General features: G+C 44.2%; 3 protein-coding genes across 4 annotated transcripts in view; all 3 read left to right on the top strand.

The window, feature by feature from the left end:
• The first annotated feature begins 16,651 nt into the window (after positions 1-16,651).
• On the top strand, positions 16,652-23,985 carry cav2 (caveolin 2). The gene is made up of 3 exons (XM_083916787.1): positions 16,652-16,951; positions 17,330-17,517; positions 20,742-23,985. Exons 1-3 carry the CDS (start codon positions 16,802-16,804, stop codon positions 20,890-20,892), a joined length of 489 nt encoding a protein of 162 aa, XP_083772913.1. The 5' UTR covers positions 16,652-16,801; the 3' UTR covers positions 20,893-23,985.
• A 4,463-nt stretch (positions 23,986-28,448) lies between these two features.
• On the top strand, positions 28,449-43,898 carry cav1 (caveolin 1). Its single transcript, XM_083916518.1, has 3 exons — positions 28,449-28,798; positions 29,756-29,923; positions 41,734-43,898. Exons 1-3 carry the CDS (start codon positions 28,763-28,765, stop codon positions 42,073-42,075), a joined length of 546 nt encoding a protein of 181 aa, XP_083772644.1. The 5' UTR covers positions 28,449-28,762; the 3' UTR covers positions 42,076-43,898.
• A 16,786-nt stretch (positions 43,899-60,684) lies between these two features.
• The window catches only part of met (MET proto-oncogene, receptor tyrosine kinase), an 83,028-nt gene continuing 71,623 nt past the window's right edge, over positions 60,685-72,089 (top strand). For both annotated transcript variants that reach the window (XM_083916531.1, XM_083916530.1), the window contains exons 1-2: positions 60,685-60,852; positions 62,370-63,570. In XM_083916531.1, the coding sequence (XP_083772657.1) occupies positions 62,371-63,570 (1,200 nt within the window). In that variant the 5' untranslated portion in view covers positions 60,685-60,852; position 62,370. The remainder of the gene's footprint in view (positions 60,853-62,369; positions 63,571-72,089) is intronic.

The raw sequence follows: 72,089 nt of genomic DNA, 5'->3' as shown, positions 1-72,089 counted from the left end.
TCTTGCAGAGGATGTGCTGATTCTCATGGAGGAGCTGGGTGTGTCAAACCCAGCCCATATTTGTGTCGGGGTTAAAAGCATGAGTAAGGCTTTATGGTCAGAAGTAGAGTGATAGAGCTCATGTAATCCTTATTTCTGGAAAAATCTACCCGTTATATATATATTGTATATTATACATGTTGTAGATTTGATGTTTTTTCCCCTTTAATTTAAACTGGATCTGTCTGTGATCAGGCTGTCCTGTCTCATCCACTGTCCAGTGCACTGTTATTCATATGTTATACACGTATTTATAACTATAGCAGTCACATTCGGAGCAAAGACGGAAATCAGGTGACACTGTGTTTGTGCTCCAGAAGTATTAAGCCAAACCACAACCAAGTTGCTTTGACGCCAAACCCTAACCGTCACCTCATAAGCAGCATTTTCCCTTTGTGTTTACTCATTTAAGCTGCTGCTAGTTTCAAGGGAACACAGCAGATCAAGTATCTACTTGGGTGATGATAAACTGATCACCATGCAAACGTACATCCTTTATTATAGTATCAATATTCTGGCTCCGCTGTAGGTGCAGTGGAAATATATTTACCTGACATGATTAAACACCTGAACAAACACTAATAAGCCACGTAATGAAAGATAGATGTCTAATGACTGTTGTTTCCAGCTGCTTATGTGATACTATTAAGTGTTTTACATTGTAGTTGTTCTTCGGTTCACCTATAACCTACATCATTCATTTCCAGTACTGCAGGTGTGCGGCGTCTTGAGTTAACATGCCCAGCCAATGGCCTAATTGTGTTATTATGTTCTCCCTTCTAAGAAGACATTGTGCGCCAAACAAGGACTCTGGGCAGTTGTGCTTGTGCAGTGTATCTTTTGGCAGCAGTGGAGTAAATACGTGATATGGAACAAAAGTGAAGAAACTTGGCACCATATTAAGTCCCTGGTCTTGGGAAAATCTACAGCTGCACTACTGAGTGATTTCAGCAACAGTTTCACCTTCGGCTCCATTTGCCATCCAGTCGTGACGGACTTTCTATTGGAAAACAATAACAAGTTAGATCAGAGTCTGAAGCGCGGTGAGAATATGTGATAAGACTCGATCTGATTCAAATGTGCAATGCAAAACATCTGGGCCTAAAGAATTGAGAAAGGGTTTGTGTTATTGCCTATAAACTCAACTTTTGATTCGTAAACAGGACAATTGTGTTCAAATCAAGTCAAATCAACCTTTATTTATTTATACGGCGCTTTTCATACAGAAAGTATCGCAAAGTGCCAAGTTACAGAGATGTACAGAAAAAGAGAAACATCAAATAAAATCAGGAGAAGAAACTCCCACCCCCACAGTCATGCACAGAGACACACACACATATGTATACACTCATACACACATTCACACATACACACACTGACACACACACACACACACACACTCACACCTACACAAACACTAGCTGTCATCACAGAGACATGGCCGGGCAGCGAGACCTGAGGTACAGAGGAGGCTAGAGGAAGCTACCATTGGGGGGCCAACCACACCGGGAGAGATCCCAGTCCAAGGTCGCAGGGAGCACCGTCACAGACACCACCCCAACCAAGGGCAGACAGGAGCCTCCGCACCAAAGTGCAGAGCCCTCTAGTCGCCCGGGCCGTAACTGTCCACGGGACAGCACCCCCCACGGCCAGACCAGAGACAACTCCCAATCCTTTAGGCCCCCTGAGGAAACACTGGAGATTAAAAAACGGTTCCCTAAAACAGTAAAGGGTTCAAATATGGAGGCTAAAAACATGAGGGACTAAAACATAAAAGCATAGAGGCTAAAAACATGAACTAGAACTAGTGATGTTCAATTCAAGTTTACAGTATATTTTGTCGGTCAATGCCTCTTTACTTTTACTCAAGTTCAGTGCAATTTTGATTGCAGGATCTATTTTTTAAGAGGTTACTTTTCAGAAAGTTTTTGACAGTTGTGGTTTGTAAACACAACATCCAAGGTTGGCCCCTCCTCCCCGGCTCAACAAGGGTTATGGTGCTCGCCAAAGGCTGAGAGCCAAGCCCAGATTCACACAAACAAGCTTTGTCCACTTCGCTATATTTGCATTTTTCTCTGTCCACCGTTTTTCATTGCTTCCCCTTGGGTTTATCAGGCATCTGGTCGCTACGTTTTTATAGAGGCTAACACTCTGAAATGTTCCGAACACATCAACATGATAAAATCCAGGCAGAGGGCAGGGTCTCTGCAGGTACAGACATCACCACACACTTGTCAACACACACCAATGGCTCATAAATGATGATTACCTCAGTATTAGTTGGACCTATTCACTGTTAACCTGATGCGCCTCATGGTTTGTCAAACAGAACCATCTGAGAAACCATCACTGGACACTGGAACTGAGACTGACAAGCTCTTGCAAAAAGGTACCTGCAGGTGCTTGGATGAAGTATCTGTCCCTCAAACTCTTGCAGAAATCAGTTGGTAGAAGTGAGAAAACCTCTTTTCCATTGGGAATAGCCTTCGGTGCCATTTGTTGCCCTTTATTCTATGAAGAAATACTCTCCGGTTCGGATATTGCTGATGCTACTGTTTCTACGCTAACCTCTTTAGGCGCCATCATTGTTGATTTGTACGGACAGTCACCACCCAACCTTGTCGTGCTGCCAGTAGCTCCAAACGGGGCGCTTATTTTTCCGAACCATAACGCATCACTCGAAGCCTGATAAGATGGATGTGATCTTATGATCCCACGATTCACACGTGATGAGGATCCAGCTGCCATGCAAGATAAACTCATTGCGCCTTCAAGTAGACATTATAATATTACTTCCGCCTTTGCTCTCTCAGGACTAATGAGAGTGTTTTCTTGCTTCGCTAATGATATCTCAGGTTTACTGGGATTAAATGGGACACTCTTATCTGAAGCTATAACATTTTTGTGCCTGTGCCTAAATGCTTCCCTCAAAAAAGGCAAAGGAGAGGTTGCCAGTTGTTTGGTGTGTCTGTCAGTTCTGGCTGACTCAACACTAGAAACATTGTACTAGTGTAATACAGTGCATGACCCAACAGCTGCTCTGCATACCTTCCAGTGCTGTCATCCTTCACGTTCACGTGATCCAAAATCACTTTCAGGGAGGGAGAAAAACATCACTGTCTTCCACCTGGTTGGAGCCAACACTCATCACTTAAGAGAGTAAGTCTTTGTCTGCCATCCATAAGAGGAAATTACATCCCTTTGGCACAAGGCATGAAATCTCTATCAGTCCTGGGATGACAGGGTGTTACCAACAGATTAGAGGGGATGCAGCGCAAATTATGTTGTTGCTATTATCTCTTTGAGATAGGTGCTGCATTAGTGACTTTGTAGTTTCGCTGAATATGAGCATAATAACTCGTACGTGTGATCATTTTCCCTCGGGGGGGTCTCTGTAGTTCTGGCTGTTTGTATTTCAATGAAGGATAAAAAGCAGTGACAGGTGCACATACTTTCTCCTGCTCAGCGTGAGGTTATATTTTCCACTTTTTATGTTATGAACCTGACACATGAGCACACAAGAGGCAGTTTTATGGGTTACGCACCCAACAAAAGTGTGGCAAACTGATCAAATAAGCTGTTCAAATGTTTTCCTATGATAACAATAGTTTCCTATGTGATCAAAGCTACAATGCTGACTTTTCTATAGTGCTGTTGGTGCATGGCTTCATTCACAGCTCCACACAATACAACAATGCGTATGCGGTCAGTGTATGCCTATAGAACAAAGTTAATCCTGAATTAATCCCAACTTCTAGAAAGTAAAACATTTCATGAGTTAAGCCTGTGCATGTTCTCATGTGTCCAGGTCGTCGTTATCCACAAAGCAATTTCAGTCAAAAGCAATTGGACTGGTTGTTTGTCTAGGAAGACGTTTCACCTCTCATCCAAGAGGCTTCATCAGTTTATGTACGCATCTGACCAGGCTGGTCCTGGTCCAGTCCCAGCCTGGTCAGATGAAATGGTGAAGCCTCTTGGATGAGAGGTGAAACGTCTTCCTAGACAAACAACCAGTCCAGTTGCTTTTGACTGAAATTGCTTGTAGGATTTCATGAGTTTCCTCTCTGATCCAACGTGGTCTCATGGGAGGGTGTATAAATAGCACGCCACTTTTCATGACTTGCATGACTTTTCGCGTGCATGTCTACGCATATTAAGCTTTTCGAGTGTCATTTAACGCCCATAGTTCCCCAGGGTTAGGGTTAGGGTCAGGGTTAGGGTTAGGGCTAGGGTTAGGCTTAGGGCATTTCACGCCCGTTATTTCAGCCATCCTTTACATTAAATATTGATTTAAAAACAACCATCTGACAGAAAGCTCCACCACTTCGTGTTTCTTCCGGAAAGTAGCGGAGAAATACGAACACGTGGGTTTTCCCTCAATGACATTTGTGCGTGAAATGACAACGCCATCTCTGCACTATACAAGTCAATTGAGACTACATGGCGTGAAATGACACGCAAAAAACATGACATGCGTTGAAATTATACGTGAGATGGCTTGAGAGAAATAGCGTGTCATTCACACGCCTTTTGGTGAGACCAGGCTGCTCTGATCCAATCCCATTCTTCTTCTTAATTTCTGTGTCTGGTCCTTGACAGTTTTTGCTAAATGTTTCAACCAAGACCGTGTTTGGTCAGGCGTAGAGTAAGTTCTTGATGGAGCGCAATGATTGTTTTCAGACATGAGAATCCTTCTGATGCAACATACATCTACAGAAACACATTGTTTACTGTGATCCTTATACCACAGAAAGGCATTGGCACCTGGGGTTTTTATATCATTATATGCTGTATTCATACACAAGGACAGATGAGAGTAATATCATTAGACCAGACCTTAATGGAAATACCCCAAACTGATGTTTTAGGTTGGATCAGAGGGTTTTCTGGGCTTCACCCAAGTTCGTCAACAGCTTCAACAAACATACCAAAGTCTCAGGGACACAGGCCTTGGGTTCTGAGAAAAACAACAACGCTACAATCAAAGTGTGAAAATGTCCTTAACCTCACAGTCCCTGGATCAGGAGAAAATGCCTTCGAACACACTCAGAGACACGTGATCGAGGCCTGAAGTTGATGACTTGTCACCGTGTGGAACAGATGGTTTTACATGATATAGCTCTGGTTTACTTTACTCTGGTTTTCCTGTGACAGCTTTATCAAAAATGTAATGCAAAAGAAAACTCTACATCAGCTTTCCATGATGTTTGTTTTGTCCTCGTCATGGCGACAGATGGTGCCTGCCCACTTCCCGCAAAAACAACAGGAAATGATGTCACAGGGAGAACGGATGAGCATCGAGGCAACCTTTGTGGAAGCAGCTGATAGGAGGGTGACGGGTACAGGGTTGATTCTGAGATACAGTCTAAAAAGGTCAAAATAAGTACATAGATAAAGTATTATATAGAACACGAATGGAATGAATTGAATGGAAGAATACTTTATTTTATAGAATCTATTCTTATCAGCTGGTTGAGTTGAAAATGTGTTGAATAAAAGCAACATTTTGTTCAACACATTTCCAGAAAATATGCAAAAGAAAATAGGAATGAATGCACATTTCCATCTGTCGATGTTAGGCAAACCGTTTTTCAAGTCTGACTGACACAACCCAAAGAATTACAACAGAAACGTGTCATGTTTTTTTGGTTTTAGGTCAGGATTTGTTCAAAGATACTAAAGGACTGACAAGGGAATGTTAAATCTGTACTAAGAGGTAACAGAAACCAACTAGAGACCGTCCTGTCACACATAGGGACATACAACACCTGCCAAAGAACCCAAACCGCCTCTGTGCTAGTAACATTTCTAATGTGAGGACGAGTATTCACGAGTTGCGAAATACAAAAAGAAAAAAAATTCAGCTGCATTATTCAGGCGGCTGTGGCTCAGAGGTAGAGCGAGTCGTCCTCCAATCGGAAGATCCGTGGCTCCTCTGGTCTGCATGTAGAAGTGTCCTTTGGCAAGACACTGATCCAAATTGCTCTGTGATCAGACCATCCTGATCTCGCGAGATCCATTGTATTGTACTTGCAGATCAGTCTGGTAACTTGCAGCTGAGAAAATTTGGAGAAGCGACCGAACAAATCACCGTTGGTTTTGAGGTGGCTCGAAGTGTGATGCAACGAGAAGCGACTGATCAGTGTAACCAACGGTAGCTTCCATTGATGAGATGAGCGCATCAAGCAAGCTGCACGCTAACACTTTTCTCTCTTGGATCCTTCTGTTGGAATATGGACCGGGCTCCTGATATGGTACCTTTTTATCCATCAATTCACGTTACACAACCGGCAAATATCCTTTACCGTCATGTTGTTTACTTTGCCTTGATGCTCCGTAAGTACGTCATATGCTTCGTTTGTCCTATTGCTTGATTTGGGCCGTAAGTTGGTGATAGAGAGATTATTTATCCAATCAGCAACCAGTATTTTCGCCTCTTTCCAAAAGATCTCCAACCGAGAGTTCCCAGATGGAAATGCAGAGCAAATGCGAATTATGCGAATCAATCCATTTAGCGGGGTCAGGTTAGCGTTATCAGTGTGCGAACAGGTGAATATGACAAATAGTGTAGAAGCACTGGTCAGAAGACTCGAATGGCGCTATAAGTACATTTACCATTTCCAGAGTAATGCGAGACAACAATTGTCTTCACGTTTGGTCTGAACACATCTTAACCCCTCTGGTAAAATGCATCCATGTTTGTAATTATTATGATATTTTTTTATTTAGTTTATTTAACAGGGACAATGCACAGCTCTCATCCGTACCAGAATTAGCTCCTCGCTAAATTTCATCTGTAGTCCCTGGGCAAGAAAAAATAACATAAATCTAACACAGACAAGCAAAACTCATCACACAACAAAACAATGTTAAGATACAGCATTGAAAAGATTACAAAATAGTGAGCTAATGTTTGAATTTATGGTTGGTGGGTGCATAATAGAGTAGATCTAAGCCATGAGAGGTGTCTCAATACGACGAGTCCAAGGTGAAGATAGACCTCAGGCTGTTTGAAGCAAACATTTCATCATGTTGTGGCGTTCTTTGCCTTCTTTCCCATTCATCTCAGACTGTGTTCAAGTCAAAATCCATTATATAAAGTTTGTTTGCATTGCAAATATGGGAAAACATTTGATTCGGGGTCAGATGGGTCAAAGCAGCTGGTCTTATCCTCGACGAGCGACAGGTGACGCGTACAGTTTACAGACGCCTTCCAATGCATCAGGCGAGAACAGATCAGGGCTATTTTGGAAAATGGTTTGAGGGGCTTTCAAGCTTGTTGTTGAATTTTTTCCATTGCCTAAGAACAAATGTGACAGTCAGTGCCTCAGTGTGTCGGGGCCTGTCAGGACATTCCTCCCTCCTTCTCCCCCTCTCATCTCGCCATCCATCCACCACATCTGAAGGCTGAACAGGAAGAACGCTCTTCTATTTTTGAGTCCCGGGTGCTCTGTATACTTTTACCACAGAAGAACTTTTTAATTACTTTTATTTAATTATGTTTTGACTGAGTTAAAACCCTTAAAACATCAATAACAGAGCAGAATTTTTGTGTGAAAGTGACGTTGACAAGAAGTTTGTTCATGATAGAGAGACTTTCTTTGCATTTCCAAGGCTGTGGTTCAGCTCATTTGTTATCTATCAAGTTATCTGACTTCTGCCAAGGCAAACACATTACAGAGTAATGTTAAAGTTGGAGTTTAGCTTTGGTTTTAGTGGCAACGACCACTGAACTTGGTCAAAATATTCTTGTTCTTGGTGCTTTGTATAGAAATCATCAGTGTGTGGAATTTGCATAGCAACTCAGTCACATTTCAACATGCATGCACAGCAGTGTTGTGTTATATCTTGTGAAATAGTAAGCAAATTTGATTTACAGTGAACCTAATTTGCTACATGAATTAGTGCCAAAAACAGCACTTTGGTTCCCATCAGCAGCTTCTATTCAGAATTTAGCCCATAAAGTGACAAATATAACAAACTAACAAAGTGAATAGTTTAAAATGGTATATTGGGATTCATCCAACCCCTTGTAAAACCCCTAAAGGTTGCTGCCATCATCTTCATCCCATTGAAGATGATGGCAGCTACTGGTAAAAGTGTATCCAAATGAAAGATAGCTTTTGCTGTATTGCCTCAAGCTCACCGTCTTTTCTTTTTCTTTTGTCCACCGCTCATATCAGGGCCTTCATCTGTGTCATAATATTGTCCAGGGCCACGTTCGGCCCACTTCTCAAAAATTTCCCCATCACTGTCACTTGCTTGTCTTGCTGTGATCCCAAAGTGCCACTGTCACTTGACTCACACCTGCAGCACTAAATCTAACTTTGTTTACTTAGCGTCTGAGCGAATCCATTTATATATGAATGAAGTTCGAAAATAGACCATTCATTGATAGCTGAGCTCTTTTTAATAACTTTAAACTTTATCTGTTTTATTTAACTTTTTTATTCTTCTTTTCTTCTGCTTTTAACTGTGTTTCTTTCTGTTTTTATGCTGTTTTTAAAAAAAGTTTTGTCTTTATATAAAGCACATTGAGTTGCCTTGGTTTGAAATGCGCTATATAAATGAAGGTGCCTTGCCTTGTAAACTCTCTCTCACATTCAGTGTTTATCTGCTTCAAGAGGGATGAGCGTCCTCTTTTCTCCGGTTACCTTGCCCGGGGTTATGAAGGGCGTGGCCTTGTTGGATTACTGACAGTGAACGGTGATGGTGAGGACAATACAACCTAGGAAGGCGGTACCGAGCGTATCTGTAACAACAGACCTCACAGTGAGTTATTTGCAGGCCTGAGCGTGTTGTTCCAGTATTGTCCTTTTATTCATCACAGCTGTAATGTTTCTTCTGTATATTTCAGAGCTATTTAAATTAGATTTTTAAGTCAGGGGTGCTTCATTCCATATTAGTACGACCAAAGCAATTTCAGTCAAAAACACCTGGACTGGTTGTTTGTCAAGGAAGACGTTTCACCTCTCATCCAAGAGGCTTCATCAGTTAATGTACGCATCTGACCAGGCTGGGACTGGACCAGGACCAGGCTGGGACTAGGACCAGGACCAGGACCAGGACCAGGACCAGGACCAGGACCAGGACCAGGACCAGGACCAGGCTGGGACTGGTCCAACAAACTGGTGTGAGATCCAGGTATTTAACCTCTCACAAGTCCGATGATGTCACTAAAACCCTTTGTGCTCCAAGTGCCAACGCCCGTCGTTAGAGTGACAGTCGTTGGTGGGAAGTTGGTTTCGACTTGGTTAGTGCTCTATTGAGTCTGACGACAGTCGTTGGGGTCACAGGAGGCCATGTGTGAACAGTTGTCCTTTGAGGTTAGATTGTTGAATCTCCTGGGAAGGGATGAAAGGGCAGCATTGTAAATTGGAGATAAGTGGTGTCTCAGACCTCCTCCTCTGTTTAGCGATGGTTTCTCCACTTTTCCATAAATTACTTCTTTTACTCCTCTTTCAAACCATCTGTTTGGAGTAAAAGAAGCGATGACCTGGACGAATGAGAACATTCACAGGCTTATATTAGTACGACCGATCTCTGTGGTAGACTGACGCCAACAAGACCTTGGTTTGATTTAGCTTTGGGTCATTTTCATTGTTTAACAGGCCCTATTCTTTACCAACTGCTCTATGCCAGAAAGCAATATTCATTATTACTGGAAAGAATTTGGATGAGTCACTCGCAGAGACGGCAATATCAAAGAGAGAACATGGACGCTGGGTTTGCCAGACACCAAGCTGGTTCTTTTCTCCCCCGAACCAGGAACATTTGAGATGTTGATCAGATGCATTTAACCCAAAGAGACCAAAATCACTTCAGATGGGTTCAAACATGTGACCCTCAGGGTGCAGGACCTCTTCAACCTCATGGTTCCCCCTAACAGACGCTTCTGTCCATGTATCAGCCCAGAGGGGAGGCGGCTGAACCCACAGAAATAAATACACACAGGACACACGCATACAGCTCTGAAGGTGTTCACAAACAGAATCGTGGCAGAGTTTACATTGAACAGACTACCTCATACAAACACTACACGGATAAAGATAAATATACCACAGGACACATATATACATACCTGTGTGTGAGGGTGTGTGTGTGTGTGTGTGTGTGTTTGCGCCCACACAAATATAGAATATGCACACACGTATCTATACATAGACCATCACGCAAACTCTGTTTTTACAGAGTTTGCGTTTTTACAGAGACATGTAAAAGTGGAGAAACCATCGCTAAACAGAGGAGGAGGGCTGAGACACCACTTATCTCCAATTTACAATGCTGCCCTTTCATCCCTTCCCAGGAAATTCACCGATCTAAACTCAAAGAACAACTGTTCACAAATGGCCTCCTGTGACCCCAACGACTGTCGTCCAGACTCAATGGAGCACTAACAAGGTCGAAACCAACTTCCCACCAACGACTGCCACTCTAACGACGGGCGTTGGCACTTGGAGCACAAAGGGTTTCAGTGACATCATCGGCCTTGTGAGAGGTTAAATACCTGGATCTCCACACCAGATAGTTGGGCCAGTCCGAGCCTGGTCCTGGTCCTGGTCCTGGTCCAGTCCCAGCCTGGTCCTGGTCCTGTTCCTGGTCCTGGTCCAGTCCCAGCCTGGTCAGATGTGTACATGAACTGATGAAGCCTCTTGGATGAGAGGTGAAACGTCTTCCTAGACAAATAACCAAGTCCAGTTGCTTTTGACTGAAATTGCTTTGAGGATAACGACGACCTGGATGAATGAGAACATTCACAGGGTCTGTTTTTACATTTTTATTTAAGACAAACCTGTTCCATCAAATAAAAGCTTCCCAAATACGTCTGAAGTGACTTCATTTGTCACAGCGGTGGAGATGTTTGGGATCAGTCTGGGATATACGTTTCACACATATTTATGTTTCGGCTCAAATCTGAGTTAAAGTTCATGATGTATTGCAGACAAAATGATCACGATAGGAATGTTTTCATGATTTGAGTTGATCATGAAACTTGGGGTGACTGTGGCTCAGTGGTAGAGTGGATCGTCCTCCATTTGAGAGATTGGCGTAGGAATCCCCACCTTCCCCGGTCCACATGTCGAAGTGTCCTTGGGCAAGACACTGAACCCCGAATTGCTCCTTGTGCTGTGCATGGGTGTGTAAATGTGGTGTGAATGGTCAGATTAGATGGTATGTAGATGTCCACTGCCATCAGTGTGAATGTCTGTGTGAACGGGTGAATGTGACAAACACTGTGAAAGTGCCTTGAGTAGTCAGAAGATTAGAAAGGTGCTATATAAGCACAAGTCCATTTACCAAACTATTGTGTGATGAAATGTGAGATTAAGTCAGAACGCTTTCAATACATTTGAACGTTGGAATACAAAAACACGTCCTGAGACTCCTTTTCACTCACATTCACTTCCCTCCATACATCTACACACACATGCATTAACGTACAGTACATCCATGCTTGAATGCAAACACACACATACTCATTGAAGTAAAGGCACAAAAGCTCTTAAGGTGATGTGGGTTTCAGACTCGAGATGAGGGTCCTTTGGGTGTAACGGGAAATCCCTGTGCGCGGCGGGTGCGGTGATCTCATTGTTCCCCCTGGAAACTCCTGGACAAATATGCATCTGTTCTGAGCCGCTCCGACGCAGGACGCAGCTCTCCTCAGGGGGAACGCTGGCCGGGATGTCCTGGAATGTGGCTGTTTGGTGAATTCATTAAATATTAACCTGCAGATTAAGAAGGTCAGCCGGTGGCGCCTGTAGTGGAGCTGCAACAGCACTAGACACCTGCCACCAAACACAAATACTGCTCTTAAAACTGAAATCAACTAAAGAAAGTGAAGTTAGTAGGCTATCTATTGTATGCAAAAATGTGTCTGTGCTTATTGAGATCCATAAATCCCCGATTTTACCAGGTTTTCTTTGTGAACAATAAATACAACTATGAAGGCCATTCACATTTACTTAAACGTAAAACAAAAGTGTTGACAAATGTTCAGGAATGCTCAGTACAGCCTTCTTAGGGCGCACTCACACTGTCCTTCTGTCCCGGGCCAAAACCGTTTTTTCAGCTAAAGCCTAGTACCTTTAAGCAGTGTGAGTGCACCCGCTCCGCGCATAACTGTGGACAGCGGGCCGACCACGGCCCGCTTGAAAGAGGTGGGCTTTAGCAGAGCCGTTTGCACATGTAAGAGCACGAGCGTGCGCACGTGTACGAGCACGAGCCCTACGGCAGTAGCGTTATGTGCGCCTGTTCGGACATGTAAATAGAAGGACAGACCATGCGCGGACATTTAACAACAACAACAATGGCGGTGAAAGGTTCACGTTGGTGTGATGCGGAGGTGGAGTGTTTACTGCATATTTGGTGGATGAAAATATTCAAAAACAGTCGACAAGACGCACAAAAACTCCGAGGTCTGCGGAAAGATTTGTAAACAAAGCCACACACACACGATCAATGCGTGTGACGTGTTACGGCGTGATGTCGTATGGACAGCAAGAAGCATTGGCCGAGGCCCAGGCAGTGTGAGTACAAACGGGGCTGGGGCTCGGGGGGGGGAGGGAGGGGGGGACAAGTACCCTAAAGCTCGGGGCACGGTACGGATGGACAGTGTGAGTGCGCCCTTACTTTCCCAATCTACACCTGAAATCCAAATGAACCTTCAGGAGAGGAGTCACAGGTACAATCCTCTAAACCTCAAACACAATTCATCAGTATCAGGCTTCTGGGGCAGCCGAGGTCATCCTGTGTACTCCCACACTTCGGACACTTTTGTAAAGTCAGGAAAACAACACTGCAGACAGAACAGAGATCAAGTTTCTGCGTATTTGCTCTTGCATTCAAGGGCACACACACTGATCCATGAGAGCGACGCTCGTTCAAGAACAACACACCGCATCAATACTACTGCAGGTGCTTGAGGAAAGTCTATTGCATGATCAAGTTGGGAAATATTTATGCTCCAGGGAGCTAATTATGTCAATCTGCAGGTTATATTGTAATATTTCTTTCTATAGACACCAAAACTTCCTCTGGGGACCATTAATATGGAAGAAAGAAGAAGCCATCATCTTCTTAGCCAGAGTGCAGTCTAAAGAAAAAGCACTGCATTTTTATGGCACCATTTTCAAACTCGGTTTCAGGACTTTATCTGTATCTGGCTGTATCTTGAATGGTTGTCATGGCAACGCAATCTGTCCACATACAAACAAACAAACAGGCAGATATACGAACAACCTGGGAAAATACTGAAAACTGCCTCTGTGTTAGTTCCTGCAACAGGAGGTGTTTCCAGGACCACATTTTGCCACGATGACACACGCACATGCACACACACACACACACACACACACACACACACACACACACACACACACACACACACACACACACACACACACACACACACACACACACACACGTCACTGTTGCGACTGGTAACCGCCAGTCTTCTTAGGGACGTCTAAAGGGCTGCTGCAAAGTTCGGTACAGCCAATAAAATGAAAGTGTTGCATGGAACAAGCAGAACACTGATCGTTCTTTACACCTTACCTACCCTTAAATATAAAGAATAAGCCTGAGGTCAATAACTAAAGCTCAACAAATCTGACCTTTTGGTGGGAAGGTGGTGTTTGAGGTTTGAACGACCAAGTTGGGAAATATTTATGCTCCAGGGAGCTAATTATGTCAATCTGCAGGTTATATTGTAATATTTCTTTCTATAGATGGAAATGTTGATCTGATGACTGGAAAATTATAACCACCAAAACTTCCTCTGGGGACCATAAATATGGAAGAAAGAAGGAGCCATCATCTCCTTAGCCAAAGTGCAGTCAAGAGAGAAGTGGCGAACTGCATTTGTATGGCACTTCCGTATTGGATGGACCAGGAAGTGGCTGTGGTTGGGGCTTGGTGGGTGCTCTGCTTATCCGTTCCAGATTTCATGTCACACTTTAGCCGGTACTTGATGAAACATGCCCAAACTTTTGGGCAGACTGAGTGACCAAGGTGTGTATCCTTATTAGGCCCTGATGCTTGCTGAGCAAACATCTCGTTCTCCAAACTGTAACACAAACCAAAGGCAATAACCTCCTCTGCTCTCTCCCTCTCTCTCTCTCTCTCTCTCTCTCTCTCTCTCCATCACACACACACACACACTCACATACTCTCACGTCAACACTGTCCCCTCTCCACACCTCACCCTCAGGCCGACCAGCCGGCCAGGTCTGCCCTCGCTGAATGCTTGTCTGTCAGAATCCTTCTGTGTGAGTTAATCCAGGAGTTTTGTGGTGTTGTATTGTCACCCGTGCTCGGAGCCAGGGATCGCCCCGACCGCTCTGAAAGCCCGGCGTGCTTCTGTTCCGCCTGCTGTGTTTCTGCTTTGCTGTCACTCACCGCCCTGGCCTACTTTTTTTTGTCTCTGTGCGTTATGTCCAGGCCCTGGTTTCTAAACAAAGGAGGGTGTTGTTTACACGTTTGCTCATCAATAGGCAGGACGCCACATCAACAAATGAGATGCAAAGTGCAGAGGACTGCGTGCAGCTCGGCCGTTTAGTCAGACAAACATTTTGCGGATACAGAGCCGTACTGGAAAAACCTGAGTGGATGTGAATGAATAAAACTGTAATCACAATGTTCTTTATTTGTACATCGTGACGAGAAATCCGTCTTTGTCAATGCAGCTTATCAATTGAATAACCTGCCCGCGGAAAGCATCTCATGTGTGTTTGCATCTTTGAGGCAACAGATGCATCTTCTGCACAGACGTTCATCATTCACGGAAACTTCCTGACCCCCCCCCCCCCCCCCCCACTTCATCAAATGTATACAGAACCTTTTCACTGCTTCATCAGTGTTTCTGCCAAATCTCTATATCTCCTTGTTTAAAATGGTCTCAAGATGCAGTTCCTTTCCAAACCGCAACCAGCGCCAAACCTCTTTTTAGCCTAAATGCGATACGTCCTCTCGACCAATCAGAATCCAGTGAGCGTTCTATGCGATCCAACATGGCGGCGCTCTGAAGCGGGAGAGTTTTTTGTTTCGTCCGTCCGTTCAACATGTTCAGACTGAGCCATAAAAACCATTCTGACAAGATACATTGAATATTAACCAAATGTGTGGGTCTGGGTAAACTATTCAAATGGATTTATAGCGTTTTGGAAAAGAGCTCCTCGTTTAGTCCTTGTTACATCAAGAGACACATGCGGCGCTTTGTCAGTAACAGGCTACACTCTCACTGCCCCATCATGCTCAAGAGGTGTTTTACTCCCATCCATAAGGGAGTAATAGGTGCGGTCTGCTCTTATACTAACATACGCAAAGCTTAGTATAAGTATCTTTATAAAAAGCTAAATACACCCACAGCAGCTGAGTGAGAGGAGACGGGCAAACAAGAAAATCAGTATAGGCCGAGCATTCACTCCATGAACTGAGATAAAGGAGTTCAACGCCATTCAAACGCACGCCAAAATGGCTACTTTTCTCCTTGATGGCTAAGCTAACTTTCATGTTTACTTAGCTGTAACGGATACAGTAACTTTAGCCAACATTAGTCGTTGCCCTGTATGATTCACCACTTGCCATGACGCAGGCTGATAGCTTGACACACTCAGCGACGAACCTGGCAACCCGACTGCTGGAGTTATTTTTTGTTGTTGCGACTACGATCTCGAGACACTAGATGGCGGCGTTCTGCTCATTCTCCATATTCAACCTTTAGATACACAAATCTTCTCGCCTGCAGGTATTTTGAAAGGCTTTTTAAAGAACTGCATCACTTATTTATTCATTTTTCCAACCCAAGATAAACAAAACAATGTGGTTTTAGAGTAAAAACTTCAAAATAAGAACTTTTCAGGAACTTTCAGGACATTTTATCTTGTTTTCTGACATACATTTTTTAATAAGAGGAGTAGCACCATGAAGCAAAACCATGAAATCATACACTTAGCATATGCACTTGATAAACACCATGAACATAACTGGTTCAGGGGGGGTTCAGGTCAGATCTTTGTCCTCAGACAGTTCCTCTCCATCTGAGGGAGATCTCTTCCTGTTGTGGTTCCTGTTCAGGCATCTGAGACACTGCAGTTATTCTAACAATGTTGGCCGGTGTGTGCAGAGCATAGAACAGCCTCTGACTAATAAATCCACGCTGAGCAAAGAGAAAATGTGTGTTAAATCTACTCTAACAGGTAGAACGGTGTGTTCTTATAGTTATTTACTTATATAGGTACTTATATAGTTACAAGGTGTTGTGAAAATAACCACAGTAGATGTTTCTTTTCAAAATAAAAGCCCTGGGGGAACTGAACTGATGTTTTCTGCACCATAATTAAAAAGTGCATGTTGTACATTTTACAAAACATTACCATTTGTGAAAGAAAAAGCAATGTCTCCACTTAACAAACCACTTTTTCACTTCAAAAAGATTAGTCCTGCAGTTGTGAACACAAAAGTAAAGCAGGCTCTTTAATGACTTGATCACATGGAGATAGTTGCTATTTACAGCTGCCACTGAACCCTGAGGTCTCCGCGGCTCATGATGAGAGTCCAGCGCGCTGCACAGTGGAGCCAGTCATCACTGAGCTCTTGAAATGGCCTGGGGATGTGACTTTGAGAGCTTGCTGTGTGTCTCCCCGGCCCCACGCTGCGCTGCTTTCCATACGGGGCGGGGTGGCGCTCAGTCCCCGGCGCGCAGCTCAGAGCGCACCGTCACCAGCTGCTCTGCCTGCACCGTGAGTCCGTCTGACTCGAAAACATGGGTCTGGAAAAGGAAAAATCGGACACCAGTATCATTATGGACGAAGACGAGTTCAACAGGTCGATAGAGCCCATTCTATCGAAGAAGGGGAAGGTGTATACACCGGAGCCGGACCGAGATCCAAACGATGTCAACGCGCACTTGAAGGTAAAGTTTTGTCGCCTACATGGTGCGGGAGAGTCCTTTGAAAGTGAAACCATACAAAGAGGTTGTCGATCTTCCACAGTTACCAGTGTGACCTTATTGTTTTCATGTCGCCGTGAGTTCATCTGCAGCGTGAATACCTGGAAGTCGCTGCTGCTGCCTGCGCGTCAATCCATCATCTCCAAAATCCTTCCTGCCAGTGTGTTTAAGCTCATTGTGTGTGTGTGTGTGTGTGTGTGTGTGTGTGTGTGTGTGTGTGTGTGTGTGTGTGTGTGTGTGTGTGTGTGTGTGTGTGTGTGTGTGTGTGTGTGTGTGTGTGCGTGTGTGTGTGCGTGTGTGTGTGTGTGTGTGTGTGTGTGATGACTTGGGGATATCTGTCAGGTTGGTTTTGAAGATGTCATCGCGGAGCCCATCTCCACGCACAGCTTCGACAAAGTGTGGATAGGAAGTCACGCCGCGTTCGAGCTGGTCAAATTCATCTTCTACCGTCTGCTGAGCACGCTGCTGGCCGTGCCCATGGCTTTCATCCTCGGACTGGTCTTCGCGGTGCTCAGCTGCATCCACATCTGGTAGGGAGAAGTTCCTCTCAGCCTGCAGGTTTCGAGTTGGTGTTGTCTTTACCCTGGCTCACCTGACACACACCACCAAAGTTGTCCTTAGAATAAATAATTGGGTTGGTTTTGTAGGAAATAGGGCAAAGACATCATGTTAGAGTGATGCCATGACATAAAATATATCTAATATCCAGGGATTTTAAATAATAAACACATATGTTATGATACAGAATTGGATAAGAAGAGCTGTAAACACATTAAAACTTCCAATATAAAGAGTGCATAAGTGTTATAGTGACACAACAATAGTATCAGAGTAAGACAATATCAATTGAGACCCTGTTGGAACATCAAAAACACAGTACAAGTGTGTGTGGGAACATTATGTGATGATTCCTCAGGGGCCACTGCTCCTTGCAGCGTTCAGGCTCGTTACACAAACACTGAGGGAAGCTATTTGCACAGTTAAAGTCACGTACAGAATGGTGTTGAAACTGTTTGTCAGCGTTTTGTTTTTATACCTCTATTTAGAGAATGATGTCATGCTTGTGTCGGCCGCATCAAGTTTAAACCAGGTGCCTCCATGTTCTTGATGCGACGCCTGCATACGTCCCCGACCGCAGCCCAAAGAGGCCATTTATTAACACTTGATGAAACAACATTTTGAGCCCAGAAATAAGCGCTCTATGGAAAGTTTTGGAGGAATGTGGAGTTCCACTGGTAGTGAAGGGGGAAAAGAAACGCCCTGTGCCCTTTGCTGGATAGCTGGCATTCTAGCAGCAACACACAGGCCTGTCTGCAGAGCACAGTGGGACATTCTTCAGACGCAGATAGAGCCTGCGGAGTCACTTTTGCACGACCTTTCACCTAGGTGAGGTCACAAGCTCCGGATGATTCCCTCAGGTATTCGTCAATAGAGGACAGAGTGAGCTGCTCAATACATGTGGAATGTCAAGAAGGGACTTCGCACAGAACTGCTCTGAGGAGGACCCGACGTTAACAACACACCTTCTTATTTCATGTGCTACGTCGCAGTGAAGGGATGTTACAGTGTGACACAGTTCTTTATACTCAATACACATTCATTTAAAGATGCACATGCACCCAAAACGTTAATATTCAGATCTAGGTTATGCCTTTTTTTAATAACAATATTATATTCCCCTTATATTTAGATTAGAGGAAGGACAAAGTGTTTAAGGCGTTTTGCAGAAACATGCTGTATAGTAGTAGTAGTATCAACGCAGACGCCAAACGAGTCAAGCGAGAGAGTGAAATCGCAGCATCTTGAAAATTGATATGACAAATATTCATTTTTATGTCACTAGAACGTTTATGAATGAGAGAAAAGAGCTACTCTACAGATCGTACATGCATTCACACTGTTTGGAGAGTAGGACAGAGGTTTGACCTGTAGATTGGAATTGAACTGTTGGAGTTTTTAAAGCTGAAATTTATTTTTCTTTGAATCAATAAATCTGAGGAATTTATGCAAATTAAGTCACAGGAACAGCAACTTGAGCTCAAGAATTGGTAGGGTAGAAGTTATGTGTAACTTTTTTTATCCTCATTTCTATTTCTTCTGCAGGTAAGCTCAATTGATCGGGTAAAAAATTTCTTTTGAACATTGATGGTGCTTAATAAAAAAACCTGCCAGGGCTCGTCTTGTCCACTAGGACTCCTAAATTGCACCTAGAGTTCCCTGCTAAGACTGTCCTAAAGTGAAATCCAGGGTAAACTCACCATAGATTCTTTTTCGGCAAATACACTCATCAAATAAGCGATCGGGCATTTTTTTTGCGTGTAACAACTATTAACGGAGATACCCCAGAAAGTCGTTAACGTGGCTAACAGTGATTAGCTCGGAGCAGCACCGTGAAGGCATTAAAACGTCTTTTTTAACCACTAATGCTGCTCAAAATAACAGCAAACCTCTGCAGCAGCATGAGAAGAGTCCCTACACACAAAACAAAGCACCAATGGGCTCCTTCCTTTGGGATTGACTTTGGTAATCCACTTGAATGGACTTTACTATGAGAGCAGCTGGTACAGGGGCCAGAAGGTAAATCTTTCTAAACACTCTGGGTTCACTAACTACGTTGTTGGTTCTTCGGTTAATGTGTAAGGACTCTTCTCATGCTGCTGCAGAGGTTTGCTGTTATTTTCAGCAGAATTAGTGGTTAAAAAAGCCGTTTTCATGCGTTCACCGTGCTGCCCCAAGCTAATCAGTGTTAGCAGCATTGGACTATTAGCAGCTGGCCGGGATTTCTCCGTTAATAGTTGTTACACTAAATACATTTCTCAATGGCTTATTTGATGAATGAATTTGCCGAAAAAGACCCAGGGATGATTTTATGCCGGACTTTCACTTAAGTACCTCTTTACAGAGCTGCTGAGACCAACTTTTACGAAACAATTGGGAGAAGTCTCACACTAAGAGAAAGGGCGGGATTGACAACGCTAACTGAGATGGCTGTCAAGGGTTTTGAGCTGTTCTGTGTCTCCGTCGGTGAATTCACGATATAGATAAAGGGGGAGGTATGTTGCTGTATCCAAATAAAGATCTTAAAATAAAATGTAGGCTAAGTGTCACTGATGTAACACGAAACAAAGAGTAATAGAGGCTACTGACTAGTCAAGTATATGTGCAGGTAATTGTCACCCTTTTACAGCTCGTAACAATTAGCAGGCGTCCATGTAAGAAGCCATGTTATTATCAGATTACGATTACAATGGCTGACAGTGAGTGAAAAGCAAACCAACGTGTACGTAGACAAAGCCGATGCCCAACTTGTGCATGAAAGGTAGGACATTATTAAAGGAAGATTTAGATTCAGGGAAGCAAAAAAAAGCAAAAAACAAAGTGTAGGAAAATATATGTTTGGAAACAAATGTGTATTTCTCACTGTTATAGAAGGTTTCTAAAGTGTGATACGATTATGAGGCGCTCTGCCGACTGCAGACATTTTAGGTTTGATTCGGATTTGCACTTTGTGACTTGGGAGTTTTCTTAACTACTTCTAAGTTTTCACAGATTTAGGAGCTGCTTTTAGCGCCGCAGCGCTTTGTGAAATACTCTTAAATTAGGACTGACAGGCCCGTTCTTTTAAAGAGAGTTACTTATCATGTTTTGTGAAAACAACTCCAGCCTCAGTCGTCCCGAAACGTAAAACAATCTCCTCGTTTACCGCTCACTGACTGCACCGTTCTGAAGTGACCTCCTGATCTCCTCCTTCCAGGTTGGTGATGCCGGTGATCCAGAGCTTCGTGATGCTCTTGCCGTCGATCCAGGTGGTGTGGAGGAGTCTGACGGACATGTTCGTAACACCGCTCTTCCACAGTGTGGGAAAGATCCTGTCCTCCGTTCAAGTGAAAACCACAGAGTACTGATGCGGACGCCTCTCTGAGCCCCGCAGGGGAAGACACGTAGGACTGATTGCTCTCAAAGAAAAACAGAGTGCTTGTAGTGGAGTACATGAGCTCTTAATAAAGTCAAATATCACGCAAAACGTATTTAGAGCTGTACATTAATACATCAATAAATCAAAGGAATAAGGCTTAGTAAGTAATCAGCCTGCATTTGATCAGTTGCAGGGAAAAGTAGGGCTAAATTTGGGGGAAAAGAGACATCCATGTAACATATGATTGTATATATTTCAAGGTTTACTTAAGATATAAAGTCTTTAAACTCTGTTAAAACAACAGTTGTACCTTACCTACAAATCTAGGCCTTTTTAACCAACTATACCCTGATTTTAGCTGATGTGTCTTCATGTCATTTAACCTGCAAATCAAAAAATGAACACGCATGTGAGACAGATCAGGGTCAATAGCCTATTCCAAAGTCGAAGTTTGTGACGCTATTGGGGACTTTATGAAAAGCTCATGTGCACCACCGCCCAAAATGGTGTTGTTTTGCTAATTGTGACCAAAAAAAGATTCTTGTCATTCCATTTCCTTTGTGGCCGAGAGAGAGACGTGGAATCCGCTGGAGGAGTCGTAACGTCGTTGTTGAAGCAAACACACACTGCTGACTTGCTGAGAGATGTAATATTTCTGCTTTATCATATATTGTATATATTGCATAAGTCATTCAGCTTGAAGTTGAATGTAAGGAACAAAATCTGAGAGTTTGAGAGTATGACTATTAAATGCTTAGATGCAGCTTGTTGCACATTTATAGACTTATTTTTACTGCATCTGTCGTGTTGATTTCACAGTGCATTGGCAATATAGTAATATTGGGGCATTTGCTTTCATATGGACATAAGCTATACGTAGTAGATTGGATACCATGGCTTTCTAATTTATTATTTATGCAACGAAACGATTGTCAACACGTGGCGGTATCTGACGTGAGAGGACTCCACTTGAGTAACGACAGTGTGATGAAGGCAATCCACAAACTTCGGCCTGTGTTTGGTTGAAGCCTTGATTGAGCTTAGACTCCGGTACCTTCATATTTAAAGTCGAGGTTTGCTTGCTAGGAGGCTAGGGTTTGGAATATTTCTGCAGTCAGAACGCACCAAACAACAACGTGATTTGTCCCTTTTTTGCAGTGGATTTGATAAAAAAGTTGATACAAGAGACTCGGTGTAACAGTTGTGGAGCTGAGTGACAGGTACATATGTATAAGTGCAAACCATCATGCTGTTCAGCTTCTAACTTAGCTATAGCCGCCACCTTTGTCTGCATTTGGGTTGTGTGCAGTGGGTTTATCAGAGCTTGTGTTCTGGGTTGATGAGGTTGCAGAGAACGAACCGTACAGAAAAAGTGCCGTTAAACCAAACCAATGAACTGAGAGCATCTAAAAAGCTCAGTAGAGTTGCAGACTTTGGCCAATAAGTCTCTGTGGGTTCATCACTGCAACATGACACATGTTTCATGACAGTAGGTGTATTCTTTTGGTCCGTTGTTGACATAGTCTCACATTGCCAGACCCATCTCCACTGGTCTGGCCTGGCTGCGTGAGTTAGCATTTCTGCTACAGGGAGAAAAGGTGCTCTGGCTTGTTTGTGTTTCTTTAAACCAATCACAATCATCCTGGGCGGCACTTGCAAAATAGATAGCAGAAAGAGTGGAAGGGGTGGAGAATGACACGCTGTATGGCAGCCTTTTTACCCACACTGTACATCCAGTGTTTATTGCTGATATACAGAATATTGAAAAGTAAGGTATGACTCGGCTAAATGTACTGCATTGATTATACCCCAGACAGTAGATTAACTGAAACTAAAGTATTATTTTAGCATAACATTTCTAGCCTCGGGGGACCATCCTGATCTCCAAGCTTTGAGTATTTTACTCGCAGATCAGTCTGGTAACATGTGGAGGTGACAATTTGGAGAAATTTGCCAAGCGACCGCACCAATCAGCGTTGGTTATTGGGTGGATTTAAGTGTGACGAAACAGGAAGCGACTCTTCAGTGTAAACAACATGGTGGCTTCCGCGGATGAGATGAGCGCAGCTATCGAGCAAGCTGCTAGCTAAAGCTTTTTTCTATTGGATCCTTCTGTTGGAACATGGACTGTATATATATATATATATATATATATATATATATACAAATATATATATATATATATAAATTGTGAGTTTTATCAGTAAATTTATGTTACACAAACGGCAAATATCCTTTACCCACATGTTGTCTATCCTAAGCTTTGCCCGGCGCTGTTTGCAGGTCATACGCATCGTTGATCTGATTGGTTAATTTGGCCCGTATGTTGGTGATAGACAAATGGTTTATCCAATCAGCAACCAGTATTTTCGCCCCTTCCCAAAAGACGAAAAACGAGCGTTCCCAGATGAATTTGCTGAGTCAATGCGAATCAATCCATCTGGAGGAGTCAGTAAAGGTGAACTAAAGTACAAACTGTCACACAGGGGGCGCATGAACCAATCAGCCTGTCACAGTAACATTACGCAGTTAATAGTGGGTGATCTCAAGATTTTCAAAGAAAAAGGGACACGTCAAAAGGGAATACAGCTGTAAATAACACATTTAGATTTGTTACTCAGCATTGCGCCGCGAGCTAACCTGCTGAACTTCTAAACCGAGCGAATCAGACAGCAGACAGACACCGATATGACGTGATGTTTTGTTTCCAGCTGACGAATGAGGGCAACACTTCTGACAGTTTTTTTAATCCTTACGCTGATGTTAGAGCGCTGACAAGCTGGAAGGCTGCTGCGCTTGTGTTTCGACTCTTGCAGGGAGATTTGAGGTAGGGTTGTGCAACAGTGGAAGAGGCAGGTGTGTGGCTAAAGCTTTTTCTCTCCCGGGTAAATCCGCGCACTGTAGCGCGAGTCCGCCCCAGCTGTTTTTCAAAAGTTAGACAAATCCTAATGTGACATGCATCTGTCAGTAAAAAAATACTACTTTTATATGTTCATAATTTTTTAATGTTGCTTTGTGGATGTACACGTTTTGCTTTTACAGGCTTGAGTGACAAAAATAAAGTTTTTTTTCCTCATGGTCATTTTTTGTGTGTGGTTTCTTCTCCTGTCAGACGAGACGAGTGTGGCTGGGACTTGCAGCCGAGTGCCAGAAAGGTCTCATAAATCACTTGGCTGAGATTGCATAAGACATTTTCCTATACATAGATGAGCTGTGGGTCGATGGAACATGACCTGAGGCTTCACTGTCAGACCTGCAGGCCTGCACAACATCTCTGTCTTATACACTCACAAGTCTGCACAGAATATTCATTCCTCGAAGGCAGGGTTTTATATATTTGAGTGAAACTGTGATATTCCAATGTCTTTAGGACTAAATTCCTACCTGTCTGAGGGCGCAGAGGTCCTGTTTTCTGACATGAGTATCTCAGGCACACACCCTTTTCGAGTGTCTTGGTGTTTTTTAAAGGCCCACTTCACCCCGGAGGTATACGTCAGCCAGATGGACGTAACCCCCCCCAGGAAATGAGGCTGAGTCAAAGCCTGACAAGATGGCCAGTACGATCGGATCAAGTTGAGAGAACGGACCCCCCCAGACAGCCTTGCGCTGAGTGGACAGGATGATACGGGCTCTATAGGTGCACGTAGAGACACATTTTTTTCTGAAACCGGATGATTGATGCTGTTCTATCAGAGCTTAGTGTCGGCTTCAGTGAATATAATCAAACACATGTTGCAGCCTGGGACTTTAAATAAAGTTTAAGGTCTGCAACCAGATGTTGTCGTTGTGGTAGTATGGCATCCATGCGAGATACAGTCATGAGACAGGTGTGTGATTGAGATCAAAATGAAGCTCAAGTTCAAAGATGAGCGTGGTCCGAACAAGGTCATCGGCAGTAGGGGGATAGGAAGCAGGGAAGAGAGACCGGAGCGAAGATGTTAAATGTCTTTGACTCTCATTTCTTTCTGGTACGAAACTTGCGGATTTACATAAAGCCACTTAAGTTACAGGTTCTGCACTGCAGGGGTTCACTCAGGCCCACAAAAAACTGTGCATAACTTTTCATCAGATATCATTCAAAACATTGTATGAGCTTCTTCGTATTATTTCCAATCCCTTTTACTCCAAAATGACTCCTGCCACTGCACTGCGCTGCTGCACTTTACTCACTGCTGCCTTTGTTGCTACATTACTGCTGTTAATACAGACTCCCCCTCAATAGAGACAGTCAGGGATGCCTCAGTCTCATGTCCACTGAGCTTAAACATCCATCATTTCCTTTGTGTTGGTAAACATGCATCTGACAGGAAATCACAAGCCTTCTACTGTGTGCATATGATCAGCTCTGACTCTGTTCCTGTTGTGTTTAAAGCTGTAATGAACCCAGTCTAAGCCTTCATCTCGCTGTATAGACTCACTGGTTATCCTTTTAAAGGGTAGTTTGTGTCAGTATTGAGCTGCTTTTTGTTTTTAAAAGTGCCTGCATCACTTTTTCATGGTCAGAAAGTTTGTTCTGGTGTTGAACTTTCATTGTGATCACACGGATTTTCCAGCGCCGTCGTCTAGACTGAGAATCAGCTGTTCACAAACCAGTTCTGTCACTTCCCCCGACAGCCTCATTTATATGTTTTTGATAGTCTAATCATAAACCTGAACCGCCTCGGTGTGAAGTTCCCACGGACTCTGTTGAATCCGTGATTCACTCTCATCAGAAAGGGAAGTTGTGTCGGAGGCATCGAGAGAAGTAACATCTTGACAAGTTGAATCCTCAAAGCTGATCATATTGTATTAAAAAGCAATGTTTTGTATGATTGTTTATAAACACATCATATGCTAACATTTCCCCCGGGTCAGATACTGCTGATGCGGCGTCCTCTGTGAGGGGACAGCAGCAGAACATCTGTGTTTGAAACAGGTTTTCATTTAGTTATTTTTAATACTGTGTTCAGTGTCTAACAAAAAAAAAAAAAAAACTCAAAACCTCAAATAAAGCCAGAAATCTTGGGGCTATTATGGATTCTGATTTACATTTCGACAGTCACATCAAATCTGTAACATCGGCCTACCCAAGACTTAGAGGGCTCATGTCAGCTCAAGACTTAGAAAAACTTGTCCATGCCTTCATCACCAGTAGGCCGGACTACTGTCATGGTCTCCTTGCAGGTCTTCCCAAAAAAAAACTGTCAGGCAGCTACAGCTTGTTCAGGGCGCTGCTGTCTAACAAAGACCAAAACATGTGAGCACATTACACCAATTCTTAAATCATTACACTGGCTTCCTGTACGTCAGAGGATCGATTTCAAAATCCTCCTGCTCACATCTAAATCACTACATGGTCTAGGGCCGAGGCATATCACTGATATGCTCCCACTACATAAGCCTTCTACATCACTGAGATCCTCTGAGGCCAATCTGTTAAACGCAAATCAAGGGAAAGCATCTTTCAGTCATTATGCAACAAACAGCTGGAATAAACTTCCTTTCACCCACTCTGACCACCTTTAAAACTACACTGAACACTTTTATGTTCACCTCAGCTTTCTGCTAAATCTTTGCACTTCTAACGTCCGCACTGTTTTTATTATTGTCTATGTTTTTATTCTCTTTGTCTTTCTGTAATGCATTTGAATTCATGACCTGTTGTGCTGTGAAGCACTTTGAGTCTGCCTTGTGTATGAAAAGTGCGTTACAAATAAAGTTGCCTTGCCTAATAAAGTAGAGAAGAGTATCACTGTATGCTTATGTACAGTATATCGCACCTTTCCGACACAGATATCACAATAAAAGGCAACAAAACAAAGATTCACTGAACTCAAATGAGTCAGGACGGAGACAAACCGGTTCACAAAGACAAATAAGTTCAATGCAAATAATAGGAGTCTTCAAACCCTTAAGAATTCTCAGCTTCTGTGTACTGACTTACAGAAAGGAGACTAACCATGCTGTCTTCCTCACTGTTGAGCGACTGATTTCAGTTCGATCTCTTTTAAACAGGAAAGGTTAAAGAAACCTGACAGTTTAAAACAAAGGCTGTCGTAAAGGTGGGAAAGGTAAAGCAGATTTCCAAAGAAGAGGAGCAGTAACGCACAGTCTCAAAGATATCGAAGGGCGGTGTCGTCACATGGCAGCAATACGTAGAAATGTTTGTAACCCTTTCCATTAAAGCCAACAGTTAAGAGTTCAATTACAGAGGGTGTGTATTAGTGTTGCAAGGATGACATGTTTCAGGCTTTTCTCGTGCATCTTTTGAACATATAACAACGAGAACGAGAACGAGAACGAGAGCAAGAGCGCAATCATTCGTGCATTTGCCATGTTTTTATTGCATGTGTATTCAATGTACTGAAAGCAGGAAGCGTAGTATAAGACGGCAATCACCGCTCAAGGAGGAAGGCTGGTGGATGATCCCAAAACACAGGACTTTCACCCAGGCGAGCAGGGCTGGTTTTCAGTTGTCATTCATGTCCTGGATGTACTAAACCCAACCACAACCTTTTTTCTAATCCTCACCAAGTCGTTTCGACGCCTAACCCTAACGGCCACCTTTTACAGGCTAAAACTGTTTCCATAACGTCAGTTTTGGTGCCTGAACCTTACTGATACTTAGAGAACGGGCCGCAAAACCTCTGCACCCCACCTCTATTGGGAGGCACCTAGTCTTCCATCCTGCCTGCTGTCAGTCACTGACCAGTCCTGCATACTCTGATAGCTTTCTCTCAAAAGCGTCTTCCAGGTTGTCTTCCCACGGGACTGTCAGCTCCAAAAGCACGACCTGCTTTGTGGACATCAGAACCAAGTCTGGCCGTAGGGTGGTGGCAGTGATGTGGCTGGGAAACTTCAGCTGTTGCTCAAGATCCACGAGCAAAAAAAAAAAAACATTACTTACATCTTATAAACTCATTATAACGACAGTCTTATTAGAAAGTGGTTCTTGAGTCTTTCAGCTACCACAGAACAAAGCAAAGTTGGTAACAAATAAAATGCTCGGCACAAAACAGAGCAACCTCTGTGCATGTTGCTCTAACACAAAAAACCGTATCAGAACTCAGAAAAATGTGGAAATAACCTATAATTTCAATGTCACCCCAGTCAGACACACTCACATCCAGTGGCTGAAAACAGCTGAGCGTGCCAGCTGGTGTCACTCCAAGGTGAGTTGATTACAAGAATGTAAACAAACCAGAGTGACCTGCATGGATTCCAAAGCTTGTGACAAAAACAACAACGGCTTTAGTGTCAATTCAATTCATCGAGGCTGCAAATATGAGTATGAATTTATATTCTGAGGGGAAAAGGAAGCAAGTGGTGACAGGAGAGTTTTTATATTTACTCAAAGAGCTAAATGAATCCTGAAAAGCTCTTATTTCCCCATGCATGCATTTATTTTCCTTGCTCTTTGAGTGTATAATCGTCTCCCTGAGGCTAAGGCATGGCAAATATCCACACCTTGTCATTCCCAATTAACGCCCACATTTCACTGAACAGATAGGTTACTGTGTTCTTCCCCGATCCCCAAATAAAGTAATTCCACGGCAGTTACAACACTCCTTTACTTTGAGAGCACGTCAGTCTCTCCTCCACCCGGACAGGTTACAGGGTGGCTCCCTTGCCTCTGCTCACAGGTGACTCCCGGGGCTGCGAGGACGCTCCTGCGGAATCCGAAGAAAACACCGGAGGTTTCCCCCCTCGTAGCTCCGCTGACATTCAATTCTAGTCACGTTCAACAAAAAGGGCAGGGATTAGAGGACCATACAGGTCCCTGAGAAGAGCCCCAGTACTCTCACTTTGCATCCACGCCTCCCGCTCGGCTTCCCATATTGTCTTCTTGTCCGTTTCATCGCGCGAAACTTGAGAACAGCATGACAGGAGGACTGAAGGACGGCGAAACAGAAGAGGTACAGTATGGCTCTCATGTAGAACAGCCCGCACTGTTTCCAGCTGGTGCGCACTTTTTTTTCTGCATCAAGGAACTCATCATTCTCGCTCATAATTTGCGTCCTTGAGTTGAAGTTTGGAGGTTTTTTTCCAACTCCAGGGCGCTTTCTTTCAATCGTTATCTTATTTTCTGGCACCTAGTCATGAACGCTTCTCCCACACGCGCTGGGGGAATGTGAAGGACCATTGAGTATACATTAGCATGTAGGTGTGAGATTTTTACCTGCGAAAACCTTTATTAACAGCGCAACCTATTATGGTGTTTTACGCATCAACCATGGAACTTATATGTTGATGCGTAAAAGCTCCAAGAAGTCTTTATTCTAACAGGATTTCAGCCATAAATCCTGCACGTGCTTTAACACTAACTAATGGAGCACTACGGCTGTGAGTAAGTGAGGATGTGTGCAAAAGATTCAGAACAAAGTAGCACTGTGGGGGGACCAATTTGTCTTTACGCACTCGGTTTTAAGGCGATGGACACGGACACCCAACGTGTTTTTACACACGCAACTTAAATGTGTCCGTGTATTCACAAGTCAGATTACAAATACACTTCATAACAACCATTTTGCTCAAAAATATATTTAGATCAAGTCTATTAAAGAGGTAACTGTTTTATATTTGGAATGTGCGCTTTTACGCATTTCTCAAAGCGGTTGCCATGCTAACAGGTACATGTTGAATCGACTGTGTGTGTCAGGTCAGGATATTAGATTTCTCTCCGGGTGGTGAGGACCCCTTGCGGCTGGATCGAGGGGTGTGGTGCTGCACTTTCTGTTCATTTAAACCCATCCCTGTTTGTGGGGCAGGCTGGTAACTCGCGGCTCCAGTCTCTCTCCCTCTCAGCGCACTGCACACTATCCCTCCTCCTCTTCACTCTCTTTCTTTTTTCTGCCTCCTCCGGATCCCGACAGGAGTTTCTGCATTCGCCGTTCATCCGAAAACAAGGGAACATATACAAACCTAACAACAAAGACATGGACAACGACAGTCTGAACGAGAAGACGATGGAGGATGTCCACACCAAAGAGATCGACCTGGTCAACCGGGACCCAAAGCGCATAAACGACGACGTTGTCAAGGTGAGTGAAACCTGTTGACTTCTGAGCTTTATATTTGGGGGTTAAACGCGCTGCTGGTGTGAGCCTTTCGTGCCAACTGAAACCATAACGTCACCAAAATACCTGCTGCAGTGTTTGCACTTAACCACCGCTCAGTGGAGCCGCCCGAGAATCACTGTAAACTGAAATAAACTCTGGGGAAACTGTGCCGAAGTGTAGGAGAGCTGTCAAAGTGGTGCTATGTGCGGGTGTGCGTCAAAGGCGCACGGCGGATCTGTTGCGCGCTGCATTGGCGCTGTGATTCCAGCAGTGTTCCCCTTCAGACACTTTCCCCTATTAGGAAAAGGCAGATGTTTCAAAGCCGACTGAGGCGAAACAACGGCAAGCTTTTCCACATGTGCAAATATCTGCGCGTCCGTACAAGCAGCGGACTTGAAAACTTGGAACATCCTCGCTCCAACAGAGGAAACATTACGAATTTCCTGTTGTTGGAACAGGCATTTCCCACAGACATTGTTGCACACCTCTTGCTCTTGGGAAAGTCAAATTCTTTCCATAAGAGAGCGGTCTGGGCACATAAATACCGAGTGTTTATTTTGTTTAAAGTGTGAAAGGAGTGAGCAGAGGGAGAGAGGTTGTAGCAGCAGAGGAGCGGTGCGTTGGGAGCCACCTGACGCGTCTGCATGGAAGCGGGGAGCAGCGGAGTAGCAGCCGCCCTCCTCTCCAGCTGGAGCGGTATTTTCTGTAGAGTGGGGGTCACAGGGCTCACGGCGTGGAGCAGGTGGGGTCAGCTCTTTGAAATGCCTGATCTCTGCCTTGTAAAACAGGGAAACACCCAAGTAGCCAAGTAGTAGTCTGAGGGGATATCCCTCACCACTCCCCACCTCTCCTCCCTTCTTTCCTCCCATTCCATTCCCCTCCTCTCCTCTCCTCCCTCTCTCTCTCTTCTTCTTCCCTGCATGCCTGTAGTTGCGTCAGAGGAGCAAATGTGTGGCTTTTAATTGGCTGCTGCCATGTTCCAAATTATTTCTGACATTACTGACTTACCCTTAGATAACCCTGGACTACTAGCCACTGACCACACAGGGAAGAGGAGCATGTGGATTCATCATTAAGTGTCCCATGTGACCTGTTGCTGCACATGTGACAAATATGGGAAATCACATGGGATTCATTCATATTTGACTTTTTTTGTAAGGCACATTTAGTGTATCGGAGTCTGAGAAAGTGCTCCATAGTCTTTCCTGTGACCACTATATATTTAAATCCTTCCAGCTCTGCCACATGAACAGTTTCCCCCCAGAACGACTTTGCCTGTGTTCTGCTCTGCTTCCACTTCTTCTACCTCTCTCTCTGCTTTCTCTCCCTCCCTCCAACGCTCCTCCATTGTGACAGTGAGTCAGACTCTCCTTCCAGTCTCAGAATAGAGTGCAGCTTTATGATCGTCCCGCCCCTCTCTAATCAACTCAACAGACTACTGGTGAAATTATGCGGAATCACATGTATGTACACTGTAAAAACAATACAACTACAGAGAGTCTGAGGCATTTAACTGTGCTTAAGTACAGGTCTTCGGGTCATGGCAGTGTTGGGATTGTGTTCAGATGAATGGTGCTTGGCCTTGTCTCATTGGCGGGAGAACGGAGATCACGCTCTGCTGAAAACCTTTTGTTTTGGCAGTCCTCTGATGCTCTGTTGTACGGGGACTTCTGCCATGGAGACAGACCAAACACGGTTCATCTATGGCATCACTGCCACGACACAGACCTGGATCAAAATCAGCATTACCTCTCTTTTAAAGGTTGAATATGGAGAATGAGCAGAACACCGGCATGTAGTGTCTCAAGAGCGTAGTCGCAACAACAAAACATAATTCCAGCAGTCGGGTTGCCAGGTTGGTCAGACCCGGTAGACCCAGTAGCCTACAGGAGACCGAAGTCTGTTTGAGCCTGTTGAACCCGTCCCCTCCGGCAAATCACACCATAAAAACAAGCATTAGAGGAGTTTGACTCACAGTTAGTGTTAGCTGTTAGCGTTAGCTGTTACAGCTAAGTAAACATGAAAGTTAGCTTACCGATCAAGGAGAAACGTAGCCATTTTGGCGTGCGTTTTAATGCCGTTGAACTCCTTTCTCTCAGTCCATGGAGTGAATGCTCGGCCTATAGTGACTCTCATTTTTGCCTGTCTCCGCTCACTCAGCTGCTGGGAACAATAACCATTTCACCCAGTGTCAGCCTTCAGTAGCTGCACCAAACAACAGACAACCCTGGCAACCCGCAATGCCCAATGCTATTGGCTGATACAATGTAAACAGAATGTGATGGAAAAGTTATTGTAGAACCCGTAAAAAACATGTTTAATATTAATTCAGACTAAATTAAGGAAAAGCAGTACTTTCATTCTTGAACGCCCCGTTAAATGAAGTTTCTACATATTTAACCTTTAAGTATTCTGATACTCTAATCTGAGAAGTTCCAGCTGCAGTAAAAGTTACAGATTAAGATTTTCAAAAAGTAAATTAAACTACACCTCAGCCAATTACAACATTAATATGCTACTTATATCATAATGCCTCATAACTCATCATCTTATGTAATCCTTAATAACATAAAATTGTAAGGCGCACTTTTATTTTTAATACTTTTAAGTGCATTTCTGAAAATACTTTTGCATAAAATTTGAATTCAGGACTTAGAGTATTTCTACATTGTGCCATTGTTACTTTTACTTAGTTACGTTTATTGTTTTTTGTTGCTTTTACTCAATTAAAGTCTCTGAACGCTTCATACACCAGTGCTTTTAACTGCTTAGAAAAACAGGCAGAATCCCTTCACGAATGCCGAACCGAGTCCAACAGAATTTGGAGGAACCTCTGACACGTGTAGAGAAATACTTTCCACCATGAGGAACCCAAAGGTGCTCGCTGCCTCCCTTTGGATTTCACGATCAACTGTGATGAGCCGGTCGTTTTTGCAGTTTGCTGCTTCTCCGGGGTTCTTTGAGGTCAATGAAAATGTTCTGCCAACTGGAAGCGTGTGTTTGGTGTGCCTCAGTGAAAAGCACAAGCGGGGAATCCCTTCCAGCAACCCTCATTATGAGATCCACTGTGACCGCATCCCACCCCAGCCCCCCCTCATGCAGCACTCGCACGTAAATGTGTGTACTGTGTATGCAGACACACTGTATGTAGATGCACACACACAGAGACACACTGCATTCTCGTAAGAAAAGAAAAGACAAGCTGTTCTCCTGTAGCTGCTGCAGCTGGCCTCAATCACCTGGCCACATCAAACAAGCTCCATTACTGACATGCATGTGGAGTCTTTACCCTGCAAAGAGACTTTTTTTTCCTCTGCATGTCTTTATTTAGCAGAGAGGAGGGGTCAGTGGAGCGGGAAAAAATAGGAAGTTGTGAGAAGTTTGTCTCAAAGTCCTGAAGGTCAAATAGAGAAGAATGAGATACTCCCCCCTGCGACTACAAAACCTATGATTGTCAGGCCCAGGCAGGAATGAGGACTCAGATGCGGAGGTGCGCGGATCAACATTGAATTTATTAGCTTGACGACGAGAACGTGGCACAGAGTAAAAAGCCACAAACAAAAAAATCACTCCGCACAGGAGGAACAAAACGAAAGTCGCTAGTAATAAAGTAAAGTACAAGATAAAGTCGCTCCGTCCAGGAGGAATAAACAAAAACAAAGTCACAAGAGAATTAAAAAATGGAAAAATTACTTTGATAAAAACAAGGAATACAAACACCTAAACGTGGAAACAATGAACTCAAAAGCATGAACAAGGCTGCGGGAAAAAACGCTGGAGACATTCGACACAAGGTACGAGATAATCTGGCACAGGACAGGGGGGAAGACACAGACTTTATACATGAAGGGAGGGGAAGACACAGACTTTATACATGAAGGGAGGGGAAGACACAGACTTTATACATGAAGGGAGGGGAACCACAGGTGGAAACAATCGGGGATCAGGGGATGACATCAGACCGGTGACACCAGAGGAAGGGCAAGTGACCTGGAACGAGAGGAGAGTTACCTTTCAAAATAAAACAGGAAATTCACAAGACAAAAAAACCCTAAGACAGGTCAAACCTCACCGCAGCGTGACAATGATAACTTAACTCCTCATCATATGTTCTCCCCGTGTCTGCGTGGGTTTCCTCCGGGTTCTCCGGTTTCCTCCCACAGTCCAAAGACGTGCAGGTGTTGGGTTCATTGATGACTCTAAATCACCCGTAGGTGTGAATGGTTGTCTGTCTCTGTACGTCTCTATGTGTCCTGGGATAGACTGGCGTCCTGTCCAGGGTGGACCCCGCCTCACGCCCGATGTCAGCTGGGATCGGCTCCAGCCCCCCCGCGGCCCCGACCCCGGGATAAGCGGTTGAAGATGAATGAATGAATGGGACGTTCATCCGGTTATATATTTATTTTCATTGTTGTGTGTAAATCTCACGCCTCCAGTTTTGACAATCTCTGTGTTTTCATCACAACTGAACAACGACACACTGAGTTCAGACATCTTGTGCTCATGAAAGTCTTTCGAACTCGGTGCACTGGTATTTGTTTCCATCCAAATCTCATGCAAATTGAACAAAACTACATATGCATCACGAAAATATATGCAAAAGACGGGTAGCATCACACAAATAAGCATCCAAGCATGTATTTCTTTTCATAGATTCGTTTAAATTGATTGGCTATTCATGCAAGTAGTAATTACTCAGGGTTAGAAGTAGGGTGAAAGGGTTTATGAGAGGTGGTTTTGTGGTGTTTGGGGAAGAAAGCAAATTAAAAGCAACCAGGGTAATGTGTTGAACTCATTTGTTGTCAGAGCTTTAATATGAGAGACAGTTTTCTGTGTGTAATGAGTCTGCAGTCTGTGTCTGTTAGTCACACACTGTACGTCTCAGCTGCCAATCATCCTAATTCCCCTGCTGAACCAAACCAAACATTGCCTCTCACTACCAAAGCCCCCAACCAACAAAAGACTCCATTAATGTGCAACAGTCTGACCTTCTCCTCCGGCGACCCACTTTGTCTATTCAAGCATAGTTGACAGCCTGAAGATAGAGCTCTGGAAATAGCACATCGCCTTACTGTATTGACTCAATAATACGGTTGCCTTGGCGACTGGTCACATGTTGACCCAAAGACTCCATTGTTAAATATCAAACCTCTGATTGGACCGTAGAGGTTTGAGGCTTTGACCCAGCATAACTGGACTGCTGCAGTGAAAGTACACAAAGTTGTGTTTTAAATGGTTGTTACTCTGTAGATGCTTGTTTTTGCATTTCTTCATTTAATAACTGCTAAAACTTGAGGACTCCGGTGAAGCATGGGACTTTGAGACTTTACTTGAAATGGATTCCTGTTTCCTTTGGACTAGAGCAAGTTTGGTTTGTTCGTTCTGGGCTTCTGTAGAAGCGTGGTCGCGCAACACGGAGGGCTACGTAGTTACTGAATGTTGTTACCAAAACATAACTGGCATACTGCACAAGCATTAAAGGTTGAATATGGAGAATGAGAATAAAACACCGCCATCTAGAGTCTCAAGATCTATTTCGTAATAACAAAAAATAATTAAAGCAGTTGGGTTGCCAGGTTTTGTTGCTGAGTGTGTCAAACGATCAGCCTGCACCATGTCAAGTGATAATTTATACAGGGTAACAACTAAGTTACTGTTAGCTGTTAGCATTAGCCGTTACAGCTTAGTAAACATGAAAGTTAGCTTACCGATCAAGGAGAAAGGTGGCCATTTGGGCGTGTGTTTAAATGCCGTTGAACTCCTTTCTCTCAGTCCATGGAGTGAATGCTCGGCCTATACTGACTCTGGTTTTTGCCCGTCTCCGCTCACTCAGCTGCTCGGACAAATAAGCAGCTGCAGGATTGGCAAACTCCATTTCACCCAGTGCCAGCCTACAGTAGCTGCACCCAACAACAGACAACTCTGGCAACCCGCAACGCCCAACGCTATTGGCTGCTACCATGGAAACAGAATGTGACAGAAAGTCATTGTAAAACCCGTAAAAAAACAACCTTTACCAACCTTTAACACGCAGGCGGTTATTTGAACCTTACTACAATGCGATGTAGTGAATAAACATGAGGACATCTTCGAAAATTATCTACTTTATAATTCATTACAGTGTAGTGGCTAAGCCTAAACTTAAAGTCACAGAGGGGCTCGATAGACAGGCTAGTAATAGACACATTTTAGTAAACTAGTCCAACTTCTGCTCCCTGCTTTTGATAGATTATTTATTGCTCAGCATTAACGGTCATCAACATGTAACATCCAAGAATCCATTAATCTCTATAGAAGCAAACATTTCACCAATACAGCGGCATGGCATGAGTGAAAGCACAAAAGTGACACCTACTGGATAAAGTGTGTGCTATGTGTCTCACAGACACTTCGCTGTTGACATGATTCTCACAAACATGACGATGGGACTCATCTTGTAAGAAACACGATGTAACCGTTACCCAAACCCTGTATTTTCTCCTGAAACTAACCTTAACATTTTATGGTAATGGTAAATGGACTTGTACTTATAAAGCGCCTTTCTAGTCTTCTGACTACTCAAGGTGCTTTCACACTACTTGTCACATTCACCCTTTCACACTGATGGCAGTGGACATCTACAGACTATCTAATGTTACCATTCACACCACATTTACACACCAATGCGCAGAACGGGGAGCAATTGGGGGTTCAGTGTCTTGCCCAAGGATCGAACCTGGTCTCTCAAATGGAGGACGACCCACTCTCCCACTGAGCCACAGCCGCCATAGCAACCTAGCTGCTAAAGTGTTGACGCTTGTGCATTATGCCAGTTACATTCAGTAAGTACACTCTAGCATCAATCCTCTGTGGAAGATTGTGTCCCTCCAGATATGAAATGCTCATTCTAAGCTAATGAAAACACAGCGATCAATGGTTTCAGGTGATTACACACCACTGAAAACACATTTAGGAATATTATATTCAACTTGTGGGCCGCACGGTGGTGTAGTGGTTAGCACTGTCGCCTCACAGTGAGAAGGTTCCAAGTTCACATCCCGGCCTGAGCCTTTCTGTGTGGAGTGTGCATGTTCTCCCCGTGTCTGCGTGGGTTTTCTCCGGGTTCTCCGGTTTCCTCCCACAGTCCAAAGATGTGCAGGTGTTAGGTTAATTGATGACTCTACAAAATTGCCCTTAGCTGTGAATGGTTGTCTGTCTCTGTTCGTCTGCCCTGTGATAGACTGGCGTCCTGTCCAGGGTGGACCCCGCCTCACGCCTGATGTCAGCTGGAATCGGCTCCAGCCCCCCCGCGACCCCGACCCCGGGATAAGCGGTTGAAGATGAATGAATGATTATTCAACTTGTGCCGACAGATGCCCCTAAACTCTCTACACTGCCCCTTTAAGTAGCAAAAAAAAACAAAAAAACAATTGTGACACTGTCGACCCTGAAGGTGGTGATTTTTACCAGCCTGGATGTCAAAGAGCCAAACTTCAGGCAATGATGATGATTTTCCTCATAATGTCGTGAAACAGAACAGTACTCAGAAAGCTTAAAACTGTGGAAAGACAAAAAAACAACCAGCAAACAGCTTCACTTTATGAAGTCGAACCTCTCCACCTCCCTGCTGTGGTTGTGTTTGTGCCTCTCTGCAGAAGGCCCTCATTTAGTCTCAATCAAAGTCCTGGAAACTGGAGCAGAGTGGGTCCACTTTAAAATTTGTAGCTGTGGAAAAATTAAATGGACGCCGCGCTGGTTTTGTGGCTGCAGTTAGATTTATATTATAAGGCCGGGCTGAGCTCTGCCAGTTGGTGCTGTGAGAGAGGCTTTATGCTGCAGCTCGGGGTAAAAGAATCGCCCTTACAAGCTGCTGTTTTAAAGCCTTTTTTCTTAAACGTAGTATATTTTAAGAGCTTGGTTACAAAATAAGATACCCAGGATTGAGCCTTAGCATGAAACAAACCCTTAGATGTGTAGTCTGCATGCTTCACATTCACAAAATACCCTTCTTTATCAACTCTTTTTGTCTTTTAAGTTGTATTTTTACAACAAATCGAGTTAAAATGTCTTTATTTTAGTTAAAAACCTTCTTTATCTTCTTGTTTTAAGACACAGATGCAATGGGAAAACAGGTAGCATCGTCCTTTCCTGTAGATAAAGGACATTGTTACTTTTTGGGGAATCCTCTTATGTGCTTTCCTGCGTAATCAGAAGATCAGTATTGCTCTCATACCTGTCAGATATTAAGTTGGAGCCATGACACGGGACTGCAAACATGAAGCCTGGCTCTGTCCAGAGAAATAAATGGGCCTAGCAGCACCTCTAAAGATCACTGTATAGTGTATAATCCATCTAAATGTGTAAGAACGTCAAGTTGTGGTTTCACGGTTGAATCAAATAAGTTGTAATTAGTGTGCTTCAGAGGTGCTGTTTACATGTGAACAGAGCTGTAGCTAAGCTAACAGGCTGCTGGATCCTGCTTAATCTTTAACAGACAGACGGAGATGGGAGGAGTGGTGTCCATCTCCTCATGTGACTTCAGAAAGAAAGAAAATAAGCCTGTTACTAACACGTCCGTTTATAAGACGCAGGGTTTCTTTCAGTCTTACTCCATTTAAATGGTGATAAACACATCTGTTCAAGATAGATAGAGCGATAGATAGAAAGGGGGATGGATGGAGGGAGGGAGGGAGGGAGGGATGGATGGATGGATGGATAGATAGATAGATAGATAGATAGATAGATAGATAGAGAGGGGGATGGGTGGAGGGAGGGAGGGAGGGAGGGATGGATGGATGGATGGATGGATGGATGGATGGATGGATAGATGGATGGACAGATAGATAGATAGATAGATAGATAGAGAGGGGGATGGGTGGAGGGAGGGAGGGAGGGAGGGATGGATGGATGGATGGATGGATGGATGGATGGATAGATGGATGGACAGATAGATAGATAGATAGATAGATAGAGAGGGGGATGGATGGAGGGAGGGAGGGATGGGTGGATGGATGGATGGAGGGAGGGAGGGATGGATGGATGGATGGATAGATATTGCAGATAAACACTATAGAAGAAGAAGAAGAATTCCTTTATTGTTCATGTTACACACACACACACACACAGGCCCGAAATACACACACATGCACAGACAGGACCTATATCCATGCAATTAATGGAGAGATGTCAGAGTGAGGGGGCTGCCAGTGACCGGCGCCCCGAGCAGTTGGGGGTTCGATGCCTTGCTCAACAGCACCTCGGCAGTGCCCAGGAGATGAACTGGCAGCTCTCCATCCACCAGTCCACGCTCCAACCCTCCGGTTCCCAGCCAAGTCACCTATGGACTGAGCTACTGCCGCCCCAAATTACCCCAAATGTGGATTTTAATGTGCAAGAGAGAGAAATAAGTCCCTTTGAATAGTGTGAGATTGAATATACGACATTGCAAAACGTTCTTAAACAGTTCAAAGTAAACCACACTGTGCTCGTCTATAGTGCCGACAGTATGCTTGTGTAAGTGGGCGTCACGTCCTCCCCGACAGATAATATCTCGCTTAGGAATGAAACACTGCACTTTTCCATTTCACTGTCATCGTGACACTGGATAATATCTGTGTGACTTATTGATATTACAGCCATTAGCCTTCGGTAGCCCGGCCAGTCTGTTAGACGAGACCCGGTCTCCAAGTGACTGTAACATAAATATTGACTCTGCGCTCAGAAGCCTGTAAAGAGGATGAGAGAGAGAGAGGGAGGGAGAGAGAGAGAGAGAGAGAGAGAGAGAGAGAGAGAGAGAGAGAGAGAGAGAGAGAGAGAGAGAGAGAGAGAGAGAGAGAGAGAGAGAGAGTGTGCATTGTGTTTACAGTGTGCCAGTGTCCCTCCCTTCTTTAAACAGCGCTGGTGGGGTCACGGACACTTGCAGGGATGGTCACATTTTAAGGTGAGAGACGTGTTTAGAGTGTAAAGAAGCACAGTGTTCATCTTAATGGGAGGTGGTTATGGGAGTTAGGCCCTGAAACATCACTTTACAGTCAAACATGGGTGGCACGGGGGATGATCCTTCTTTGGTTGCTGCTGACGAACACTGAGGTTCTGTGGGTTATTGTTCGACCCTCGCCGGTCACACTGACTGTGCCGTTTTACTTCTGTTTAGTCGACAGAACGCAGAAATAACAGACGTCACGTCCTCTGCACCACAGAATTCTTCCGAACAATGACGTACCGCACACTGTGTGTATACAACAGAAGACGTAAAAGCTTCTAGGAACTCGATTTAGGATGATAATTATTTGGATATCAAACCACCAAGCAGATGAAGTCCTGACAAAGGTTTATTGGCTACATCTGGTCCGTCTGTAGCCATCATTTAACCTAAGAATAGCTGAAATTTTGACTGTTTACTTTGTCCGTTTTGATCCAAGTTTAACCTCATAGGTATAGTCATAGGCCTCTGTTGTCATCTGTATATCTATGTATATATACTGTATATATACATACCTTATGGAGTTCGATGTTTTCAAGCTGTTCTGGAGACAAAGTGCAGCAGAGTCCTTCCCTAAGGGCCCAGTGTTTTGGGCGGGGCAGTGTATTGGTGGTTAGACCGTGTACCAGTCACCGCTGGAGATGTAAATCTTGCCAGGAATCCCAAACCTCCATATCAGCAAACTGACACATTAACAGGGAGGGAAGCAGCTGATTTATGTGGAAAGAATGAAGGACTATAAAGCTTGTGTGATATTTTAATTTGCACCATATCAGGGCGCTTGTGAAATCCTACTGGCGGTGGATGAAGGTATTTGACGAGCCCTAACCATGATGAGTCCAATGCTGCTGAGTGTCTCTGTGCACAGTACAGTTCACAGTTAGTGGATGATGGTCGCTTGTATTTTGTTTACACTTTCAATACTTCAAACTATAAAAGTTGAACTTGGTTTTACAGTAAGATATCATCGTATCATGTTAGTTTCCTGCTCTAAACGTTGAAGGATTTCATTGGATCAACTCAGCAGAAAATGGAGCGTGCATCAGTTCAGGGGCACGTTCAGTCTGCAGCGTGCACCGTGTTGCTACGGTTACCGGGGTTGAGCGACACGTTTCCTCAGAGCGGTGTGCAACAGGCTTTGAGGTGCATGTTCTCTGGTTTGGTGTCTGTGTCAGAGCTGTAACCCAATCAGCCGCGGTGTTATTTGTAAACTTGCCTCATTAAGAATGCAGTGCTCTTGTGTTCAAGACAGGGTGTCCGACGCACCTGCACCTGTTGGCACGGCACTGGGCATCAGCTGTTTTATTCATGCTTCACCATCAGCGGCTCATTTATCAGCTGACAGGAAGATCCGATTGTAGAAGCTGAGACTTCCTCTTCCGAGCGACAGTCTTGAGATAAGAGTGTAGAGTTGGAGTTGAGACGTGACGTCATGAATGCAGATACATAATAACAAGAAGTAAATGAAAAGCCGAATCACCCGAGGCTGCATTTCAGCACATTCCCGCTGTCCGAATCTTGTCTCGTTGCCTTCAGGTTCTATATTCCTGGGCAGAATCTGTTCATAGAGATTAATAAAGCTGTAACAGTTGATGTAATTGAATGTGTTCTCTATTGAACTGTATACAGTACTATCTGCAATGCAGGTTGAGGTATTTGTTAATTGTACTCCAGCTCTTAATATGGATCACAGGAGGAGTAGTTGCTGCCACCATGACAACTAAAAGGGATCCAAACAAACAAGAAACAAGACTTTTAGATCTGGTTCTAGATCTGCCAGAAGTGTTTCCCCCGACATTTTCTTACCCTTCCACTTCCTGTCCTTTTCCAGGTAGACTTTGAGGACGTGATCGCCGAGCCTGCAGGGACCTACAGCTTTGACGGCGTGTGGAAAGCCAGCTTCACCACCTTCACCGTCACCAAGTACTGGTGCTACCGGCTGCTGACGGCTCTGGTGGGCATCCCCCTGGCGCTGATCTGGGGAATCTTCTTCGCCATCCTGTCCTTCATTCACATCTGGGCCGTGGTGCCGTGCGTCAAGAGTTACCTGATCGAGATCCACTGCGTCAGCCGCGTCTACTCCATCTGCGTGCACACCTTCTGCGACCCCCTGTTCGAGGCCATGGGCAAGTGCTTCAGCAGCATCCGAATCCGCACGACTAAGGAGGTGTAGCATCGACAAAGAGGAGGAGGAGAAGGAGGAGGATTAACGGAAAGAGGGGAGGGAAGATGGGAGGGCTAGAGCAACACTGATGGAGGGAAAAGTCAGAAGAGGAAGGAAGAAAAAGAAATAGACCTCTGGAAAACGAGAGGTGAGACTTTTCCAGAGCCGGGCGGGGTCGTTTGGGAGTGAAGGGGGCGTGATCTCATGACACGTGACTCCGCCTTTTTTCCCACCACCTGTTTTTTCTCTCCAGTGTTGGTTTCACAAAACGGGTGGGCACAGGAAATCAAAGGGTTGTTCTCCGGGGTTTCTGTTGTTGTTTTGTTTGTGTTTTAGTTTGTTTTCTTTTTATCCCTCACCGTTAGCGTCATTATGCAAGCGACCGAGCTCCGTATGTGTTTTCTGTTCTGCCACACGATGTAAATTCCTTCCATTCTTCTGTGGAGAGCTCATCACCTTTGATCGATTCATGTGAAGAGGGGATGTCAGGGTCTATCACTGTCTTCTCTCGAGCTTATTAGTGTTGGGTTGTTTTTGGAGCCGGTGGGCAGGGCAGGACCGTCGGATGTCGGGGTCGGGAAGGTCAAAGCAGAGAGAGAGAGAGAAAGAGTGAGCGCTGCCAAATTCTATCTGACTCAGCCGAAAAACACAACAACCCCACCAGCCGAACAGCACAGCAACACCCCTCCCTCTGCCCCACAATGACCTCCAGCCCATCAACAACCCCCCCTCCCTTCCGCCCCGGCTTTTCCAGCGGTCTGACACACTGAACCTGCCCTCGTTCCTGCATGCACCTGCGTCGCCTTGCCAGCAACTCACCGTCCGCCACCGCCACCGCCACCGCCACCGCCACACAGCCTTAAGACGCAGAAATGATCTGCGTCAGCTTCTTTTCCCAGCGCAGGTTTCATCACCTTTATCCTCATGGTTACACGAGTGTGTGACAGAGATTGTTAGCATTTGAATTTTGCATAAAAAAACTATTCTTTCTGACCAACTTTCATCTTTTAGTGAAGCTAAACACTTTCAAATCACCATAGTTCCACAGTGAATGCTTGTTTTTATTTCCTACACCGTGACTATGAAGAAGTTTGAGGGGTTTAACTTCAGTGCCGTTGTGTTAATGTCCTGTTTGTACTGTACGGGTGACGATGCAGAAAAATGAGACTTTACAAGCGACGGCCTCATTCCAGTGCACTAATCTACAGGGAAGTATTGTTTGTGAATAGCACTAATGAAGATCTCCTGTCTCCTGTTTTTTTGCAAAGGTAATAGAGTACTAGCCGTTACTTTTGCACACTCTGCACTCGTGAATGTGCAGCTACACGCTTGTGTGGAGATGTTTCCTTCGCGCTGTGGTACTTACACAGGTTAATGCATTGGAATATAGATAATGTGAGCAAAAATGTGTGATTTTGAGAGCATTTTTATTTGTTATCCGGTCATAATTTTGCACCATCCCCCCCTTTTTTATTATCTTCCTAACCGTTTTCGTGTGTTTTTATTCCCCCTGACTAGTTTGTTCTGCTGCCCTGCTTCTTGACTGTGGACACGATGCTTAAAAGAGAGCATCAAACTGATGCCTCGCACCCCAGAGATGGGTGAAGGGAGGGATGGTATGGGTGGGGGGTGGGGGGGGTCTCGCTTTATCTCCGTCACCTTCAGTCTACCTGCTGTCTTCTCACAGGGACGGTATCATAGCACCTGTTCCTCGAACTGTGTTTTTAAGCTCCAAAGGTGATTTTTTTTATAAGAAAATGTGTTTTTTTTCCTTTTCCTTGCTTTTACTGTACAATATCACGCTGTGCACATTAAAAATTAATATAATCCAGTGTGCTTTTGTTTTTCCTCATATCTAAAGTGATCACCAGCATGTGCCTCTCATTAAAGTCCCATATTAACAGTAGATTTATTGTTATTTCTCTTCACTTGTGATATTGAGTCACAGCAAATCTAATTGTGTGATGACTCACAGCGGAGTCTCGGTGACTGGCTTCATTCATCTGCGCTGCAGGAACCAGCCGTCCGAAGCCACTGGTGGAAAATATTCATAAGAATGAAAATAATTTCCATCAGCAGCGCCCTCCAAACCCTCCATAATATCTGAGTCTGTGTCAGTGAAGCCTCATGCCTTCAGTGTTGCTCACAGGCTTATTTTTTTTCTCAACCTGGCACAGCATCTCCATGGTTACTCGATAAACAAATAAAGCGTGCTGGGCGATGCTCGTGAGGCTGGGGAGAGGTCTCTCGACTGCATTCGAGCTCATTTCCACCAAAAGCAGCCACATCATTGTGCCCGGACTCTCGCTGTAAACTGTATTGTCGAACAGAAACGTGTTCAAAAATGAAGTCAAGTCGACTTTAACAGTGGTTCATTGTTTTAATCTTTCGAGGGTGATTCAAGGATAAAGTGGATACAATAGAAACAGGGAGTGTGAGTTGTTAAAAGCTGCCTCCGGGTTTTTTTGTTTCAATTCGTGGAGCAAACACTGTCGGAGCCAAGTCCTTGTTTGTGCTCCTCTCTTTTATTACAGTAACATAATGTTTGAGTCAAAGAGCTACATTAAATAGTCATAAGTATGCGGACAGCCAAACATTGCAACCATATGCGATTGCTGAGTATTACCACGGGCCTTAATCTGCTGCTGAAACATCCTCCACTCTTCTGGGAATACTTTCCATTTTGCTCTCAGTCAGGTCAGGTACCTGTGCTGGGTGGTAAGTCCTGGCTCTCAGTCGGCAATCCAGTTCAGCCCAAACGTGTTGGGTGGGGTCGAGGTCTATCCACCTCTTCCACAGCAGCCTGGGAAGCCATTTCTGGATGGACATGGCTTTGTCCAAAGTGTTAGTCTAAAAACAGTCGTAAGCAAGTAGGATTTGTAACTTAAGGACCACCAACATGAAAGTAACCCAAGACCAAAAGTCCAAAAAAAGGTTTTTCTTCCAATAAAGATTTTAAAAAATACAAATCATCCACTGGGTCCGAAGTGTTCAATTGCATTTTAAGACAAAACAACCACTTAAGAAACAGGTTGCAGCTTCATCATGCAGCCGACAATATGTTTTGACCCACTTGAGCAGAAAAACGGCACTTAACAACCCTTTGATTGGTCAAATATCACCAGGAAGGCATGGATGGATTACTGAGCGGGCCTACTAGGTACAGGCCAAGGGGCCCATAGGGTCAGGGACCCTCAGTCGCAAAATGTTTCTGAAAAAGACATAAAACAATCAGATATGGACCCTAAATGACAACAGAAATGCACAATGAGCACGACAAGATGCTAAATGATTGACACTAATCGATCAAAACATACACTAAATGACTACAAACAACCAAAAGCATACAAAATAAGTAGAAATGATGCGAAACAACTATAAAAAAAACTACAAAATGAACACAAGGAAGCACAAAACGACCAAAAAATAACACCACAAAAAGATAACAAATCAACTAAAATGGATGCAAAACAATCACAAAATGACCACAAGGGGGTGCAAAATTACAAAAGGGATAAAGGTAGACTTTGGGTTGGGGTGTCTTCAGGGTGGGGTGGGGGGGGGGGGGGGGGGGGGCTCTTACGTGTCTGTGCCCAGGGTCCCATTGTCTCCTTATCCGTCCGTGCAGTGAGGTCTAATGAGAAAACCTAATGGTGCGCTGTGTGATGAACATGAGAGGCACAAACTGGGGGCTAGCCTATCCAGTTCAGCCAAGGTTGAACTGAAATCACAAATACATCCAAGGGATAGAGGAAAGAAAGCATGCAAGAGGGAGATTATGGAAACAACCTCAACACTCTGCACTCAGATACCCGAGCATCACTGCGGTAACGTGTCCAAGCTGAGCCACGACAGAAAACTCCAGAGCGGGCTGCAAGAGTACCTGACAGAGTGCACGGAAAGTTCCAGTGATCTACGGACCAAAGCAGACATAACAGGAGGACGAGAGAACACAGAGACGCCTCTGTTGCCTCCATGGAGACGACAGGGTTGGACAGCGGCACTTGTGTGCTAATGGCAGTGGTCTGTTACCACCAGGTGCTCCCTCAATGCTCCTCTGTGTGGTGGTCGTGGTAAGTTTGGCTGTTCTGTCTCATATCATTTGAGTTTCCATAAATCATGCTAAGCTAATGGATGTGTTTTCCTACCTTTTAGGCAGCTATTGTCTTTCATTCATAGACGTAGCTTGGTGACACATTACCGTAATGAAGACTTGATGCTAACTGGGTCAGCTTAACAACTGAAACAAGGTTAAAGAGTCACACAATACAGAATTGAATGCAAAGCAGTAGATTCCTGCAATAAGGGAAAACGTCCAGATATCTCATCTCATCTCATCTCATCTTCAACCGCTTATCCGGGGTCGGGTCGCGGGGGCAGCAGCTTTAGCAGGAGACCCCAAACTTCCCTTTCCCGGGCCACATTAACCAGCTCTAACTGGGGGATCCTGAGGCGTTCCCAGGCCAGTGTGGAGATCTAATCTCTCCACCTGGTCCTGGGTCTTCCCCGAGGCCTCCTCCCAGCTGGACGTGCCTGGAACACCTCCCTAGGGAGGTGCCCAGGGTTCATCCTTACTAGATACCCGAACCACCTCAACTGGCTCCTTTCAACGCAAAGGAGCAGCGGCTCTACTCCGAGTTCCTCACTGATGCTGAACTTCTCCCCCTCTCTCTAAGGGAGACTCCAGCCCCCCTCCTGAGAAAACACATTTCGGTCGCTTGTACCCGCGACCTCGTTCTTTCGGTCATGACCCAGCTTTCATGACCACAGGTGAGGGTAGGAACCAAGATTGACCGGTAGATCGAGAGCCATAAATCATGTATACTGGATGTATTTTTCCTTCCTTTTAGGCAGCTATTGTCTTTCATTCGTAGACGTAGCTTGTTGACAAATTACTGTAATGAAGACTTGATGCTAACTCGGACAGGGTTAAAGAGTCACACCATACAGAATTGAATGCAAAGCAGTAGATTCCTGCAGTAAGAGGGGGAAACGTCCAGATATCTGAGCAAACATTAACATGTGATGTTAAGGATCAAAGGTTTGCAGAAACCCTGCTCTCGTCCTTGTTGGTGGTTCATCCGTCGTCCCCTCCTGAAGAGAAATCCCTCAGTCTGAGCCTGTTCTCTACCATGTTTGCATGCTTTCACCAGCCCGCAGGTCTCCACAGGTCAGGGGGCTTAAAGACTCTAAACTACTAATAAATAACAATATCAGTGTCTGAGTGTCTCAGCTGAGTCTGAGCCTTGGGTGGAAACCTATCCGAGGCGTTATTTTGCCAAGTGCATGCTGGGAAAAGCTGCAAAATCCTGTCACTGTGAATATAAACAGGTAGAATCGGTTTGATCTGATGTGATGTCTCCTGACTCACTTACAGAGACACCAACCTCAGCTTTTACAATACAACAGCTCCCTCTAGTGCACTCCATTGAGAAGTGCATTTATATGAACTTTATGGTCAAACGTGATTGCTGACCATCCTCCAGTCTTCTGCCTCTGCACCTTATTCTTTTTTGCTCCCATTCAACCACAAGAGAATTAACAAAGAACGACACCGGTCTGGCTCATAGTTCATCCCAGAAGTGTTCAATGTTGTTGATGTCACGGCTCTGCAGGCCAGTTAAAGGTTCAATATGTAGAATTTTGATTAAAAGCTATATTTTTTCTTAAATAATACACCCACGGGGCATTTCAAGGTGTACACAATGAAATTTGTACACCTTTTTTTCCCCAAAAAATTCTTTATTTAGTCTGAATTAATATATTTGTTTAAACTGACGGGTTTGACAATGACTTTCTGTCACGTTCTGTTCACATTGTACCAGCCAATAGTGATATATTCAGCATTTAAGTTCTTCTAACAGCAAACTGGGCGACCATTTCTTTACGGGCCTGGCTTTGGGCACAGGGACATCGTGACGGTGAAACAGGAACGAGCCAAACGCAAACTGTGTCCAGCAGATCAGAACCAGCACGTTGTAGCTGAAAATACCATTATGTGCTGTGGCAATGTAACTTCTGTAACTGTAATGTGTTTTAAATTATTTTGTATGAGTTTTAAATCTTTCATATGTTTTATATGTCTTTTCCAAATGCTTTAAATGTTTTATGTAAAAGCACTTTGAATCATCTTGTTGTTGAATTGTGCTAAACAGATAAACGTGATGGGGCTGCAGCAGCTCAGTCCATAGGTGACTCGGCTGGGAACCGTAAGGTCACCAGTTGGAGTTCCTGTGTGGACCATGAATGGAGCGTGGACTGGTGGCTGGAGAGGTGCCAGTTCATCTCCTGGGCACTGCTGAGGTCCTGTCGAGCAAGGGCAACAAACCCCCAACTGCTCGGGGCGCCAATCCATTTGTCAGCCCCCTCGCTCTAACATCCCTCCATTAATTGCATGTATATAGGTCCTGTTAGTGCATGTGTGTGTGTTTCGGGCCTGTGTGCGTGTAACATGAATAATATAATAACAGAAAATGGGTGAATTCTTCTACAGAAAAGTCTTCTTCTTCTTCTAACAGGTCTTCCACATTAATGAGTCATGAAAAGGTCAAGTAATCAGAATGTACCACACCGCTGAAAGTGCAAAGTAATCATGCACATGAATGCTTTGATACTGTTGTTTCACATAACCCTGTGAGTGGCAGGAGGTTTTGCATATTGAACATGCGTAAATCAACACTGATATTTTTACGAGGGAAGTGCCGACTGCTCGATCTGCCCTCCTCACATGATTGATTACACGTTTGGCACCTAAAGTGTGAACCACAGATTCAAACCGAACAAGCGCCCTGTGGTAAAAGTGAGGCAGCAGCAGCAGACGTGATGTTCTGTCTCTTCTCCCGGTGACTCAGTCAGAGGTGCTCGTCAGTGGAAAGGTGACATAAACTCTGTGGCTGTAAAGCACCTGGAGGGCCGCGGGACCAGCAGCTGTTTCCTCTCCCTGCAGACTCAGCGGTGATTAGAGAGAGAGAGTCCTCATCATTCGGTGTGATTTGTTGCTGTCAAAACACATCGAGTAGAGACATCGACCTTCCCTTATGATGGAGGCTGAGGAGATGCTTTCACGTCTACGTCACTTCAGCCATGTGAGTTTTGTTTGGGTGACGTCTCTAAAGGCCTGATCTGCTGCAGGACTGCATGAGAGTTTCTATGGTGAATTTTCACTTTGCATTTGCACTTTTAAAGTTGGCTTCACTAGCGTGCGTTTTCCATTTAATGTGCTTTCTTGGACATCTCATACGATCAGGAGAGAGACGCCTCAGGATCCCCCAGTTAGAGCTGGTTAATGTGGCCCGGGAAAGGGAAGTTTGGGGTCCCCTGCTAAAGCTGCTGCCCCCGCGACCCGACCCCGGATAAGAGGTTGAAGATGAGATGAGATGAGATTGTTTTTCAGTTGTTCCACTTCTCCTTTAATCAGAATAGACCATAATAAGGACAGTTTTAAGAAAAAGATGATTGTTTATGAATAATTCAATCTTTTTTTTTTGTTACCCAAGAAAATAAAGCTCCATTTGCACAGTTGATTAGACCGGTTTTAATTTGTTAGGATTTTTGATCTGTTTCTCAGCTTGAGCTGACAAGATTGTCTCTGCAACAGGGTTGGTATATTTCATATATGTAGATACAGGTATACATACAGACATACTGTACATATATACAGTATATATATACATATATATATGTATACACACATGCATACACACACACACACACTACCCTTTATTTGGTTTCAACAAACAAACCCTCAGGGGAGCTGCTGCTGTCCTAGTTTAACCCTCCCAATACACACACGCACACTCACACACACACACACACGCACAAACACACACACACACACACACACACACACACACACACACACACACACACACACACACACACACACACACACACACACACACACACACACACCACCCATCTCTGAGGCTGTTTGCCCACAGTGCATCATGTCTGAATTCAAACAGAAATCAATGTAATTCCTAATCTTGTCTTATTTTATCTTGTCTTTTCTTGTGTTTATTAAACCTGGTACCTTTTATTTTTACCAGCTGCGACGGCGACGCTGTAGTTTTTTTTTTTCTTCTTTTCACCTTGTGTGTCTCTGTGTGTCATCACTGAAAAATGGAGACTCTTACTGTAGCTGTAGGTGCTCACATGTCTGTCTGCAGTCATATTCTGTCACAGTGACAGCGATGCAAGATAGTCACAAAACTCTGTGTAGTTCATATTGACGCCTGAGCTCAAAGATGGGTGTAGTCTGAACAGGGGCGCTGTAAGTAGTGGGGTAGAAGATGGTGTGTGGGTGTGTGTGTGTGTGTGGGAGGGGGGGTAATTGTAGATAAACTAGATTTTTACGGTATGAAAAAAGACAATAACTAGGACCGAAGCATATCACTGATATGCTCCACCTAGGCGTGGGTTCAAATCCCACTTCTGACACAACATTTTGGCGGCAGTAGCTCAGTCCATAGGTGACTTGGTTGGGAACCGGAGAGGTGCTTGTTCAAGTCCCTGTGTGGACCATGAATGGAGTGTGGACTGGTGGCTGGAGAGGTGCCAGTTCATCTCCTGGGCACTACCAAGGTGCTGTTGACGCACAACAGCCACCAGCAGCCCCTTGCTCTGACATCTCTCCATTAATTGCATGTTTATAGGTCCTGTCTGTGCATGTGTGTGTATTCATAAGGGTCATGTGTATTGGCCAATATCTGATACTATATATATATGAAAAAAGACAATTCCACCTGCATTTCTCAAAGATCATAGTTTGCTTCTTGGAAATGAACCTTGCAGCCAAACATATTATGAATACTCGTAAATACTGTGAACTTTAACTTGATGCAGTGGCTTCTATGAAGATTTCTGAGGCCTTCTACTGAGCAGAATAACAGCATTTGCTTGTATTTCCTACACTTCATTTATAAAGCTTTATGCTGCATTTTACTCTGTAGTGGTCTGGAAAGAATCACCAGCCTCTTAAGTTTGTTCTGGCCATTGTTTGGTTCACAGGAGCTCCTTTGTAACCAGACCTGTAATGAAAACAAGACTTCACACGCACACAAAGGGAAACCTGTGCATCCGACGTTAGAGGAACATACTGAATCATTTTTGGCTTCATGTGCTGTCAGCTGTTGCAGCGGTGAGAATGACATCAAGCAAGAAGAAGGCTGGCACACACGCGTCCCCTCAGGCTCAGGGTCCACCCCACCAGCACTTTACAGATGCCCCCCCACCCCGTTGCACCCTCGGCACACCTGGTTCTCTGTAAGTGCACTCTTTGAAAACATACATCACTTGTACCACATCGGTCTGAGACAATGTATTACAGCTAATATTACAGGGTGGATCTGTGACATCTTGCTTTGTTGATCCGGTCTCGAGTTGCTCTTTGCTGTTTCTGAACTAAATCTACCAGCGATTACCCGTCAATCAACATTTGGGACGATATAAAGTGGAAATAAAACATATTATTTTCATCACACAGGAGCATTTTTCCAACAGCCACAAAGCAACTTGTATTTCCAATCCAATAGTGTGAACTTCTTATCTATTTATGGGTTGTTTGTTTACCTTTTTCTCTGTATATTTCTCTCCTGCAGCACACGATGACAAGCAAAAATGTAAAACTGGTTTTTCAATGGATGATAACTGTCAGAGACTTTATCGTGAGTGTCGTTTGAACATTACGGAACAAACACTTAAATTAGACGAAGGTAGGCCGGCCCACTAAGTCAACAAGACGTCGTCCCGTCGTGACCTATCCAACTTATGTAGATCTACAGAAATATAGTTTTTAAAATGTTATTTTATCATGAAAGCAAAAATATTCATAAGATATAAGAACACTGTTTGTCCACGACAACGCCGTCACTGTTCATACCTACAGCACAGATAACTATGTGCTTTAAATTAAAATGAGAAGAATAACGTAGAAAAGGAGAATAAGCACACGGTGTATACAGTGTGGGGAAAAAAGACAAATGCACACGTAACATGACACCAAGACTGATGTCACTGGCGCTTATTTAAGTCAACGCTTCCATAGATAAACAACCAGGTCGGGAGAGTTGAGGAGCTCTTGAAGGCTTCCCATAAACACTTGAACAAGATGAGGATCCCACAGCGGAGGGAAATGGGAATGGAGCATTAACAGCATACTGAATGCAGTCAGGTGACACGGTGGTGTGGTGTTGTGGCTCACAGCAAGAGGGTTCCTGGTTCAAATCCCGGCTGGGGCCCTTCTTTGTGGAGTTTGCATGTTCTCCCCGTGTCTGCGTGGGTTTTCTCCGGGTTCTCCGGTTTCCTCCCACAGTCCAGAGACGTGCAGATGTTCGGTTCATTGATGACTCTAAATCACCCGTAGGTGTGAATGGTTGTCTGTCTCTGTACGTCTCTATGTGTGCCCTGTGATAGACTGGCGTCCTGTCCAGGGTGGACCCCGCCTCACGCCCGATGTCAGCTGGGATCGGCTCCAGCCCCCCCGCGACCCTGACAGGGACAACCGGTTGAAGATGAATGAAAAACCTGATAATAAAGCGACGTCTTATTATAGCACATCAGAGTTATCCGTACACAATTATAACAAATGCTGAAGATGCTTTTACGTAGATTTTTCTCACGTTTGAAACAAACACATCTGTATAAATCTCATGTGGATTCAAAGAAGGGGTCTAATTAAGTGAAAGTGAACCACATTAAACCCTCTGAGCTGTCGTTCTTGTCAACCATCACAGGGATATGAATGGACCGTGACCTTAAAGCCATGTGGGTGCTTTTTCTTTGACACTGCCTCTTCTTTATCATATTCATACCTCCACTGATGGCCTTCGCCGGGTCTTGATATGAGCTGCTGTGACTCCATCGTCCCCTGCACAGATCGGCAGATACAGACGCAGCAGCAACTTATTGACTGACGGTTTTCTCGCCTGTCTGCCGCGGCTACCATTTCCTGTAACATATGAGATCGTAATCTTTTGATTTCCTGTTTCATTAAGAGTGACTTTATCTAACACACGGGCGGCTGAAGATGGGAGCGCTGATCTAACTCTCCAGACCTTCAAAAATACCGTCTAGACTTCCAGCGCGGTGGTCCGACGGCTGCAAACTGTAACCAAAAAGTGACAAAAGGATCAAACTATAGAAGAGAATGGAGATCTTTAAATACTGCTGCAGTGTTTATTGATGTCATGTTATTTTATCATTATTCAGTGGCGTTTGTTTGCATTCATATCATGTACTTTTATACTATTTTTACCATGTATATCAAGTTTTCTTTGATATGGGGGGGGGGGGGGGGGGGGGCTGGAGCCGATCCCAGCTGACATCGGGTGTGAGGCGGGGTCCACCCTGAACAGGACGCCAGTCTATTGCAGTGTTTGTGTGTGTCTGTGTCCGTTACCGTTAAGTAAAGACGAAAGTTAGCTTACCGATCAGGCAGAAACGTAGCCATTTGTGCGTGCGTTTGAATGCTGTTGAACTCCTTTATCTCAGACTATCGAGTGAATGATCAGCCTATACTGAATCTGGTTTTTGCCCGTCTCCGGTTCACCCAGTGCCAGCCTACAGTAGCTGCACCCAACAACAGACAACCCTGGTATTGGCTGGTACAATGGAAACTGAACGTGACAGAAAGTCATTGTCAAACCCATCATAAAAAAATATTTTTATGGAAAAGCAATACTTTCATTCTGTACCCTCAAACGATACGTGGGTGTATTATTATTATTATTAATATTATTATTATAAATATAGCTTTTAATACAGATTCAACATATTCAACCTTTAAGCATGATCTGAAATAATAAAACACTTGGTGGTAGAGCATCATTTATGCCTTATAGAGTGGGGAAACGAGGGGACGACGTGCAGCACACAAACAGGTGCACCTTTCCCACAACAACTCAAATACCATTGTAGTATTTTTAGCCATCTTTGACGCACTGCAGAGCCCAGACCCGGACTGAAATAACCATCTACATTTAATATTCTACAGCCTCAGCTCCTCGTTGTAAACACTGTACTGCTCTCTCGTTAAGAGTTACAACGGCACGGACAAAAGCATCCTCCGCTGACCTGCTGTCTTCATGTTACCTTTTATGAAGCGCTCTGTCGTTATCTGCCATGAGCCGTAATGATCCTGCTGTCTGTGGAGATACACAGCTGAGTGATGAAGGCAGCGCACTCTTAATCACCGCTTCATCCGTGAGCTCAAGGAAGGTAAAGAGTCCACCCACCGAATGAAGCAGAGTGGGGTCAAGAGCATCAATCAGAGTTTACTGTCCAGGTCAGCAGTTAACCAGGGTTTGTATTGACCCTGCAGGTGATAAATAACCCCGGTCGGACTAGTTTTAGGGTCGACGCCAACTGTAAAATCAAGACTGAGTGCAGCCCTGCTCCTCCCTGATAATCCCTTTTATCTGTGACGTTACTCTCTTCACTTTCTATTGAGTATCTTTTGAAATTAGCCTGACCCCAAGCTCCCCTCTTGTCTCCAGAGAGCACAGGTTCCTGTTGACCTGGAGCACCAGCAGATGGAGCCATAATGAGTCAGATCCCTGTTGTTGGAGTAGGATTTAGAGCAGGGCCAGCCCGACCCTGCTCCTGGAGGGCCGCCGTCCTGCATGTTTTAGGTTTGTCCTGCTCTGACACACTTGAGTCCAAAGGTGTTCAAACCTGTGACGAGCTTCAGCTGCTTGATAACGAGCACATCATTAGATTCAGGCGTGTTGGAGCAGAGAGAAACCTAAAACATGCAGGAGCAGGGTTGGGCAGCCCTGATTCAGACGGTCAGTTCAGCCAAATAACAAAAAAAAAACACGCAGTGATCCAAATTCAGGTCTGGAGCTACAGTTCACGGCCTAAAGTATGTGGACGCCAAGCATTAAAACCCCCATGGAACTTCATACTGGAACCACGGGTATGGATCTAATGTTGCGTGTAATAGCCTCCTCCTGTAAGAGCCTCGCTCTTCTTGTTCCAGGCTTTCCAGCAGATTATGGAGCTTGGCTGCAGGGGTCTGGATGTTGGGTAGAGCTGTAAAGATTCACCACTTAATAGATCAGCTGTCAACTATTAAAACAGATAAGAAAAAAGTCCAAATTCGCTGCGTACTAATTGTTTGTTACTTCTCTGGATATAATAGAGGTGTGGAGACAACCAGGCATCTGAAGACGTCATTACAGGAAACAATGATCGACATCTTTCACCCTTTTCTTACAGTTTATGGACCAAACAGCTGATTGAGAAAGGTAAGGTAAGGTAACTTTTATTGTACCCAAGGGTAGATTTGGTTGCAGGTAGAAAGAGAAGGCTGCTTACACACACACACACACACACACACACACATAGACGGCATTAACGACATTGACATAACAGTGGCAACAGTGCAAAAGGGCTAGAGGATATGTACAAAATCTCTGATTCTGACATAGGCCCTCTCATAACTTGATAACTATATATATCACAGCATAACATGTTTGCTATTATTTTGATAAATATATGAAATAACCACACGGCAAAGCATATTTGTTTGTACTCCTGTGTGACTTAAATATGTAACAAATGACAAACAGAATTTTGATGATGTGTGAGTGTTTAAATGACGATGATGATGTGCCATGTCATGTTTCATCATGATCTGATTCCATTGAAAGATGATAAATGATCATTTTGAATTATCGCAAAGCCCTACCAGAACTTAATCGACAGATTAAGCAACAACGACGATCATTAGTTTTAGCCCTAATGTTCGGCAACAAGACCTGGGTCACAGCCATTGTTCCAGTTTACAGTAACAGTGTCCCTGTTATGTTTAATTCTGTGAACTGACCCTTTAATGTCCCTTCACACTACAGCCAAACCTTCTCCCTCATGGTTTTATCTCCGTTTCTGTGCAAAACATGCACAGAAAATAGAAAGTGCATCATTCAGATGCAGATCATTCCTGCAGAGCGTGTCATACTTCGGGGTTTCCACATTCTGCATGCCAGCGTGTGAGGTACACCGCTGAGCCAACCTTCTTCTTCTGCTTCTTCTTCTTCTTCTCCTCCTCCTCCTCCTCCCCACCAAGACTAGGGCCGGAGCCAGGATGAAGTTTACCACACAGACACACCCCACGGCTACACAGTCAGACCCACGCACACACACACACACACACACACACACACACACACACACACACACGCCCTGTGTCAGACACACCCCTTGACAACTGCGTCAGAAATACCCCGAGGTAAGGCAAAAACACAGTTCCTCCAACAAAGAGTGAAGGAGTGTGTTGTGGAACTTGTTGCTCATCTGTAAGACGTAAAAAAAGAAGACAATGAGCTTTTACAAGACTGTTTTTTTGGGGGTTTTGTTGCAAGAGCACACTTGAATGGAATTAAGTTGATGCTGTGACCCAGAGGTGATTCAAATAAGTGAGCAGAGTTTTAAAAAAGAGAGATGCAGTAGGGGTTTTATGTCATTCTTGGACAAAGTGGAGGTGAAAAACCTGATGTATGAGCTTCACGTCGACCACAGTTATGCTCATTGGTCTCCACTGGTTGTCTGACCAGCTCACGGTGACAAGACTCCAAGAAGCCACTGCATCATGGGTAAAATCTATAGTCCTGCACGTATCCCCCTTTAAAACCAAGAACTGTTTTTTCTATTATACTTGAAAAGCCTTCCCCAGAACCAGTCAGTCAAATGCCTGTAAAATCTAACAGTAGAGGAGCCACTACAAAGAGAGCAGTTAGTGGAGACTGCAAACCAGCGAAACACAGAACAACATTTGGTTAGTGCTTTTTTTTTAGTGAAAGTCACGCAGATTAAAAAAAAAAACAGATTTAAAAAGCATTTATTGCAGAGGCAACACTACGGCCTAAACAGAGGCAACATGTGTGAACACTGAGATACATATTTTCATTCATTTTGTATTTGTTTGTAACGACTGTCTGTCTATGTCTGTTTTAAAGTTTGCTTTTGATGCCTGTTTCAGACTGTTGTTTTATGGGCTGTGATTGTTTTATTGTCGGCTTCTATTCTTCTGTATGAGACAGTTGTTTTATGTGTTTGAATCCTTAAAAGCCTCACCAGGGGCACGGTCTGCTAAGAAGTCACAGTTAGAAGTCCTGTGTACATTGCAATGGTGGCATTTTATCTGCAAATGCATCAATGCCACATGCAGAGGCGGATTAAGGGATATGCTGGACTAGGGCTGCAGCCCGGGGTCCCCAGGTGTCCAGGGGCCCCAGGTGTGCAGGGGCCCTGCATTGGCCATTCTTTTTTTTTTTGGGGGGGGGGGGGGCGTGCCTCCTATTGGGGCCCTTAGAAACATTAAAGAAAATCAAGTCACTGATTGGATAGATATGGGATACATTTATCCAATCAGCTGCCATCATGTGGCCGGGTTCAGAAGGTCAGTTTTGTTGTCGGGCGACTGTGGATCAGTGATAGAGTGGGTCGTCCTCCATTCGAGAAATCGGAGGTTCGATCCCCACCTCCACATGTCCACATGTCGAAGTATCCTTGGACAAGACACTGAACCCCGAATTGCTCCCCGTGCTGCGCATGGGTGTGTAAATGTGTGTGAATGGTTAGATTAGATTAGATGGTCTGTAGATGTCCACTGCCATCAGTGTGAATGTCTGTGTGAACGGGTGAATGTGACAAACACTGTGAAAGCGCCTTGAGTAGTCAGAAGATTATAAAGGCGCTATATAACTACAGTCATTTGTCAAATGACAGGTCACACACTGTTACTAGACAGCAAAGCGGCAAAATGCTAGAAAGTGTGATGTGATAGCATTAAAAAGAAAAGCACAATGACTGAAAGAACAACAGGACCAAGATCTACTGAAGAAAATTCCTAAATTGTCAGGATTTCTCAAGGTTGCAGACTCTTCTTCTGTTCTAGCAGGGCGGGGGGGCGGGGGGGTCTGACAAAGCTTGATTAATAATGTGGGGGGGCCCAAACAAACAGTAGCCTTGGGGCCCATGACAGCCTTAATCCGCCACTGGCCACATGTATCGTCCCATGTCAAATACATCAAATTAGAAATGTGCTGGTGGGCAGTACGGAGCAACATCTGCTGTTTCTCCCTGTTTTCAGTCTCTACGTTGAGCTAAACATTTGTCAAGAAAGTGAATAAATGTGGAACTCGTCCTTTAATCATCTATTCTGAGCGCTGATTTCATAGATTTACTTTTTTAGATTTAGATTATTATGAAGCCATTTCCTTTGTCCGTCGTCTGTTTTGTTTACTCAAAGTTTAACCATCATCTCATTTCTTGTAGCTCAACACCGTAGATGAAGAAGTAGATGAAGATCCCACGAGTTAAACTACAGGTGGATGATATACAGTGACAGTTTAAGGGCTCTCCGGCGCGGTGTCAGAGGTAACAGCGTTGTCTTCTGGGAAAATCAGGGAGTTGAGAGTAAAAGAGGGTCGATGAATTCCACAGATAGGCAGTTTTAAGAATGAATGTAGAACCAGATGAGCCTTTAAAGGAGAGAGAGGAAACGTTTAAGCTGTAATGACACCTTAGCTCGCCGACACAGTTATTACATCCTCAAAGATGTCTCGTTTCACACCGAACATGTCACAGATTCCATCACATCACTCATCCACCCACTTGAACACGCTCGTCCCCTGACTATCTGTCTCAATAAACCCTCACATGTCACTGCGTCTGTCAGAAAGTGAGTGCGAACGGCCGCGGTGCCGCTCCTCGGCACCTCCGTACCTTCTCATTCTCATCCACACACACTGTTATCAGGGCTTCCCGTCTTCATTCCCACTGCCCTCCCTTCAGGAAGTGGGACAAAGGACTTTTCTTTTTTTTGTGCTTGCCACTGTGATTCATGGATGAGACACACACACACACACACACACACACACACGCACACAAACAGCGGGTTCAGCCTTTAAAACTTAGCTCATTATTTACGGCTGAGTGAGCCGTTTCAACATGGTCAGTGGTCTGACTCACACGGGTGCTGCAGGAGAGTCAGGTGCAAGCTGGAGAAGAAAGGAAGCCTAAGTGACCTTTTCTTTGTGTTTTCTTTAATTCTAACTGTTTATGGAGTCTTCACAATCAGCCGAGGGCACATCAGTAACGTACGTTGTGCTGCAAAATATGCTTTATTAATGGTTTAAAGCTCCTTCTTCAGTGTCTGGATCTGGTGGATGAATCCCTCCAAAGTTAGGGAGTAAGGAATTTACACTTAATATACTGCACTTCAGTGGGCTGCATCAAAGGTGAAACCCACCCACAGAGGTATAAATCACAGTTATTTAAGTTCCATGAGGTCATGATGAATAAACGTAAGTATCACTGAATTAAAACAGCATTTAAAATAAAACTTTATTTAGCGCTTCTTTGAAAATCTAATTGGTTTTGTTGTAATTGGTCAGGGGTGCAGATCCGACGTCAGGATGGGGGCGGGCTGTGTTGTTGTGTTTGTTTTTGTTTTGCCCGTATGCAACTCATACCATGCCACCATGAATCACAACTTGGTAGATGCTCGCCACATCGTTCAGAAAGCACTGCACATGGGATAATTTACTGCGCTTGAAATTGAATGTTTATATTCCTGAATTTTAATGTTGATGAAGTTTATTTCAAATGTTTCTATGGATGAATTTAAATGTTTTTATTTTTATTTTTGAATAATTTGCATGTTTTTATTCCTGAATTTGAATGTTTGTTAATATTCTGCTGCACGTTTTGATCATGTAAAGCACATTGAGTGCCCTGTGTATGAAACGCGCTATACAGATAAATTTGCCTTGCCTTACCTTTCTGATGTGTTTGTCCTAAACAGCCGACACTGCTTATTTAACTGTTTTATTAGTAAATCATAATTTAAGGGTTTTTAAGGGTCATGTAACGTCAACTCAGCCCCATGTTCTTCTTACCATCTTCCTTCTCTACCAGTGTGTGGGACTACTTTATGCAGGATTCATTGATATGGAAGAATATCAAAATATCAAATATTAATTATTTGTTTTAATGCCTGCTGATCATCAGCGTCTGGGTAAGAAACTGAAGTGAATTAATTTGCATTTTAGTTTCAAACTTTGTCAAACATTATTTATTCCACCATTTCAGTCATTCAGTGTTTTTAGATGGGAATCTAAAATGAGAAGAATATGAAGTTTGGAAATACATTTGTTCACTTTTGAAAAATGGAGTGTATTTTATGGGGGGTGGGTAATTCATGTTTTTCAGAAATTGGGAGGGGATGTGCCCCCCCAGTCCCCCCCTGGATCTGCGCCCATGTAATTGGTGGTTATGTTCCACATGATTACCACTAACTAGAGCTCATCATTTGCTGTTTGCTCGGCTTTCTGACTGGCCTTCCTATCTCACTGTGTGTCTGCCTCACCTGAACTCCTCAAAGAGAGGAGCCGCCGCAGCACCTGGGTGCGTCACACACTTTGGAGAGAAAGAGGCGGAGCTTTACGCGCCACGAGAGGAGAGAGCGGCACCGCAGCGGCAGCAGCAGCAGCACAGCAGCGCGTTTCTGTGGATGCAGTCAGTCAGTGTTGAGTCTTACAGGTTTCAGCCGGAGAGCAAGCAAATACACTTGAACCAGTGTGAACAAACAAAGCAAAGACAGACAGAGAAAAACAACCGGACTATTTCTTTCTGGGATTTTATTTCACGGAAGAGCGAAGAGAAAAATCCCCAGAGATCACTTTGTACTTGATGAGAAAGTCAACAAGTCCCGCTCCTGGAGAGACCGGCGGAATATGATTTAGATCAAGGGGAGCGTACAGCACCGTGGCTCGCTAACAGGTGACTTTATTATCTCTCTTTCTCACCGTTTATTCACTTTTCTCTCCTCTTTTCATTTCGCTCAAACTCGTTTCGTGCGTAAATACGCAGAGACCCTGACCCTGGAACTCCTGACCCTCTCCTCCTCCACCTCCTCCACCTCCTCCTCCTCCCCTGGAAATACACACAGCCTGTTTTGAAATGTTTTCTCTGGCTCCTAACTCCATTTCACCAGCTTCCCATTTGTGTTTTCTGACACATTTCGCCATGAGTCACTTTCCTCTCGAACAGAAAATATTTTCACTCTTTTCCGCCGCCTTTTGTCCTTCTCAAAACACAGCCGTGCCATGATTAGTTACATTTATTGTGTTTGGTGCAGGTGCGCAATAATGTGCCCAATGTTACTCATAATTTTAGACCAAAACAAGACGAAACTCATCTCACCCTGCCCTTCATAACATCTATAATCCTGTGTTGGGTTCCAGATAAATGCTCCTTTTTATCTTTATTTTCTACTATATTCCCTTCTAGTTTTGCCTCAGACTCTTGTGTCTCTGGCACTTACTAGTAATGTTTAGGAGCTTGCCTACAAGCACCTGTTAGATCTGTCTGTCTCTATATATTCTCCCTGAAACACTGAGAATATAAAACGCAGCCCAGACTCAATGGTAACAGTGAGACATCAGTTAGAAATCCGCCAGTATGTGCACACATGGAATCTCAGTGTCTTTATGCAACACTGTGGGCATGCATTTCAAAACCAAAGCCACTGCGCTGCTGGATGTTATTGCCTTGTCTTGGTTTTTGCATCTGTTGAAACCACATGCAGATACGGGAGCATGCAAATACACACTTTGCAAATTCCCTGGTGCCCTTGCCCCCCCCCCCCCCCCCCCCCTATCCAAACCCCACCCCTCCCCCCACTAAAAGCATCCCCCAGTGGATTACCATTTAGTCGCTGGGGTTATTTATCATTTGACAGGATGGTCCCACTCGCCTTCTCCCTCCAGCCTCTTTTGTTTTAATTAAGTTTATCTCCGCTCCCTCGGGAACCTTGCTTGTCTAAACTTAGGCCGGTGGTTTGCGTCGCCCTGCAGAGCGGTCCGCTCTCTGGGTGATTCACTGCTCTGCCTCTCACTGTGGTCACTTGAGGAGGGAGCTCGGCACCGCAGAAGTGCTCACCCAGGTCTCACTGCTGGTTTGACAAGGGGTCAGTGGAGTCCGGTGATTAGGAGGCTGATATTAAAGCTTTGCATCATCATGAAGCCTTTAGTCACTTCAGTATGAATGGTTTCACTGCTCGTGGTGAAGTGAGTAAACCCTGGTTTCATACCCTGACACAGTTCCATTTATGAGTCTAAAAAGAGATTTTCGATGTCCCTCTATTTTCTCCTCGGTCCCTTTTCAGCTCATTCACACTCCAGACAATTGAGGTCACCTATTCAGAGATATGTATGATGAATGTTTTGAGTTCTCTGAGTTCCAGAAAGGGATGTTTTACTCTTACTAATTTCTCTTGTCTCTTATTTCTGGAACAGGATGAATCTCTTCTCGCTTCATGTCGTCACGCTGCTGTGGGCCTTGTGCTCCAGCGCGCGGGGCCAGTGTGATAAATCAGCTGAGACCGACAAACTGAACCTCTCCGTCACCTACGAGCTCCCAACGTTCACCGCAGACTTCCCCATCCAGAACATGGTCACGCTCGACGGGATCATCTACGTCGGGGCTGTAAACAGAATCTATGCCCTGGCCCCGAACCTCACAAAGCTGTCGGAGTACCACACTGGGCCGCTGCTTGCAAACGAGACCTGCGGCCAGACACCGATCGACGCAATCGGCGGCGGCAGGGTCGACAATCACAACGTCGCTTTGGTGGTGGAGAACATTTACGACAAGGGGTTGTACAGCTGCGGCTCTGCGGACAATGGGGTTTGCCGCCGTCACGTCCTGGATGATGACACCAGCCCCAAAACCGTAGATGAACAGGTCTACTGCTTTGCCCACAGAGTGAGTCAAGGCAAGGGTCAGCCTGTCGACTCGGATATTGTGGTCAGCCCTTCAGGCTCTCAGGTGCTCAATGTGGAAAGCAACGTCATCAAGTTTTTCGTCGGGAACTCTGAGATACCAGGCATTGGAAACATGTCGGGCACCGCGACACGTCACCATACCATTTCTCAACGGAAGATGAAGACGAGCCAGAACGGCTTCACTTTCTTCTCCAGCCGCTCCTTCATGGATCTTATTCCGTCTCTACGTGGAAACTACTACCTGCGATACGTTTACTCCTTCCACAGTGGACCTTTCACCTACTTCCTCACAGTGCAGCAGGTCAGCAAGGACTCCCAAGCCTACCACACCCGCATAGTCCGCACGTGCTCCTTGGACTTCGACATCCGCCGTTACGTGGAGATGCCCCTCGAATGCATCAGCACCGATAAAAGGCGGCGTCGCTCCGCGGAAGCCGTGAAGGTATTCAACATCCTCCAGGCGGCCAACGTCACCAAGGTGGGCAATGACGTTGAGCTGCAGAAGCAGCTGAAAGTAGAGGAAGGCGACGACGTGCTGTTCGCTGCCTTTGCACGGGGGAAACCGAACTCTCCAGAGCCGACCCCGAACTCGGCCGTCTGTGTCATGTCCCTGAAACACATCAACAACATGTTCAAGATGTACATGCAGAGGTGCAACACAGTAGACCCGTATCACTTCACCGGGTCGGACAAGAAGTCCTGCTACAATGTGGTAAGAGCTTGGAAGGGGGCTGGGCTCACTGTGCAGGGGGAGCTGATGTAGGACTCCTGCTTTGCGTTTGTATTTTCTGTAGGATAAAGGGAATTTTACTCTTTTCTATGCTGGTAAAAAAAAGCACAATCAGTATTTAAACCCTCAGCATTATGCAAGAGAGATGGAGACTGCTCCACAGTTGTTGTCTTTCCTGCTAAAGTTTTTACCTTTTTTTTACTTTTCTCTTGTTTAATTTAGCAAAAACATCCAAATCCTTCAAATCATTTTGACGTGAGATGGAAACTTCTTTGATTTCTACTGCTGTCTAAATGTTTATGAGACTTCCTATTGGTGATGCACGGATCAATCGCTCTGTGACCAGAATCCGCAGTTACAAAAAGGTTTCTTTATGCTCTCAATTGCCACATTTCTTCTTGTTATTGCTCTACAGAGAGACTGATTTCTCTTTAAGGAGATATACAGTAATGCTGCCTGTTGTAACATTTTTTCCAAAGCGTTCGACTCTTAAATTACAGTCTCCCCAGATCAGCAGAGTGTCATCATGATGTGGTTTTACGATGTTTTGTCAGACACATAAAATTAGCCCCTATCAGTCATCTGTTGTATGTGCATGGTTTGGTTTTTATCTTTAGAGTTATAGACCTCGGCTGTTTATTCACCGCAGGCAGGTTGGAGAGACCGGCTCAGTCACTGGGTGGTCTCAGGTTCAGGCAGCCAGTGTGTCTACTGGACCTCTGTCCTTGTGTTATTGTGTTCAAGTGTCCTTGAGCGAGACACTGAAGCATGACCTCCTTCTGACTTGTCCCCCTGACCTCCGACCCCTCCGGCGTACATGCAAGTCTTCATCATAGGGACATGTGAAGATACAAATTCCTGATTGCAGCGTGTTTTTAATTTGATGTTTAAGGCGATCTAAAGCTCTTTACGTGCCTGTTTTACATCCTGACGTTTGCGGATTGATTGCTGAAAAGCGGCGCATTTTTCATAGTTTTGGCTTTGTACCGCAGCTCATTTGGACTTGAAATAAAACAATGACTGCGAGGTTAAAGAGCAGGCTCTCAGCTATAATTTGAGGCTGTTCATGTCCATATTTGGTCAAGACTGTAGGACCAAGTGGAAACGTCATGACTGGTTGGGTTAGCCACCTGACCTCGATCCAACTGATCATGATGCGTTTCACTTGTTGGCAAAAAGCCAGTTGAACATGCATAAAGTGAAGTTGACTGAATTACATGTCTGGCAGAGCATCGCCAGGGAAGACGGCAAGTGTATGCAGGTGTATTTGTGTTGGAGGCTTCAGACAACGTATGAACAGGGCTACGGGTCTTTCACCTTCCATCCGATGTGGATGTAATCACCCTCAAATTAAAGCTGAAAGTCAGCCCTCTACCTCACAGTCACTGCCTCAGTTTGCATGCATCGCGCCAGCATGCTGCAGGCAAGCCAGTTGTTACCTTGCCTGTAGTCACTCACCTCCAATCCATTAACATTGCCTCAATCCATCAGTTGAATCATCTAATCAATAATGACATGAAGTTAACTGCTGACCACCCTGCCAAAGGGTCCGTCAATATGTGTACAAGGGCCGCCCCCGCCCCCCACCCCTGACTTCCTCTTTACTTAACCTCGCCATCAGTCAGGCAGTGGATTAGTCTCCTGGATATATTATACACTGAATGTGTTGTCAAAGGGCAAGCACATACAGGAGTAATACCAGCACGCTCCTGACTTCTGTCAAAACACGGTGTGTGTAACACAGTGTCGGTGTGTGTGTGTGTTACTACGCAGGATATTTTATGTATTAAGAACTAGTTTGAACACCGCTGCATGTCCCTCCCTTTATTGCTGCCGTTGCTTGGTAGTGCACCAAAACACCACGTGTAGAAAGCATCTCAGATACACTTACACAACACACAATACAGATACACAAGTACATCACAGCTAATCCTTTTTGAAAAGCAGGCTGTAATGTTATTATGTTCACTTTCGTACGGTATGACTCTTGAAACTTAACGTTGCATAATGAACATGGAGTCTGCATTAAATGTCCCCTTCAGAGTTTCCTGGTTTGCCTCTTCTAAACACACGTGTGTTTACATTCAGTCCGAGTGGTTCCCTGAAGCCTGACACTCATGTTGAGTGCATTTCCAGACTCATAAAACATTTGATAAGCAAATGACTTTGAATATTGCGAACCTTACATACTACGGCTTTGTTGAATACAAATCTTCATCGGTCCGTTACGGCATTCTGCTCTGTTACTTCTGCAAAGCGGGCTGCTGCTGTGTATAACAGACCATTGCTATGGACGCAGTTCTGATCTAGAGAACGTAAATAAGTCTGGTAAAAATTGACGTCAGCTGTTGCAAAAGAATATAAACTTAACGTCAAAATCAATATTTTGTGCCAGATCATCGATTTCTTTAAGTAGCTGTGTAATAAGCGGGATAATGTAAGCGCCCTGGGTCATTATTGCGAATGAAACCCCTCGAGGGGCATTCAAAACCTGCAATCCTGCATCATCCTGTCCAGGTTTCTTTTACCAATATGAATATGCCTCTGCAAATGCATTCAAATACATGGTGGGTGGGTGGGTGGGTGTTTGGGCACATCAGCACAGTCCTGACAGCCAACAGCGGCGGAGATCCACAGGGGAAAGTGAGGAATGCTGGGAGCTTGGAGGGGTTCGGGGGGGGCAGCGCATATCTGACTCTCAGCGAGCCGTGATGAATGGCTTGAGGATAACAGGGCATCAGCAGCTGGGCGGAAGATGATCCCCTGACCCGCTGTGGCAGCCGGCCACGCTGGCGAGGCCTCTTCCCCGACCCCCTCCACCCCCACCTGTTCCCAGCACCTGTGGGAAAAGTGGAAGTCACATCAGGAACACTAAAAGGCTTTTTATCTGGGCTGATGTTTTCACGGGTGATCGTTCCAAGAAGTCACATCTTGCTGTCTTTTGTCGGTTCTGTGGTACAAATTAGAGCCTATTCTGACCGTGACACGACTCGAAACTCAACATATTTCAGTGTATGACTTGGAGCGTCTCTGGCGGGGCGGCTGGAGTGCTGCCATTTGGGCACTTTCTTGTCACGGATGCACGATGCAGAAAATAATTAGAAAGTAGTTCAACATTTGGCGTTGACCTTCAGGCAGATCCTCTGGCTCCTGAAGCATCTTTGGTGAGCAGATGTGAAAAGTTTCGCCTGACGTAATGCTCAACAAGTGACTGTGCGAAAGCCTTCCCCAGCTGTAAACTGCTTACTCACACAGCCTGTTGTTGAGCTCCTGTGCTCCTCAGGATCAAAGCAAAGATCATCCTGTTACAAATCAAACAACCGACGCCTCGTGCGGCTCCGGCTCCAAACCGGTTAACAAGAGATGTATTGTTAGTGATGAACTTTCTTTCCTGAAGCCTCAAACAGTGATTGTCTGTTTCCACCTCGCTGGCAGTGAGTGGCGGTTTGAAAACTGCTGTTTTGATCACTCATAGTGAGAGTATGCTATTCCATTATTAGACATTCCTTCCTCTTGACTCACTTGATTACTGGGTCGACGTGAGACACGATATCAGTTTTGCACGACGTACGGTACGGCAGCATCTCTGTGAAGTATAATTATTATAGATAGAACCCTTTAGCTTTTAACTATGCGTATAACTCTGCAGAGCTGTGATGTGTCTACAAACATCAGGATTTAAAAGTCAACTTATTCTGACTGCATGCTTTTGTAGCTGCAGTGCTGTCCTCACTCAGACACGTACTCAAAATCAACAGTTTTTTCACTGCAGGACTCATCAGAGAGTCGAATAGCACAAAAACCTGCTGTTTCAAATTTGTGTGAAGCTCCAAACGCGCATACGCAGCAGGACAGTGCTGAACCGCTGCAGCCAAAAGAGCTTTTATCTCCGTTCAAGCTGTTTTTTTTTCGAAGTTCTCTTTTATTGCTGGCAGTCTCACATGTATCCTCTTGTCCTCAGCTGCCAGGTTAAGAAACAAGCTGTAACGACAAAAGACAGTTGAACAACTTCCCATCTGATGCTCGTGCTGTAAGCGCTAATCATAGCACCGCTTAATAGATTTATGACTTGTGTGCATGAGGCATATGGCAGATAGAGTCCGTTATCAAGAGGTTTGGGAGAGATAAGCGCGGCCGCGTTCGTAAAAGGTGCAAGCACTCAGAGGAGACATACTTAAGCGCACTGCGGGTTATTTTTGCTGTTTGCTCCACCGAACTGTATTTTCGGTGGAAAACTTCCCAATAGGGCTCTGGATGAGGTTGAAAGCTCAGTGTAAGAGCATGTTTGAAGTCTTTAAGTGGCGGTTGTCAGCTCAGACATGTCTCTTAACTTCGGTTTAGGCCGCAAGATATGATAAATGTTGTCATGATGAGTGGCTCTCTTTTCGGCTGTCTCGTGATGGATCAAATCTGCTGCTCTTATTGTGTCTGCGGGGCCGTTTCTGTCTTCGGGCTGCTCTTTTACATGAAGAGCGTGAAACTGAAGACATGAGTGCTATTCTTAATGAGACGTTGAGTTTGACTACTGCCTTTTATGTAACTCTGATACTTTTGCACAGTGCACTGCTATCATTTTAATTTAATCTGCATTCATAGGAGCAGAGGCACTTGAAGAAGAAGAAGAAGAATTACTTTATTTATCCCGCAACGGGGAAATTGAATGTTACATGTTACACACACAGGCCTGAAATACACACACATGCACAAACAGGACCTATACATGCAATTAAGGAGAGATGTTAGAGCGAGGGGGCTGCCAGTGACCAGCACCCGGAGCAGTTGGGGGTTTAGTGTCTTGCTCAACAGCAGCTCTGCAGTGCCCAGGAGATGAACACGCTCCATACATGGTCCACACAGGGACTTGAACCAGCGACCCTACGGTACCCAGCCAAGTCACCTATGGACTGAGCTACTGCCGCCCCAAAAGGAGCAAAAGGAGAAGCCACATGAGTCGATTTCATTATTTACAAAGGCCACACAGAAATTAATAATTACTAATCTCATTTTACACGCTAATTATAAACACATTTGAGTACTTTACGATACTTTTAACTAATTAGTTTCCAAGCATTAAAGGCCAAAACTTAACCTTAGTCTAGTCACGCTTTAATTTGATTAACCCAGTTATTTTGGAGTATTTCACTGGCTCTCTTTTTTATGTATCGATCCCACCCCCAGAATGTGCTGTTGTCTAATGGTATCACTTTTTAAAAAAAAAGGCCATTTAGTCGGGTAATGTAGTGTGCAGAGCCATAGCAAAGGAATTGGAGCGTCCCCAACGCGCCTGACACCCGTTCCCATAAGTCTGTGAAGAGAGCAGGAACGCTCGAGACGAAAAAATAAAAAGATCAACCACGGGTCAAAATTATCATTGGATTACCATTGATTCCACAAAACCCACCAAATGCTGATTGCTTTTAAATTGAATTTGCAGCCTGATTGATTATCGTGTGTGTGGAATATAATTCCAGCTACAAGATGCTTTTGACCGACAGTCATTTTAATTAGCCCGCCTGTTTTTAATGAACAAGCAGCCATAGATGCACATTGATTTTATGTTATTCTGTTAAGGAATTCCTAATAATTTTGATTATGATGTACAATAAAGATCCAGTTATGGAACTTCAGATATCTTTGTCTTTGCCAGTCAGGCGTTTGGTCACTAGATAAAGATTTAATTGTATTTGAACGTAAGACAGTTGCATAAAGCACTTGACTAAATAAGACAGCAGCAGGAAGGCGTTGCATAACTTCATAGGATGCATTGAAAAGAATTGCAGCAAAAAACAAAACAACAACAACCTATTGATGTTGTGTCCTTTTTTAATGGTCAGCATTCAGGTGCCTGCAAGACTTGAGACCTAACTTGGACTTGCCCTAAAACCTACAAAGGCACCTCTGGAAATAGGTGCATTTGTTTCCAAATGTAGATTTGTCTGACATACAGTACGGTACTTATGGTACATACGGTACATACAGTACATATGGTACGTACGGTACATACGGTACATACAGTACATATGGTACATACGGTACATACAGTACATATGGTACGTACGGTACATACGGTACATACAGTACGGTACATACATACGGTACATACAGTACGGTACATACAGTACGGTACATACGGTACATACATACGGTACGGTACATACGGTACGGTACATGCATACGGTACATACATACATATGGTACATACGGTACGGTACATACAGTACATACATACGGTACATGCGGTACGGTACATACGGTACATACATACATATGGTTCATACATACGGTACATACGGTACATACATACAGTACATACAGTACATACGGTACATACCGTACATAACGTACATACAGTACATACATACAAGTACATACATACATATGGTACATACATACGGTACATACGGTACATACATACAGTACATACGGTACATACGGTACATACCGTACATAACGTACATACAGTACATACATACAAGTACATACATACATATGGTACGTACATAACGTACATACAGTAAATACATACAGTACATACGGTACATACATACGGTACATACATACGGTACATAACGTACATACAGTACATACATACGGTACATACGTTACATACATACGGTACATACAGTACATATACGGTACATACGGTACATACAGTACGGTACATACAGTACGGTACATACGGTACATGCATACATATGGTACATACGGTACGGTACATACAGTACATACATACGATACATACATACATATGGTACATACGGTACGGTACATACAGTACATACATACGATACATACATACATATGGTACATACGGTACGGTACATACAGTACATACATACGATACATACATACATATGGTACATACGGTACGGTACATACAGTACATACATACGGTACATACAGTACATACATACGATACATACATACATATGGTACATACAGTACGGTACATACAGTACGGTACATACGATACATACATACATATGGTACATGCGGTACGGTACATACAGTACATACATACGGTACATACATACATATGGTACATACGGTACGGTACATACAGTACATACATACGGTACATACAGTACATACATACGATACATACATACATATGGTACATACAGTACGGTACATACGGTACATACAATACATACATATGGTACATACGGTACGGTACATACATACAGTACGGTACATACATACGTTACATACGGTACATACATACGGTACATACATACAGTACGGTACATACATACGTTACATACAATACATACATACGGTACATACATACGGTTCATACGGTACATACGTACTGGGTGAGTAAAGTTTATTCACACTTTAAAAGTTCACAAAGAAGTTTACAGAAAGAAAGAGAAGTGTTGTGGAAATAGAAAAATCAACAAGATTGTTATCATATCAAGAAAATAAGAAACATGTTGGGACGTTTACACTGTTGACCTGTGTGTATGTGCATGTGGAAAAGTAAAGTTACGTCCATTATTATTATTATTATCATGTGTATCAGTTGCCGTGCAGTTAATACACTGCATGTGTCAAAGCCCTACCATCCGTGATAAGAGCTGGGCTGTAATAACGACAGTAACTGATGTGTCCATCATCAGTTGAAGCGTCCCTGATACTTGATGCATTCATAGTTTTCCAGGAGCAGAAGAGGAGACCCACAGCAGCCCGACAATAGGTGGGCTTAATAGTGTGAATGTCTCAGTAACGCCGCTGATTCAATGGGTTCTGCTGTGGATGTCACGCTTTTTAGCCCCACATGCCCGAGCCTGCTCCTCATAACATCACTAAATTGGTATTTGTTCGCATTAACTCTCCGTCTGCATGAACCGCACGTACAGAAGAGAAGGCTTTACTGAGGCTGTTGTACAAAAACAAATCCACATTATATTATCACCTAGAATGCATCTTGTTTTTTAAGATGCTGATGATGTGTCATTTTATATTGCTGTAGTCCTTTGACCTTTTAATCTTGAACATTGTAATACTAGACAAGACTGTTGGAACTCGTGTGATAAAATACTGTGTAAACATTCACCGCTGTTGGGAGCCAGAAAATGCATCAGTGAAAATCCTGTTTTTATAACTCACTGCGGTGGATTAAACTCCAAAACTATTTTCCATTTCACCTTCAGGACACGGAGACATGCAACATGTGCTGCATGTACAGAGCAAGAGATTTACCGTCTGGAGAAACTACAATAATAATTACAATATTTAGTAATTCAAGTGTAAAAGTGTAATACAAAGAAGTCTGAGTGTGGATGTAAAAGTTCTTATATCTTTATATTCCGTGTGAGATGATTGCGTCTGATATGCGGGACAGGATCTGTTGCCACACAAGAAGCCAATCCTACCTAAGCTGGGATGAACCTAAACATATAAATGTTGAAAAAAAGGCATTGAGGCATCACTGCCCTCTCGGAGACTGTGTCCCGCATGCCCGAGCCTGTACATGCGATCGCAAAGCAGGGTGCAGA

This window comes from Echiichthys vipera, assembly GCF_963691815.1.
Source record: "Echiichthys vipera genome assembly, chromosome: 7".
Taxonomy (NCBI): domain Eukaryota; kingdom Metazoa; phylum Chordata; class Actinopteri; order Perciformes; family Trachinidae; genus Echiichthys; species Echiichthys vipera.
Note: the sequence above shows the minus strand (reverse complement) of the source record. Positions and strands in the feature narration are given on the sequence as shown.

Bases quoted from the DNA above. Each gene is read 5' to 3' on its own strand.
- cav1 (XM_083916518.1), top strand. From the start codon at position 28,763: ATGACAGGAGGACTGAAGGACGGCGAAACAGAAGAG. The intron at 28,799-29,755 runs GTACAGTATGGC...GGATCCCGACAG, and splicing joins AGGACGGCGAAACAGAAGAG to GAGTTTCTGCATTCGCCGTT. The intron at 29,924-41,733 runs GTGAGTGAAACC...GTCCTTTTCCAG, and splicing joins TAAACGACGACGTTGTCAAG to GTAGACTTTGAGGACGTGAT.
- cav2 (XM_083916787.1), top strand. From the start codon at position 16,802: ATGGGTCTGGAAAAGGAAAAATCGGACACCAGTATCATTATGGACGAA. The intron at 16,952-17,329 runs GTAAAGTTTTGT...GATATCTGTCAG, and splicing joins ATGTCAACGCGCACTTGAAG to GTTGGTTTTGAAGATGTCAT. The intron at 17,518-20,741 runs GTAGGGAGAAGT...TCCTCCTTCCAG, and splicing joins CTCAGCTGCATCCACATCTG to GTTGGTGATGCCGGTGATCC.